General features: G+C 48.7%; 12 protein-coding genes across 12 annotated transcripts; 10 read left to right on the forward strand and 2 right to left on the reverse strand.

The window, feature by feature from the left end:
* Nucleotides 1-718: 718 nt before the first annotated feature.
* On the forward strand, nt 719-1,033 carry N7446_012689 (uncharacterized protein; the record flags this gene model as incomplete). The annotated part of the gene is made up of 1 exon (XM_058521431.1): nt 719-1,033. One exon carries the CDS (start codon nt 719-721, stop codon nt 1,031-1,033), a length of 315 nt encoding a protein of 104 aa, XP_058366797.1.
* A 540-nt stretch (nt 1,034-1,573) lies between these two features.
* N7446_012690 (uncharacterized protein) lies at nt 1,574-5,450 on the forward strand (the record flags this gene model as incomplete). The annotated part of the gene is made up of 3 exons (XM_058521432.1): nt 1,574-2,783; nt 2,837-4,774; nt 4,876-5,450. 3 exons carry the CDS (start codon nt 1,574-1,576, stop codon nt 5,448-5,450), a joined length of 3,723 nt encoding a protein of 1,240 aa, XP_058366798.1.
* An 8,275-nt stretch (nt 5,451-13,725) lies between these two features.
* N7446_012691 (uncharacterized protein) lies at nt 13,726-14,338 on the reverse strand (the record flags this gene model as incomplete). Its single annotated transcript, XM_058521433.1, has 3 exons — nt 13,726-14,051; nt 14,111-14,158; nt 14,224-14,338. The coding sequence occupies 3 exons, from the start codon at nt 14,336-14,338 to the stop codon at nt 13,726-13,728; spliced, it is 489 nt and encodes a 162-aa protein (XP_058366799.1).
* Nucleotides 14,339-25,259: 10,921 nt separating this feature from the next.
* On the forward strand, nt 25,260-27,455 carry N7446_012692 (terpenoid synthase; the record flags this gene model as incomplete). The annotated part of the gene is made up of 5 exons (XM_058521434.1): nt 25,260-25,267; nt 25,447-25,829; nt 25,902-26,181; nt 26,743-26,750; nt 27,052-27,455. The coding sequence occupies 5 exons, from the start codon at nt 25,260-25,262 to the stop codon at nt 27,453-27,455; spliced, it is 1,083 nt and encodes a 360-aa protein (XP_058366800.1).
* An 885-nt stretch (nt 27,456-28,340) lies between these two features.
* On the forward strand, nt 28,341-29,838 carry N7446_012693 (cytochrome P450; the record flags this gene model as incomplete). The annotated part of the gene is made up of 3 exons (XM_058521435.1): nt 28,341-29,372; nt 29,429-29,595; nt 29,685-29,838. The coding sequence occupies 3 exons, from the start codon at nt 28,341-28,343 to the stop codon at nt 29,836-29,838; spliced, it is 1,353 nt and encodes a 450-aa protein (XP_058366801.1).
* Nucleotides 29,839-30,174: 336 nt separating this feature from the next.
* Nucleotides 30,175-30,981, forward strand: N7446_012694 (DUF3245 domain-containing protein; the record flags this gene model as incomplete). Its single annotated transcript, XM_058521436.1, has 2 exons — nt 30,175-30,356; nt 30,435-30,981. 2 exons carry the CDS (start codon nt 30,175-30,177, stop codon nt 30,979-30,981), a joined length of 729 nt encoding a protein of 242 aa, XP_058366802.1.
* Nucleotides 30,982-33,211: 2,230 nt separating this feature from the next.
* On the reverse strand, nt 33,212-34,648 carry N7446_012695 (uncharacterized protein; the record flags this gene model as incomplete). The annotated part of the gene is made up of 6 exons (XM_058521437.1): nt 33,212-33,564; nt 33,627-33,688; nt 33,743-33,929; nt 34,062-34,122; nt 34,195-34,265; nt 34,327-34,648. Coding segments are annotated over 6 exons (1,056 nt in total), but the record flags the coding sequence as incomplete, so codon positions are not given.
* Nucleotides 34,649-37,737: 3,089 nt separating this feature from the next.
* On the forward strand, nt 37,738-39,119 carry N7446_012696 (SDR family oxidoreductase; the record flags this gene model as incomplete). The annotated part of the gene is made up of 4 exons (XM_058521438.1): nt 37,738-38,038; nt 38,107-38,234; nt 38,307-38,489; nt 38,541-39,119. The coding sequence occupies 4 exons, from the start codon at nt 37,738-37,740 to the stop codon at nt 39,117-39,119; spliced, it is 1,191 nt and encodes a 396-aa protein (XP_058366804.1).
* A 6,002-nt stretch (nt 39,120-45,121) lies between these two features.
* On the forward strand, nt 45,122-47,363 carry N7446_012697 (gamma-glutamyltransferase family protein). Its single transcript, XM_058521439.1, has 7 exons — nt 45,122-45,408; nt 45,472-45,505; nt 45,561-45,720; nt 45,773-46,355; nt 46,413-46,573; nt 46,630-46,763; nt 46,815-47,363. Exons 1-7 carry the CDS (start codon nt 45,184-45,186, stop codon nt 47,261-47,263), a joined length of 1,746 nt encoding a protein of 581 aa, XP_058366805.1. The 5' UTR covers nt 45,122-45,183; the 3' UTR covers nt 47,264-47,363.
* A 541-nt stretch (nt 47,364-47,904) lies between these two features.
* Nucleotides 47,905-48,180, forward strand: N7446_012698 (uncharacterized protein; the record flags this gene model as incomplete). The annotated part of the gene is made up of 1 exon (XM_058521440.1): nt 47,905-48,180. The coding sequence occupies one exon, from the start codon at nt 47,905-47,907 to the stop codon at nt 48,178-48,180; it is 276 nt and encodes a 91-aa protein (XP_058366806.1).
* Nucleotides 48,181-48,270: 90 nt separating this feature from the next.
* Nucleotides 48,271-49,110, forward strand: N7446_012699 (uncharacterized protein; the record flags this gene model as incomplete). The annotated part of the gene is made up of 1 exon (XM_058521441.1): nt 48,271-49,110. One exon carries the CDS (start codon nt 48,271-48,273, stop codon nt 49,108-49,110), a length of 840 nt encoding a protein of 279 aa, XP_058366807.1.
* A 266-nt stretch (nt 49,111-49,376) lies between these two features.
* Nucleotides 49,377-50,140, forward strand: N7446_012700 (uncharacterized protein; the record flags this gene model as incomplete). The annotated part of the gene is made up of 2 exons (XM_058521442.1): nt 49,377-49,520; nt 49,775-50,140. The coding sequence occupies 2 exons, from the start codon at nt 49,377-49,379 to the stop codon at nt 50,138-50,140; spliced, it is 510 nt and encodes a 169-aa protein (XP_058366808.1).
* Between the last annotated feature and the right edge of the window lie 20,087 nt (nt 50,141-70,227).

A 70,227-nucleotide genomic window follows, 5' to 3' on the forward strand; every position in this document is an offset into this window, starting at 1 on the left:
TACGTGTTGGACTTAGAATATTTCGAGATGAAACTTACATATGTTCTTCCAATTGGGTTATTTTGCAACATAGTGCAATGCGGACCGGCTTCCCGTCGAATGCCAGATACGGTGGACACGGATTTTGTGTCTTCAAAATCCCTTCCTAGCAGAGCTCTACTAAATGGATCGATCCCAGAAGTCCAGAGCCATTCTGAGTAAGCACTCCATTGGAACATCCTGAAATATTAACTGATCATGCCCGGAACTTAGAAAACTGCACACCCTTCTGCCTCGGGCGAACCACAATTGGTTTCTTCCCAGATCTGGTCAAAGAGAATTTAAAATGGGCTCAGTTTTAATAATAGCAACGGTGACATCGGCGACCGAGATCATCTTTGATGTCCTGAACACCAGCGTGTTTCAGTACGGCATTTCGTTCCGAGAGCATTTCACGCAAATTGACGCAGGCTCCGTGGAGGTAGCGAGTAGCAGTATTGGGACCTTCGACCCTCATGGTTCGATCAAACCAGGAGATTGGATTCAACTGGGCTTCTTCAACAGAGGATAGTGAAATTGATGGAGATGGAGATATGCGACCGGGGTAGGGCTCCGAAAGGAATAAGAAACTTATATAGATTGTTGGACCCCATGTGACCCCCTGCAGTGTTCGCCTCACGTGAGGACGTGCCACCTCCGTCGCGTGTTCGCGTGGGCGTGTTGCGCTGCTCCATGGCCCATGGGTGATTCATGCCACTGCCGCCGTCTCGCATTGCTGGTGGGCGTAGAGCGGCGGTCTGTGGTCGTGCCTAGGGATCCCTCTCCTGCCCTGCGGCCCGACGAGCCGCATGTGCCGTTGGGCCTCACCCGCCAGCATTTCACCGTTTCTACAGAGAACATGCCGCGCCTGGCTTCAACGACCCTTTTGCTGCCCGTCCGGGAAGGTCCTCTACGCCTTCGACCCGCCATGCTTCTGACTGCGGATGGCGTCCGCATCAGGGGAGCGGGTGTTATGTTCTCGCTGCGCCCGTCCTTGGCAGCCCAGTCGATATAAAACTTGCTCTCGCTGTCGGGAGCTGCAACGATTCCGGCTGTCCACGTCCAAAATCCAAGCTCCCACCGCGGTGCCGTCTTCTCTTCCTGCTGCTCCTACTGTTCGTCCGTCGTTTACAGACGCCACCCTTTCTGAACAGCGTGTGCTCTGTTCGGGCTGTGCGCGACCTTGGCAATCTGCTCGGTATAGGGTCTGTGATGACTGCCGCCATAAAGCTCGAATGCGGCGGCGGCGGCATCGTCCGCTGCCTGTACGTGCTTCGGTTAACCCTGACGCGCAAGGGGAGCCCTGCTTCCTTATATCCGTCAACCGCCTATTATTCCAGTGCAACCTGTATGGTGGAAACTCCTTGCCCAGGCTGCAGTCCGGCCCTTCTCTCAGGACTGGTCAAGGGACTGCTCCTTCTGCGGTGTGCTCCTTCTTTCCACTGAGGCTGATGGCTGGTGCTGTCGGCGAGGCCGCAGACGCCTACCTCACCTACCACCATTCACGCCAGCTGTGCAGTCTCTCCTGGACCGGTATCAAGGCCGTGTGTCTGCCATGAGCCGTCGGCTCCATAACCTGTTTGTCTTCTCCGCCATCGGCACCACTGGCCAATTCGTTCGATTCCAAGGTCAGGCGAACGTGGTCCTAGAAGGCCGGATCTACCACCGTTTGCTGGATGTCGCGGATACGGGTCACAGCATGCACTGGCTTCTTTATGACGAGTCCGAACGAGGTCTACGGGCAAGGCATTATGACATCCCTAATGACATTCTACATGGGATACGCGATTTTCTCAGTCTGGTTAATCCCTATGTGCGGACCTTGCGGCACGCCGTCAGTCAGGTCCCGGACCAAACAGTCGCCCTCGCTGTTGAGCTCTCTATCCCGCCTGCGGATGGTGAGCTCGCTGCAGTTATCACTGCGGAAAATCTCCGCCGCGTAGCCCCGCGACAGGTCGTCTTTTACAGAAAAGGTGGCCTGCAGCCACGGTTCGTTCCGACCCTGTCTTGCCAGTACGAGCCGCTACAATATCCACTTCTCTTTCCACATGGCACGCGAGGTTGGGGCTTTCTCGACGAGTCCCGGAAAAACATACCTTGCACGCTGATCCAATGGTACCGCCACCTGTTCCTGGGCGAGCCACGCATGCGGATCTATGGCCGTTTGGCGTGTGAATATGCTGTGGACATGTTCTCGCGGACGGAGGAGGAGCGCCTGCACTATCTCAAACGGGGCCGACGCTTGCAAGCTGCTGCCATGGATGAGGCTCCAAATCCTGACATCCCCGATCTCTTCGAGAACAAAATCCCTGCCGGTTTCATGGGGTCCCGGGCCTGGGCTTCGGACCAGGTGGCTGACTCCCTCGCGATCGCGCGACAGCTGGCCAAGCCGTCACTGTTCCTCACCATGACGACCAACCCTAACTGGCCCGAGATTCAGTCCCAGTTGCTCGCAGGCCAACATTTCACAGACATCCCTGCGGTGGTGTGCCGTGCGTTCCACGGACGACTCTGTGGGCTGAAGGCCTTTATGAGGGAGAAATTTGGAGGCCTCCTGTACGAGATATGCGTTACAGAGTTCCAGAAACGGGGTCTACCACACGCGCATCTGGTCGTTAAGCTCCAACATGAATTACCTTTGAGCCAACTAGATGGCTTCATCTGCGCCGAGTTACCAGATCCGGACGAGGACCCTGCCCTACATGCAGCGATCGGCAGATTCCATATGCACTCACAGAACCACTTGGACCGGTCCACGTCACGCTGTAACCGAGACGGCCGCTGCATTTACGAGTACCCTCAACCTATCAACAACCAGACATGGATGATCTTGGTCGTGTCCATTACCGCCGACGCAAGCAGGAAGATCGATGGGTGACTCCTCCTGTACCCGCCCTAGTGCACCTGCTCGACTGCCATATCTATGCGGACGTGTGCTCTACAGCGACGATCTTCCTTTACCTGTTTAAGTACCTCTTCAAAGGACCCGATCGGGCGCGCTTTGGTATTCGGGCCCTCCACGATGCCCGGGCAGACAATGAGGACGACCAAATAGATGAGTTCAGAGACGATATGAACGCCCGTTACCTCTCTTCGTCCGAGGCTGTCTACCGCATCCTCAACTTCCATACTGTCTCCAAACGTCCTGGTGTCCGCTGCCTCTCTGTCCATCTGGAAGGCAAGAACTTAGGGAGGATGCACGATCGAAACCAACCGGGTTACTCCGAGATGAGCGACCTGTTGTGGTACTTCAAACGCCCATCCACAGAAACCTTCTCAGGCTTGAAGTATACCGAGTTCTTCAGCCTTTTCTACCTAGAGACGGTGCCCCTGGATGTTCCACTACACAGAGGTCAGACCCTCATTGCTACTGTCACCACCGAAAAGGGACCATGCCAAAAGGTGTTGCGCCGTCGAGTCAGCCAGCCTATTGTCACCCGACTTCAGACCGTCCCACTTCGTCTGAAGGAAACGTTTTACCTACGCGCACTGCTCCAGGTGCGGCCAGCGAACAGCTTCGAAGATGTCCGCACTATCCGGGGGCACTGCTATCCCACATACCAGGAGGCTGCCACTGAGTTAGGACTCTTCCAGGATAACCACGAGGCCGTGTACGCGATGAATGAAGCGATCACAGCCTACAGCCGCCCGTCCCAGCTCCGCTTTCTCTTTGCCCAGCTTCTGTCTAACCTTCCATTTCCAGCTGTGGAACTATGGTCCCGCTTCCACGGCGATCTCAATGCTGACTATAGACTACGTCACCCTACGGCCCACGCCACAGACCTTGCCTTGCAGGACCTGGCACGCTATCTCTCAGCACAGGGATCGTCCTTGGCACAGTGTGGCCTACCGGAGCCCGTTCAACGTTGTGCGGAGGTGGATTTGGAACTTGCCTTCTTCCAGACCCAACTGGTATCTATCCGCGGGAGGCATAAGGAGGCCTACGGTAGGATGAATTCGGATCAAAAAGGCATCTTCGATCATCTCCTAGACCAATCGGACATTGGCGGCTGCTACTTCATCGACGGCCGTGCGGGTCGCGGGAAGACATTTTTGATGAGCGCCATGTGTGATCGCGTTAGGGCAGACGAGCGCATCGTATGCGTGACTGGAACCACCGCCCTCAGTGTGATCCATTACGAGCGGGGTCGGCCGGCCCACTCGGCCTTTGGCATTCCTGTTCAGGAGTCTGACATGGGCTTGGTGTCTAAGGTCAGCCCCCAGTCAGGTCGTGCAGAGCTCCTACGCCAGGCCTCGCTCCTGATCTGGGAGGAGCTGCCGATGGCGAAGAAGGCGGTCGTGGAGTGTGCAGACCAGCTCCTTCAAGATATCATGAGGAATGACCTGCCATTTGGAGGAAAACTCTTCATTGGACTAGGCGACTTTCGTCAGGTGGCACCAGTCGTCCGCAGAAGTTCTGGGCCTACAGCAACTGTCAACAGCTCTATCCGCACCTCCACGCTCTGGAACCACTTTAAGGTCCTGCGGCTGACTACCCCGGTCCGACAGGCCGGGGATCTGGTATACGCAAGATGGGTGGACCAGGTAGGAGATGGTGTACACCCCTATGAGACAAGTGTGCCACTGCATCACTTGCAGCATCTTGACGACCTTGACGCTGCGGTAGACTTCCTCTTCCCACAAGATTCCGTCTCTACCTCCGCCGCTGCTGTCCAGCACGCATTCCTTAGCCCGTTTAACGCGCGCGTTGATCTGTTTAATAAGCTCATCTTAGAACGGTTACCGGGGCGTGCAGGTATTCCGATTTTTGCTAATGACTATTCCCTGTAACATGATTCTAATCGCTTGACGCAACTCACCCTTCATGCTCCTCTGGCTAACCTTCCACTGCGCCAGAGACCTATTACAGTCATGATACGATTAAAGAACTAGACGATTCCACCTTCAATCTCCCCACGGGTGCAGAGGCGGATCTTCTCTCGGTATTGAACGAGCCCGGAACCCCCCCGCATGAGCTCTCACTCAAAATTGGCGCCGTTGCTAGCGTGATGCGGAATCTCTCCATCGAGAAAAACTTGGTCAAAAACGTGAGGGTCCAGGTGGTTAATCTGCTACCAAATGTCGTGCAGGTACGGTTGCTGCAACGAGCATGCACGCCTGGCACTGAGTCGCCGACGTTCTACCTGCCACGGATCACATTCGAGTTTCGGCCTCACCGCGCGAATTGGACGGTGCAACGGCGGCAATTTCCCCTGCGTCTAGCTTATGCCACCACCTTCAACAGCTGCCAGGGACTCACCCTGGACCGGGTTGTGCTAGATCTCACCCTGCCCGTCTTCGCCCATGGCCAACTTTACACTAGCTTATCCCGCGTCCGCTCTGCCGTAGACATCCGTATTCTCCGAGACCCAAATGACATAGAGCAAGACACCATTAATGTCGTTTATCACGAATTGCTACTGCCTCTGTGACAGCAGATAATGGGGCGAAATTCGACCTTTATGCAGCCACCATGGCGACGTTCGAGATTCACATATATAGAACCTACGTTGAGAGCTTTTATTTAGTCCCATAACATCGATATTTCAAGAATGAAACTCCCTACCATCCTACTCGCCGCGCCCCGTAGCAGCGGCCGAAGGCCGCTGCCAACGCGACTCGTAAAGGGAGTAGTTTTATTGGGGTTGCCTCACAATGCCCATAGCCTCACGTGATATCTACACCAACATTACTGAGGGCCTCTTCCTCCTTTACAACTGCCCCACAAGAGTCAGTTGCTTGCCTCTGCGGGTAGCTCGTCATCTCTCACGCAGTCAAGCCTTGGTTTTGTCCCTCCCGCCTTCCCTCTGTATATAGAATCCACTACAATACAGACATATTACCTCCCTACAAGGGAGCGCGAACGGGCCCTATCTGACACTACAGTCTACGACCGCAGCGACAGGTGACCCGTTATGGCCAAACTACACTCTTCTTGCTCCTCTTGACTGCGTGAGGTCATCAATAAATGTCAACTAGCACATGGAAAGCTTGAATAAGATAATGCAATCCTGGACATCCTTCCCGTATGAAAGAAGGCCCCGCATCTTCGTTTATTCTCCACGTTCCTGGGATCATATCTGACCCCACGTGAGGTCACGTTTACGTAAATGAGGTCAGCGTCTGCTGGATGGATAGTCAAAAAGAGAGAAACAAGCACGTCAATTCAAGCTCAGTGACAAGTCCATAGACCAAAGCTTATGATGTAAAGTCCACGGAATTTTAGTCAACTATAGAAGATGCTAACGTCCAAAGAGAAAGCAAGGCGACGAAGAAGCCGCCTACGGTCCATGCCGTATCCCAACCGAAAATGAAGTGAGCAGCTATGACCACCAATAAGGATGTGGCTGCTAAAAGCAAAAAGACCAGGCGCCTATCTAGTGTCCAACCCTCCTTGATGAAGATACCTCTGAATTGGAGTTCTATCAGGCTCGGACGGTGTGAAATGTACCAAGTGTTGAAACAACTCAATATCTCCCTGTGACAGATGGATCAGGGTATATTCCAACTCGTATTTCTTGATTTACTTGCTTACCGGTGGCTGTATACCAGGTGCTCGTTCTTGAGAAAGTCATTCGATGCGGCAAGGCTCGGGCTGGAGAAGACATGTCTCATGGTAGCAGGTGTTGACAATAATGAAAGCTTCCGTCTAGCATCATGTTGTATCTTAGCTGGGCAAGCGCCGGCCTCATCAAGGCCCGGAAAGCACTCATAACACATGCAAGTATAGTCTTCCGTGTCATAACACTCTGCTGTATCTGTGTAACAATCGTAAACACAGCCAAATGTGGCATCACAATTGTCTATAATATTTTCCAGTCTTCTCTTCTCCGAAGATATGTCAGTCTCGGAAAATGCTCCAACATATTCGCATTCCTCCGCTCTTCTCATGGTATCCTTTAGTCCCAGTATCGAGAGCTATTGTATAAATGAGTGAAGTTCTTTGGAAGAATTATATCGTCAATCTTATCTCGACACTGTCAACTTGTGCGACTCTCAATCCAGGTATGAATTTTCTCCAATTCCCTTTGCGATCGTACCATGCTTTTTGGATCTCGCTCCATGTAGTTACTTCATCTTCCGGACTGGAGACACGCACAGGCAAGATTGTGCAACAGGACGGCTTGCCCCAGCACATTAAAACCACAGCAGATCCATTTTCTGGAAAAATGTATCTAAGCTTTTCTTTCAGGTCTTCTATTCGGTGCTTGTGTTCATTCGTCCGGATATCAAAGGTAGAGGAAGTTGTTGTATTGAGGCTTTTCTTGTCCTTTTTGCCTTCTCCCTGGTCCCATTCACCCCGTTTGTCGACTATACTGTTCTCGTTATGATTTTCAGATGTATGGAGGGATTGAATACGGGGCTGGCCATCTTGTGCACCATTCGCATTCGATCGGTATCTGGCTGGGTTTGCATATGGGAGCAACAACGTATCGACGAGGGGCGGTGATTTGGGATTGTTAAGAAAATATCGTGTTGGAGAAAGAAGATAAAAAGGCCCAGTCATCCAATTCGGCGCATATCTTGAGCGTTGTGAATGTTCGAGATCATTGGACAGGATATGTTGATCCACCTCGATTTGCGATTCGTCATCCACGGGGCCCCGTACTAGTATTCGAGCTGGAGGAAGAGGGCGAGGCTGGGACATGGTTTCTAAGAAGGAAGCTTGAGATTTCGTACACGAGTAGCGTAGCACTAATAGTTACCTTTTATGTTGGTGTTGTAATTTTTTTCGGCGGTATATGCTCTACGGTTCATGCCACCGACTCCAAAACCCAGCATTTATATATGTCCGTTCGGTTGAGGCTCTACAACCTGCCGCTCAACTGGCGCCTTGCTATATCCAGAGGGCCAATTAGCTCATGCCACGAGACTCCCGCATATGTTCCGCATCATGTCCGTGCGCAATCAATGAAGGGCAGGGGTTTACGCGTAGCACATTATCAAACACTTTCAAGTAGCCGCCCTAACCGTGCTAGCACTGCGTTTCAGAGGTGCCGGAGGCTTTACCTATTCAACCGTCATAGAGACCCAGATAACTATCGGTTTCCAGGAAGCTGACTAAACATATGCTGCATCCACACCATAACACCACAAAGCATGGCAAAAACTCACCCCTTCGTCGGCCTGGAAAGGGCGATTATTGGCACGGATTCTAGGCATCTTATTTTTGGTAGCTGAATATTACTTTTACCAATCCTCCCGGGGGTGCCTTAAGGCGCCCTGAAACTGCTAGTCCCTCAACTTGGAGCTCTTCCCTATCTGTATTTCAAGAAATTCCCGTCTGATAGCGAATTTGCCGCTAAAAAAGTGGGCCCCGCAGTAGCATCGATTCCTCTCCTCAGCTGCTAATCTGTCTTTTCAATTGAGAGAATTTATTTCGGGGTCCTCGCAATGGAATTTTCAGCAGGCCCGGGTGATGCGACATGGCCAGAACGACACATGCTAGCTTGACTATTCTATATCTGCATTCCATATGTCGCGTATGTACACCAAAGCCACAAACGAGAGAACACGTAGCAAGATTGCGCCCTGCAGTTGCATGCATGAACAGCATCATTGTTCCTTCCCCTCATTATGAGGCTCAGTTTGTTGGCTCAGAAATTGATGTTCACAGAACGAACGCCTTCACTGGGTAATCACGAATATCTACACCCTACCTTGTCTGACACAAATCTGAGGCCAATCAGTTTTTCAGACATCCCAGACCCCCTTAAACAATTTTGTCAAAGCTAATCTTTATTATGACTCCATCGATGCGTCATCCTTGAATTCAGGAAAACCTGACGCTCCGCCTATGGTCAATAGTGGCAGCCTAGAAGTGTTAATCAAATATATCGGTGTACTGGCGTTAAGCTCTGAACCTCAATTTGCATCTGCCGTGCTTGGCGAGATCACTCAATCCTAGGTTTAGTTCAATCATGAAACATAAGCTATGAGATTCAGACCATATTCTCGGCCGTCCATGAGGTAGAATTCGTCGTTCCCGCCAATAGCTAGTGTATACAGATTGGCTTACGATAGCTCAACCCTGAACGTTTATCCACGTAATCCTTGTGATCCGTCTGAAGATAGCATGAATTTTTTAAGCTGTCTGCTGGTGTTCATAGACTGGCGATTTGAGTTAAGGCATCTTATTCCTCTTCGGAGCCCTAAATTGTTGGCAGGGAAGAACGTAAATGTGGTGGGGTTCGACGAGAGTACACTCATTAAGGGCAAGGCTGATGCAGGAGAGTATATGCTAGAACGTTCTGCAGAGCAGATATCTAGAACAGAGCCCCCAGTACGATCTCACAGTCCTCGCCAATACAGCGATTGAGAAACAGCCATTATCTTCTGTGGGGCGTATTCCTGAGTCATGCGATACAACATGCTCCGCTGCTGATATAGCACGGTTGAAGTCCGATCCGGGTTCAACTTAAGCCACCTGAAACCAGACCTGCCAAAGACATCTCTTCACGATTGCCGCTCCAGACCGGGTGATATTCGCACAGGGGTGCTCTAATCCACGTGCGGTCCTAGCAGGCATCCACTGAAATTCCTCCCCGAGCAAATATGGCACAAGGCCTTACTAGGAGTAGAAAATTAAGTATAGGCTGTACGGGAGAGCCCAAGAGGTACTGCAACCCAATGGCTCTGGTGGTGCTGTTACAGACATCAAACCCACCTTCACGGTGAATTGCTCGAACGGAGGTATGCCAGATATCGTCCTGGGCGCAATGACAAAAACATCATCGATGATCAAAGCACAGTGAGCTCAGAGATGTAGAGAAATCGATGATTTGCTGGCAAGACCTGCTTGCGCCGCCAATTTCGATATGTTAGACGACAGTCTCGATGGATGAAAGATACTGGGTAGCTTAACTGACCTCCAGCTGCTGTGGCATTCAAAGTGTATGGGCTTTGCACATAGTGAACGGGCTTGGATAGAAAAATAGAGGCTTAGGAATGAAATCAACCAAACTTCTGCTTAACAGGGAAAAGACAAACAATCCTGATAGCATGCAGCTCCGTGCATGTCCGACTTGTTCCCGCTCGCTTGCACATGTCGACGATCTCAGCAACGCTGAGAGGAAGAGGGATCAAGGGGCTGTATCAGACGTAGTTCTTGGGTCATGGGTCCTCCGCGGTCCTGTCCATCGATTCGAAGCTGACATGGCTATTGTTAGTTGATTTGGCTAGAAATGACGGGATTTTTGCCTCACCTTCTCCATGCAAGCAGTCTCGACTAACAACCTCGCCAGTACGAAAATATGGCTCTAGCTAGACAAAGCATTGGCTGCGTTGGCTTCTCCCGGTTTCTTAGGGGTTTTAGGCTCAAAAGACGCTAGACGCCATCCAAGAACAACGATGGCCACCCACTGGACGCCGGGGATCCAAGCCGCAAGTAGGCTATCCCATGTAGGTGTTCAAATGCCGAGAGACAGACACTGCTATGCGCTCTGTGGGGTCTTGCATCAGGTAACCATACCAACGCGTGATCTGATGAACCAAATCGACTAGAACGTCGAGGGAGAGACTCATCGATGCCACCGGTAGTCATGAGGAAGAAACAGAGCATGCGATGGTGTTGGTGCAGGGTTGAGCAGACAAGACAGTTGATCGCTTCGAATTCGAGTGTGGGAATATGAGGGAGCCTCCTGTTGTGAGACCCGAGTCAGCAATTGTTGATCCAGTTGGACGAGGTGTCGTGCTTTACGTTCTTCATGAAGAATTCCCCGAGTGTACGGTTGAGACAGATGGTCAATTAGGATCGTCATCATACCAGCTTACCAACTAGATCACTGCCAATTCTGTTCTGCAATGCAGTCACCAACACGCCATGTTGTATCCATGTTCGTCGCACTCTCCGGCTGTCGCTTCGAGAAGCCGCGCTGGATGCACGGGCAAGTTCACAAGACGGCAATGCGCGTGACGAACCCGCCCATGACAAGAAATTGTACAGTCGTAAAGGGAGACCGCTTCCCATAGGCGGCGAGAGGCTGAGGCACTCAAGTCGTGTGAAAAGGCGGTGAGAAGGGGGAAGACGCGATGGCGCGTCGGCTCCTTGGTCTTATCTGAGTCGGCGGAATAGGTAACTCGCCACGAGACCTTGCGCGGTTGGCGATGGGCTGCTCCTGCAACGACATGAAGATGTCAGTAGTGTTCGTGTCTGGGGCACAGACTTGGCACAAATCATCGGACCCGGCGCATCAAGAGCCGCGATATCCACTCACCTTACCATAGAGAACAAGGTTCTCGAGCTTATGCGTCCTGTTGTTGGCCCGCGCCTTTGATTTGCAGTATTTCACATAGGACATGCTGCATGGTTTGATGTGGCAGGGCTAGAAATGGTGTGTAAGCCATGACCTTGCCCGGAGCACTGACGGCGCCGCTGGTTCGGACTCACATTAGGGCACTGTCAACGGTTTCCTGTCCATCATTAGCTTGTCGATCGGCGAGACAATGCAGGACTCACATGTTCTGAAAGAAGACACGGGAAAGGGCTCCGTGGCTTTGCGCGTCGTGCATTGGATGGAATGCAAGGATTTGGTTGTTTCATATCGTCTTTGAAGTCAGTCCAGTCTCGGAAAGGGTCGCGCTGAAATCTACATACCTGAATAGAAATCCCCTTTTTGCATCGATATATTCAGGGGCGGGACAGTAGTCCGCTGCTATGATGGACAGATATTCGCATACTTTGACCAGCTAACCCAAATCTGCTTCTTTGATCGGCTGGTATATGTGGCATACTGGATCTGGTGGGAATCACTTTCTCACAAGCCCTTTCAAGCTTGTCGGCCCACGACGTATCCATAGGTGTCAGTGTGGTGGAAATTCCAGTAGGGTTGAAGGGAAGAACTTATCAGGTGCCTCGAACCGAAGGCCTGCTCGACTTTGCGCAGCAAGTGACAGTGTTGTAGAACAAATTGCCGGGGGGAGAGGGCGAATTTATAGGTTTCTCGGCTCCCGTCGCGTACGTGCTCTCTTATAGAGCAAACGTTCAAGGACACGACGCTATCCTAAGTGAGGTCTGTTGCAATTCATGCCTTCGTTCTACCGCAACTATTTGCAGCCGAATTTTTGGTGTCATGTTAGATGCCCACCGACTAAAAATGCTAGGGTCATGTTGAGAATTAGTCAAAGTGAGTCGGTTAAGAAACGTTGGCTCACTGTTGAATCTACGGTCCTAATACTGAGGCAATGGAAGCTGTTCGTTCTTTGATTTCACCAAGAGCGCTCACATTTTCATCCTAGGAACATGAAAATTTTCTGGCCTTGCTTGAGTGTTGATTGTCTGAGCTGTGTGTGGTTCTGCCCGTCTAGGCTGCGGAAAGCGTCAGGCCGTGGTCGCGCGGGCACGGGTACTCAACCCGTCACCCGTTGAAGCTTGGCCGTCCTTGTTGACGGGGTTTTGAACCTGTGATCTTGGTTGAGATAGATATATTTTTTTCGATTTTCTTTTTCTGTCCTCTAGATTTTACTCTATTTACGTTTGGGATTTCTGAGCTCTCAAACGAATGTGGAAAATGCGTTGTGATTGAATATATATCTCGTGGACCGTTCATCACCGGAAGCCACTAATATGAGGCACATTCACCAACCATCAACACCACGAGACTGATCACCAGCACCATCATTAAACTGACTGCTAACAGAGTGCTGAGATTGAAAAGCTGACTACGCTGATTGACTTTTATGGTGAAAACGAGACTGAGTACCTAGCCACCGATGTCTTCTAGTCTATAAAAAGCTCCAAGAATTAGTGGACATACTATTGCCCAGATACTCGACTTTCCCCTGCGATCAAGATGGATGCCCCTAACAGCACGCCAGACCAGGAAAAAGAAGGAGAACAACAGCCCAGTGCATTGCCAATCATTTCTGAAAAAGAGAATTCGCAGGAGGCTTCTGATCATGTCCCTCCACTGGTAAGTAAAGCGACTCAGCTTCCAATGCTCTTGCTGACCGTCGCAGCTCTCTCCCTCGCAACAGGAAGCAGAAACAAGACCTGCCTTGGCGACTGAGCCCTTTCAACCTATTTTGAAGGCGCTAGCAGACCTCGAACGCGACGATCCCAAGTCCGCCTTTCCAGCAGGTCGAATTGTCGGACTGTATCGACGCCTATGGGAGTCGTGCGTGTCCAAACACATCGATGGCCAGAACCTAGAGCAGAGCAATCAGATCTTGAAGGAAGCTAGCACACACCTGACTCAAGAAAGGGACGGCCTTCAGCTGCGCCACGACAAGCAGCTATCTCGGCTGCGCTTTTTCGAGCAGGCACTGGAATCATCTCGGGGTCGACTGACTCGCGTACTCGATGACTGGAACCACCCGTCCAGTCTTTCGAAGGAGTGGGCTACTGCCTGGGAGGCTATCAAACTGGGCGAGACTGCTGTTGTGTCACCTGCCCTTGGCAAAATTTTGGGGCGTGAGCCGGAAAGTTTTGAGACCACAATCAAGGCAATGATCAAATGAGCTCTTGACGCTGTGGCATAGTTATACAGGTAGAAGGATCAGGTAACTGCATGAGGATGAAGTATAAAACGGTTCCAGAACTCTGCAAGTTCGGTGTCGCTAGAATTGGTATATATGATACATGTATGTGCAATTGCAAAAAACATGAAGGAGCGAAAGAAGCCTCTTATCACAGAGACTTCATCAAAACAAACAAGCAACTTTCACCAAAGCCCTCGTTAACTCAAGCTAGCGCTGCTCAGCACTTATTTAAGCGGAGTAGTTCTTGAACTCCTTAACATAGAGCTGCTCGGAGCGGTACTCGGCGTTGTGAGCACCGTACCAGTAGATCTCCTGAACAGGGTTCTGGCCGTAGCCGTCAACAGCGAACCAAGCCTTGCCACCGTGGGTGAAGAGGCCCCTGTTGTTAACACCGAAGCCGGTGGTGTTGCCACCCTGGGGAACGGCACTGGAGTGGGGAAAGGTCAGGCCGAGGGGAGAAACGGAGTCCTCGACGATGTAGAGGTTCTGGAAAGCGGTGGGGACACCGTCCTTGGAGGTGAAGGAGACGAGACCGTTGGGGCTGCCGCCACGGACTGAAGAAGTGTGTCAGGATATTGCTTGCAGTGGAACCCGGGTTGGCTGATGGACTTACGGATCAGGATCTCGTGGTCAGTGGTGTTGGCACCGATGAAAGCGTACTCTGGTCACCATTGTTAGTATTCTGGCTTTCAATTTTGGAATTTTGAAGGGGCGAATTGAACGTACGGCCGTCTGTCAGAACGGTCTTGCCGCCCTCAGCAACCAGAGTGAAGGCCGAGGGAAGGGTGGCGGCGCTGATGGCGCTGACGAAGCCGGTGATAGCAGCGATGGAGAATTTCATTTTCAACGTGGATGGTTTGGTTGATTGTGAATTAGAAGGAAACTATACGGAGGGACTTGGTGATTCTTATACCCCAGAGAAAGGGAGCTTGATACGACTTAAGACATGTTTGGACTTGTTGAGGTCACAAAGTTGACCCTCTTCCATTTTAAAATAAAGTGGCTAACTTTAAAATCCTTTGGCTTATTCTCTTATTGGTCGAGAGACCGAAACATGTCTTGCAATCCCTCATAGCGGCAGAATACATGATTTGTACGGCAGATGGCGTCAAGGGCTCTTGTCGGGCTCTGTCTAAATATTGGGTTACAAAATGCCCCCTCAAAGCAGAAAAGGGTCTCTTTCGACCGCAACTGAAGCCACATATCTAGTTACAAACCCTGACTGCCATACAAAACCCCTGAGGGCCCTGCATTTTCGAGCCAAGCCAAGATTCGGGCGTGTTTTATTGGTGACCTCACGCAGTCAAGAGGAGCAAGAAGAGTGTAGTTTGGCCATAACGGGTCACCTGTCGCTGCGGTCGTAGACCGTAGCGTCAGATAGGGCCGTTCGCGCTCCCTTGTGGGGAGGCAATATGTCTGTATTGTAGTGAATTCTATATACAGAGGGAAGGCGGGAGGGACAAAATCAAGACTTGACTGCGTGAGAGATGACGAGCTACCCGCAGAGGTAAGGAACTGACTCTCGTGAGGCAGTTGTAGGAGGAAGAGGCCCTCAGTAGTGTCGGTGTCGATATCACGTGAGGCTACGGGCATTGTGAGGCAACCCCAATAAAACTACTCCCATGCAGCAAAAAGACTAACTATTCTCAGGCCTGATCCCAGTCGCCATCTTGGGGGTTAAAGTAATGCTGGTAAGAATAAAGTACTTTATGGTTGCAGGCCAGGTGCACTAGACCCATCTCTTTCCGCTAGTAACAGTAGGGCTCCGAAAGGAATATGATCATTCATGAATATTCATGAATATTTGCGAATATGAATAATATGAATTGCATAATATGAATATGAATAAGAGACTTATTCATATTGCATTATTCATGAATATTCATGAATGATCATATTTATTCATATACTGAGAGAGCATACATTACCGTTCATGTTGTTACGTCTCAATACAGGAACCCATTTTCATGTGCCTAAGACTCTATAACAAATGCGTTCACCATCTCTAAGATATTACATTCCCATAAATCTTAATATTATCACAATCACTTTTTTGGAACGCTATTTTTGATACTGTCCCTTCAGTAGCATAAGCCACCGCATAGTCTCCGCATTTAGACAGTGTCTCCTGAGCCCCAATACATCCCTGGCATTGCTGAACTCGCGTTCAATCCCTACCTCCGCTGATGGAATTGGCAGGTAATCTCGGGCTGCCTTTGCCATGAGTGGAAAGCTAAATACATTCGCCTTCCACCATTTGAGAACCCATTCCTCGTCTGCATCGTCAATCATATGGTGGGACCAACTCACCGGTGGCGCGTCTAGATATCTATCAATGTCTGAAAGAAGCGTCCGCTGTGATGGCTGTACTTTTCGCAGCGTCCTCCACATAGTCTCGGACATTTCCGGCGGGCGATCCACTACACACGACATGGACAACTCCTGCGGATACTCCCTCTTTAGGAACTCCCGCACTTGAGAGATGATCAGTCCCGCATCTTGCTCGCTCATCTGCGATCCAATCAAAGACGATTTAATACGCGGGTCTAGGACGGAAGCCACGTAGTAAAGAAGATTGGTGTCCATCTTCCTTGCAAACTTGTTCATCTTTTGGATTCCTCTTTCCACCGCATCCCGGATCTCGGTATCCACACCTTCAAAATCACCTTCGGCTTTTTGAACCTCGTCAAGGAGGTCGTCTAGACTCCAATAGATAGGCAAGCTCTCAACAATCGTGGGACAAGATTTTGATACGGAGTTGGTGTGATCCCAGAATGGCTTAAGAACCTTCGCTACTTGTTGAAGAATCGACCATTCGTTCTCGTTTAGTTGAAGGGCGTGAACTTCTGGATGCATCCGAACAAATTGTCCAAGTTCCTTCTGTAGCCGAAGGGCGTCCGCTATCATGATATAGGTTGAGTTCCATCGAGTGTCAACATCGTAGCCCACTTGCTTGGCTGGTGACACATCTTTCCAATTTTGGCGGCGCTGTGGACTGCGGGCAACCCATAGGGTCAGCAGCCGGATCTTCATGATTGCTCCCTTCGTGCTGTGGGCAGAGGTGAATGTTGGGCTACTTTGTGTGGCCATGTCGTCCAGTATAGCCTTCGCCTCTCGAGCTGAGCCGGCCCTCAGGGAAGCGAGTACGTCCCTGCAAATGAGATTTATGACGTGGGCAAGGCAAGGAATGAAGCTCTGCCGTCCACGAAACCGCATAAGAGGTCTGATGCGAAATTGGTCGTCTTTATCGTCATAGTTCTTGAGAAGCTCGGCGTGAAGACTGTCGCAGAGAGTTCCATTGTTGGCAGCATTATCCCCCGTAATTGTGAGGAGCTTTGGCGCGACGTCTAGTTCCTCAAGCATTCTAATCACAATTTCCGCAAGGTTCTCCCCAGAGTGCGGTCCACATATGTCAGTAAACTCCAGAAGCTCTTCCCGCTTCTCAAACTCGGGTGAGATCCAATGGCCAATGATGCCCATGATCGCTATCTGATTCTCCGATGTCCAAACATCAAGAGACAGCGCAAGCGTGCGACTACTACTGGCTAATTCTTCTTTCACGCAAGTCCGGTTTTTGCGAAATTCCTCCTTGATCCTGTTGAAGAGAGTGTCGGCCGTCTTGATGGGTAATATAGCCCCTGTCGCTTCAAAAAGTGCCCTAAATGCCGGATGCTCCACTACCGTAAACGGCTGTCTCGTTTGGACAACCCATTGTATCAGCATTTGTTCAAGGCCCGCCCTTTCTTTTGCAGGTGTCAAAAAACTGTCCAGGGTCGTTCCGATAGTTGACGATGACGTGATGTCTGATCCGGAACTGATGCGGTGCTTAGCCTGGAGATGGGCCAACAAATTCGAAGTGGAGCCATAGCGTGCCGAATCCCTGGATGACCAACTGCACTGCCTACAGACTAAGAGCCGATCCTTCTTTGGTGGCCCACCCTTTCGACGCCAGGTGTTGTCTAGCTCTGTGATCCAGAAATGCTCGAGGGTCCAGCTAGAATATGACTTGGCTTTTCGTCTCTTGTAAGTCGGTGGGCTACTCTGACTGCTAGTCAACCCTGATAGCGTGGGATCTAGCGGTGCGGGCGAAGACCTGGGAATGGGTAAGGACAGCACGGATGGGGACGTCTCTTCGCCTTCTGTAAACTCGGATGGTGCTGGCGAGCAGGGGCTCTCTATTTCACGAATATTTCCTTCCCATGGCTCAGGGAGTAGGGAGGGTGTGCCATTGTTCAGAGCATTGTAGTCGCGACGCGGAAGACCACGCGTCTTTCGCACAAATGGGTTAGGTGAGGATGCCATTCTGTATTTGCCCAGTGTTAGTAGTCCAAGTGGTACCTGGGAGCGAGGCGGGGCACACCTTTAGTATCACTCGACAATACTTGATAGCATGGCGGGTCGGAAATGAACGGTGAGAATGAAACAATGATGGGGAAACACTAGCTGTGCTTTCGCCTGATGCAATCCCAGTAAAGTGGAAAGTTGATAGGTCTTTTCTTTACACGCGGCGGTTTCTCGCTCGCGACTCTCATGGTAAACAATCTGTAACCTGCATGAGAAGTGAGTTAAGGTGGCATGATAAACGCGTTTTTACGTGCCAATAGTCATGGTTATAATAAATCTAAACTTTGGAGTAGATCGAGTGGGAACAAGAGAAGTTATGGTAGTCGATTTAACTAGAGCAGCAAAGATGTGGAAAGACGACTTGTAGATATATATAATTTCGCTCGACTTTCTGTAGCAACCGTTGGTCACCAAAACTATGTTGTGATCTGAAGCTCGCCAAGCACTGCTAATGCTTGGCTGAGCAGCGCTATAGAGAGCTTCAGAGCACTTGGTTGAATGCATCAAGCAACGTGGCCTTTTCATATTGCTAGTGAGCTGATCACGCAATAGTTTCATGAAAGGCATATCGTATGCATTTGACCATTATAAATAGCTATAGAGAAGCCTCCTTCGGGAGGCAGACTTAAATCATCTCGTTTTACTGCCCATTGCTCATGCATAGTGCTTCTCAGACCATTGTAAATTACAACAGGTTATGAGCCCGGCTTCGTCTCCGTAAGCCGGGAATAGCTTCATTCTTGCTATCAATTCTTTACTTGCTTTACCCCTGAGTCCACTCCTCCAACAATGTCTGATAGACGCACCACACGTTCTCAACGTCGCCGTCTCGAGACCGATCACCTCGATTGGAGTGAAAGTGAAGCTCCACCAATGAGCGACGCTTACCCCTCTGATGTTGAAGACGATACGCATACCGTGATCCAGGACTCGGCGCCGGGCCCTTCATCGCGAGCAATTGGCAACCAACCAATAAGAGAGCAGCCAGCTTCGACCTCGCTGCCTCAATATGGGCCAGAGATCACTGGCACCAACCAACCACATGTCTTAGACGCCAGTACAACGTCTGATAGATATAGGCTTAACATTCAAAGTAGGAGAGCACCCTCTCTCTTTACTCAACCAAGTGAGCCAATCCATGGACCATCGGACCAGTCAGAGACCGATGGGCCCCATACAGATGCCGACGTAATGTATCGCAACCGAACTGCGTCGAGCAAGCCGGGAAGAAGCTATACAGCTCACCCGAACGGAACACATACTCCTAGAGCCTCCAGTCGCCATAGTGGAGAGCCAATTCAAAGAACAGCTTCGCGGAGATCTCACTTTTCCACTGGCAATGCACCGCTAAGACGTCTACCAAGCCATCAACCGACGCCGGCAATGACCAATGAAGAGGTCCAATACGCAAGAGCCGTTCGCAAAGCCACCGAGCACATCAAAATAGCTGCGACTATTCATCGCAAGCTTACTGATGACGACAAATTCGAAGCTTTGAAGGGAAAGGAGAACTACACCCTTTGGGTAATGAGCATGCAACAAGTCTTTGAAGACAATGCAATTGAAGCCATTGTATATGGCGAAGTCATTGCCCTCCCAGCCGACCATCGGTATTCAATGATGCAAAAGAAATTCATCAGCCACGCGAGAAAGGTTATTTGCAATCACATATCGAAGCCCATTCTCCAGTTCTTACAACACCGCAAAATCAACCAGCCGCATGCTATTTGGAGAGCATTGGAGCTGAATTATAAGCCGCATCCATACAAAGTAGCTGAAGACGGCATTGCGGAGCTTGAGCGATGTAAGCTGAGCAATTACGCCAGCTTCGACCAATACAAAAACGCCTTTCAGTCTGCATGGGCCAAGGTCCATAATGAAGGCATTGAAAGCGAGCGAATCAAATGCCTTCGGTTCATTCGAAAGCTCGACTCGGAGAAATGGCAAAGCTGGAAGACCAACCTCAAGTCTCGACTCACAGCTTCATCTAACCCTGATAAGGAAATTCTCCAATTCGAGCTGCTCGTCAGCGAGATAGAGAACCAGACAGAGAACGTCTCCAACGAGACATCAAAAGCATACTCAACCGCTGCAACGGGAGAGAAATGCAAGCACTGCGGCCGGAAGCATAAAAGCTCCAATTGCTGGAAGAAATACCCCGAGAAACGGCCAAAAAGAGGGGAAAAGGAAGAGAAAGGAGAAGAAAGAAGATCTCTACTCACCGCCTCCCTCACCGCTTCGCTAAGCGACGAATCACCGTCACCAGCTACTATAGCCCTCTCGGTAAACACCAAAAATGGCCCAGGAGCATGGATATGTGATCCAGGAAGCGATGACCACTTTATCTCTTCACCTCACTACTTCGTGGCTGGCACTGCTAAGCCAATTACGACCACCATAGTCACTATAAATGGACGACAAGAGCAAAACGGGCTTCGTGGAAACGTCGTTTTGACCGTCAAATCGGGCCGTAAAACCAGAGAAATCGAACTCTGCAATACAATATGGTGCCCGACCATACAGTGCAACCTCTTCAGCGGCAACCGTATCTCAAAGAAAGGCATTACAGCCATTTATAAGCCAACCAGGGTTGACTTCATTGAGAAGGACGGCTCGCACCTTACTTCGGGAAGGAAGAATGGCTCACAATGGCTGCTTAACGTCGTTAAAACTCATCAAACTGAGAAAGCAATATATGCCTTGAAAACGACGACAGAATCGGATGAGTTGAATGCCGAGAGCCTCACCAAGGAAGCTCCGCATATCGAGGAAGCTCAACAAATTGAGCAAGCTCCGCCTATAGCAACCGAGCAAGCGTCAAAAGCGTCAAAACCACCTGTTTTGGACCGCTCCCGAGTCAATGTCGACACTTGGCACCGCCGTATGATGCATCTCAGCATTCAGGGGGTGCAGAATACAGCCAAAATCGTCAATGGCATTGACATTGATGGGTTGTCAGCCTCAAAAAGGCCATGCGAATGCTGCGCCATTGGCAAAGCAACTTTGAAACCACGCCGCGCACCTGTGCTTCACCGCTCGAAAAAGACCGGAGAACTCGTCTATATAGATATTGGCGGCGGCGGCAAGCTAAAACCTGCTCTCAATACTGAAGCTCGCTACTGGCTCCTAATGATCGATGATTTCGATGGCTGGGCCGATATTTGCTTCCTCAAGTCTAAGAACGAAGCAAAAGACGCTATCAAGAAGCTTCTTGCCCAGTACGAAAGGGACCACCAAGCCCGAATTGAGCAGTTTGTTTCTATCGACTCGACCAAGGAAATTGGAGCCATTCAGACCGATAATGGGGGTGAATTCATTCAGAAAGACCTCCAAATTTGGGCTGAAAACCGCGGAATCCACTGGCATTTCATTGCTCCATATGCTCATGAGCAAAATGGGAAAGTGGAACGACTGATGCGCATAGTAGCTGAGAGAATGCGATCCGTTTTAGCTGACTCGAACCTCCCGCCATTCCTCTGGGCGGAGATCATGAAGACCGTCGTATACGTCCGAAACCGCACCATTTACTATGGTAGACGACTCGCCGGGATGCCACCAACCACCCCATATGAGCTTCGCCATGGCCGGAAGCCGGATCTCTCTCACCTTCGTATCATCGGATGCCGGGTATTCAGAGTATTTGGCCGAGAGCAGGTGGCTCAAGACCCCGTCGGCAAACATCTCGCCCGCCGCATCGAAATCGGCTACCTCGTCGGTTATGAAGATGACAATGGCGGCATTTTCAAGGTCTACCGACCTTACCCAGTGCGATCAGACGGCACTAGACCTAATGGCGGCACTCTCCACTTAGTGAGAGATGCAATTTTCGAGGAAGGAGAAGACTGGGCCCTTTACAACAACCCCGACCTTCCAGACCCTCGAAACAAGCTTCCTCATCATCAAATCGATGAGCCTATTGGCCATCAAAGCCAACAAAGCCAGGAAAGCTTCAAGGAAGCAGATCACTTGCTCCTCAACCCTGAATCGGACAATGAAGAAAGCTCCGATGAATCTGCCGACAATCTCACCTCTGAAGTAGACGCATACCTAACAAGCAATCAATCTCCTCTCGATATGGCCGAGGAGGACAAGCTATCGCCGTCCAAAACCGACAAGATCATTAGAGCACTAGCTTTCAGACCCTCAGTGATCTCAAAAAGTGACAGAAGGGAAATCCAGGCATGGGAAGACACTACAACGGTATTATTAGCTCAAAAGCTGGCTAGTAATGACCTTCATACCCTACCTCAAAACATGGAGGAAATCCCTACCAAATGGCTCGACTCTCCAGTCTCTCTTGCTCAAGCGAAAGCTTCACCTCTCTGGCCATGGTGGCAGAGAGCTATGCAAGCAGAGATCTCACAATTTGAAGCTCTCGGTGTATGGAAAACGGCGACACCGCCTAAGGGCGCCCGCCCACTTCGTGGTCGATGGGTATACAAATTGAAGACTGATTCAGCGGGTAAACCAGCGAAGTTCAAAGCTCGCTGGGTCGCTCGCGGAGACCAGCAACTTCCTGGTATTGACTTTGACGAAGTCTACGCCAGTACTGGCCGATATGACACCCTTCGAGTGCTCCTTGCCGTCATCGCAATGCGAGACCTTCACACCACGCATATGGACGTCAACTTAGCGTATCTCAATGCAGCTTTGGAGGAAGAAACGTATATGCATTACCCAGAAGGCTTCGAGGACCGCGGAGCATTTTGCAGGCTTTATAAAAGCTTGTACGGACTTCGCCAGTCGGCAGCAAACTGGTACAAAACCCTCTCCGAATACCTCCACTCCAGGCAATTCATGAGCACCAAGGCTGATCCATGCCTTTACGTACGCCATGTCCAGGGGGTGGAATAGTGCTCATCTTCGTCTATGTTGACGACTTGCTGATAGCAGCAACTTCGGAGAAGCTTCTTAACGACACTAAAGAAGCTATTTCAGCAAAATGGTCAACTTCCGACCTCGGTGAAGTGTCATATTACCTTGGCCTTCGCATCAAAAGAGACAGGAAGCAGAGGCTGCTGAGCATTGACCAGCAAGCATATGTTGACGGATTTGCTAAACCAACAACCAAGATAGCTTCACCAAGCCCTCTTACTCCGATGAATCCTATCGCAGTACTCAAGAAAGCTGATCCAGAGCTTCCTACCGACACCTTACGAGGCGAGGAATATAGGAAGACCACTGGCAAAATCGGCTATGCGAGCAACAACTCCAGGCCCGACCTTACCCTCGCATTCTCCATACTGTCGAAATTCAATCAGAGCCCCGACGAATCGCATACCCTCGCCGCCGACCACGCCATTAGTTATGCCAAGAGAACCAGCGGATATGGGATCACTTACGGCAAGGCGAAGGAAGCAGGCAATACTGGTTTTGAAGAAGGTCTAGGGTTGTGGGGGTGCGTGGACGCGAGCTTCGCTTCCGACCCCGACACTATGAGATCGAGAACCGGCTGGGTATTCTTCCTCGCCGGCGCTCCTATTTCATGGTGTACTCGCCGTCAAACCAGCGTCACGAAGTCTTCAGCTGAGGCTGAATACTACGCTCTCTCAGACGCAGGAAGCCAGGCCGTATGGCTGCGTCGCTTGCTAGACGATCTAGGCATTGGCAACAAGGGTGAAGCAGTGCATTTGCTCTGTGATAGCCTCTCAGCTATTGCTCTTACGACGTCCGCGAAGAACCATTCGAGGAGCAAGCATATTGACGTCCATTGGCACTGGATTCGCGAAGCCGTCGAAGATCAAAAGATACGGCTGTCGCATGTGCCAGGTGTCCGTAATATAGCGGATGGCCTCACAAAACCGCTCCCGAAACCGTCATTTGACGAGTTCAGGAAGCAGTTATCCATTTCTCTCATCAACTGAAGAGATATCTTGCTCCATGAGCAAAATGGCATTCTGATTCGACCGATCAGAATCGAGTATTTGGGGAAGTTATTTGACACCCTATCCATTCATTTTAGAGCTGAATTTTATGGCTTTTGAACCTCTGAAATGCTTGCTGCATTCAGGGGGTGTGTTGTGATCTGAAGCTCGCCAAGCACTGCTAATGCTTGGCTGAGCAGCGCTATAGAGAGCTTCAGAGCACTTGGTTGAATGCATCAAGCAACGTGGCCTTTTCATATTGCTAGTGAGCTGATCACGCAATAGTTTCATGAAAGGCATATCGTATGCATTTGACCATTATAAATAGCTATAGAGAAGCCTCCTTCGGGAGGCAGACTTAAATCATCTCGTTTTACTGCCCATTGCTCATGCATAGTGCTTCTCAGACCATTGTAAATTACAACAAACTAGACATTTACCTATAAAAAATCACGAAAAATAATGACGCAGAATACATAGAGCTTACCGAGCCCTACAATATAGGGTATATACTTCAGAACATGGATTGCATGGGAAATATTTTCTACTTATGCTTGACCGAGGCTGTGATCGCACTTGAAATACAAGTTGGCTAGTGGAAACGTGTATTTCTGTAATACAAAAACCGGGGAAACGGAAGATCCATTAATGCGCGCAAAATGCATGATATGAATAATATGAATGCGAATATGAATAATGCGCTTATTCGCGCGAATACGATATTCATTTATTCATATTCGCGGGGTGCGAATATGAATATGCCCTATATTCGCATTCATTTATTCCTTTCGGAGCCCTAAGTAACAGCTGCCAACCCTAATTTCTAGTTAAAGTACGGAGTACCTTATCCTCCACTGCAATAATCCGAAATAAGAAATTGTATAGCCCTTTGATCGCAGAGAAGGGCTGACAGGGAAATCCCCAGAAGCAGCCTGGTGGTTAGCAAGGTATCCCAGAAGCACAGCATCACCGCCCGCGTTGATCATTCCTCGAGAAGCCTGTTGGGTTTGCGAGAACCTGAATTTATGCGGGTAACCGTTAAGTTGAGTCTCATCTCCTTCAATGGAGACCCTCTCGCCACACTCAAGGTAGATCAAGTCACAGATAGCCCAGGCCAGACCAACTGTGCAATGGCTCAAAAGTATGCAGTGCGATTCTGGTCGTCGTGCCCGAGCTAGCCGTTTCGAAGCCTGTTCGGTATCTGGTTTGGACCTATTATTAAAAGTTAATGAGTTATACACTTAATACCAGGCTGGAGCAATAAGGAAAGGATGGGGCACAGTGGGGACATAGTTGCCAGATGGCAGCCAATACATGTGTGCGGCAGTGCGTATTGGCTTACTCCTGCTGCACTGATTTGGAAACACATTTTGCCCCCTAAACCGCTGCACCGGATTTAGCTTATCCAGAATTGACTTCACTTGGCACATTTCAGAACCGAAAAGTTCCCTGATTTTATTGATATATGTACCGACTTTCTTCATCCCTGTGATGCCGTTACTATAAGGCACAGCCCCTTGAACATCCCAATTAAAGCTTGATCGGTTACCGATAATGTCTCTGTATGTCATTCATCTCTGGTTCTTTGATCTCAAGATCCGACTGCCTTCGTGGTTGAGTTTCGTTGAGGTACACTCTGTCTCCTTGAAGTCCAGTCTGACCAACTCCCCGAAAGAGCCTCATGCTCATAAAGAGCATCCCAAGCATTATAGGCAGGTAATCTATGCCTACGATGCTATAGGGGAGCGGTGCGAGGTGCCAGAACTGGAACACGACCCTTTTACTTCCTCGATCCCCAAAGAGCGTTGGTTCCCACGAAGAACGCCATCCTGATCGATCCAGTCGAGCTGGGATTACCATGGATCTCAACGATGAAGGGTTCTCCGCAGTGCATTCACTGGCGAGAGGCCGAGGCTGCTGGCATGGAGCTGATCGAGGAAATCCTTGCGGCGCGCGGAGCTGGAGCAGTTATCCCGGAGAGGCTGAAGACCAATGATAAGAAACGTAAAATGTTGGAGCTCGTGGAGACCGCGGTCACCATCTGTATCTATCTCTACGCGGTCTCCGATGCAACACGCATCCGTGTGCTAACCAAGTCGATTCTCTTCCTTTTCCTTCATGACGGTCAGTTTCACCGGATTTTCCTATTTTGCTAGGATTTATGGAAAGCTAATTGTTTTGGTTGAATGTATATAGATGTTATCGAATCCACCGTCAACGCGGAAGGAAATTCAATTCTCGAAGGCTGGGACACAGATACCTTTCAAGCCGACGAACTGGACGGCCCTTCGCGAAACGACCTCTTCCTGAAGTTCTGCCGTGAGACAATTGCGCTAGACCCGGTTCTCGGGCTGGAATTGATGCAGGACACTGTCCGGTGGGCACGTTTCTCCCGGACCAACAGCTCCAAACCGGGCAAAGCTCACGGCTGCTGGCAAGATTTTGTGGCCTTCCGCGAGCTCGATATTGCTTACGAGTAAGAGAGTATCCCTTCTTAATCCCCTAATCCTTCAAAGTGCCACCCACTGATCGTAGTTGCAGCTTCATGGTAGACCTCCGCAAAGCCCATAAATGGGCCCAGACCCTAGGCCCACGGCCCAACCCACGGTGGGCTATGGGCTCAACCTTCAAAGCCCAACCCAACCCACAGCCCACAGTGGGTTGGGCCGTGGGCCCCCATAAAAACCCATGCAAGCGCTGACAAAGCGGACTCTGTAATCGTTGTATTACGACCTTCCACCAATCGTATGAAGTTCAATTTTAAATTTTAAAATAAAGGGAATACTATGAGTACGCATGCTGATTTTGAACAAAAATCCGATCGGTGGGGGTCGAGATATAACCCAAAAGGTGAATGTTGATGTTTTGATGTTGGATATATATCTAGGTTTTATAGGGAAGCACCACCACTTTCTGGTGAACCTCTGTAATTTTGAAAATTTCTTAATACCGCGTTTTCTCGTGTTCTTTTACGTGACATAGAGAGAATGCTAGTAATTGATTCTAAATCATTAAATCTAATAAAATATTACCTTAGGCATCAGGGTAAGAAACGGACGTAAAACAGAAGTAATTTAATTAATACCAAAAAGGGGGTTCAACTTATCTTGGCATCCAAATTCTCGGCATGTTTGTATTGTTTGGGGCCCATTTGGGCCCCCATTAACGCACAGTGGGCTCGAGGTACAAGCCCATAGCCCATCGATGGGCCTAAGGACCGGGCCCAAAACCCAACCCATTTGCGGGTTGGGTTGGGCTGGGCTTTGGGCTTTATGGGCTCTGCGGAGGTCTAACTTCATGGTCACCGCGGTGCGATTCGGCGCGGCGATTCTATACAAACCCGAAGACCGCCCCGTCTTCAAGTTGATTGAACAACTGTATGTTCGACATTGTCTATACGTCAACGACCTGTACTCCTACGAGAAGGAGTACCATGAGTACCAGAAGGAGGGCGCACCGCTGCACAACTCGGTACATGCGATCGAGCAGGCACTGTCAGTGCCGCCCGTCTCGGCCAAGTCCATCTTGCGCTCCATCCTTTGGGACTGCGAGCGCCAGGTCCGTGAGGAGTATGTGCGACTTATGGCGCTGCCAGACTTTAGCGAGGAGCAGAAGACCTACCTGCAGCATTTGATCGAAAGTTTTGCCGGCAATTACATGTATTCTTCGACGACCTACCGGTACGCACGCCTGTCGGGTAAGTTGATCGAGCCGCCAAACAAGGAATGCATGCTTCGGGATTTCATCTGATTTCCTATTTGAAGGCTGATAGGTGGGCAAAATACATTGCATTTTCGGAAAGATAGAACAGGAAGCTAGTGGCCCACCTCATACACCCGTGGGGTATTGCTCATTCACTATAGAAAGCGTGAGCATCTCGAGATGAATGTGAGGAAATCAATGTCTGTACGCGCACAGCGCAACGTACGCCGGGAAACAAGATGGATTTGCTGGAGAATTAGAAGATCAGGGAATAGGGTAGATGCTGAGCCATCAGCTAGGCACCGACAACAGGCTAGACATGAACGTAAAAATGTAGCTGATGCAACAGATCTAACCCGTTACAATGAATAACAACAAAGTACAAGTTGTATCTATTTCTACCCTTTTATTAAAGTCTTTGAAGCTACCTTTAGGTATATCCAATATATGATTAGGGATACACTAGCCATATAAACTTTCCTTACTTTTCCGGAGTGCTACTTGGTCACATTGAATGTAGTTCCAGAGGCGATATGCACCGGGCGTTGTGATAGGGTACTTTATACCATTCTGTCTTTGTAGCATAATTCTTAATGTCTTGTAGCTGGTCACACGAGTAGAATGAATGGGGGCGAGGTATAAATAGTCCAGACTGAAGAAGTGGGAATCGGATCTATCAAGACTCCAAACTTCAACTTTAACTATGGCTCTTCCTGGCCTTGAAGGACTTGCAAGTCCGAAAGACTTCTCCTATATGACTCTGTCTTTGATCGGGTTGAGTTTGCCACTGGCAAGTGCAGTCTACTCTTCAGCCATCATGACAGGACTTCAACTGACCGAAGACACATGTATTAGATCGCCCTTTACTCCATCGGCCTCATCATATACAATGTCTACTTCCACCCTCTTTCCAAATTCCCAGGCCCAAAGTCAATGGCTGCCACGCGTCTACCCTATATGCGAATGATCATGTATGGTCGTTCCCCACAAGAAATAAAGACATTGCATCAGCAGTACGGTGAGGTAGTCCGTATTGCCCCCGATGAGCTTTCCTTCATCCATGGAGATGCCTGGAAGCCCATCTATGGTACTCGTGTTGGCCACGGCCAGAAAATGAAGGATCACCGGTTCTATGGACCAACCGGCAACGGAGCTCCGAGTATCATTCTCTCCAGCGATACAGATCACTCTCGCTTTCGGCGTTTGTTGTCACACGCATTTTCTGACAGCTCGTTGCGTGAGCAAGAGCCTATCATCAAGGGCTATGTTGACCTTCTGATGCAGCGCCTGCGTGAGAACATCGCTTGTGGGAAAAGCGCCGTTGATATGGTTGCCTGGTATAACTTCACGACGTTTGATATCATTGGGGATTTGGCTTTTGGTGAGCCATTTGACTGTTTGAAGAATTCGAATTACCATCAATGGATTTCCATCCTTTTCGGCAGTATCAAAATGAGCTCTTATTCAAATGTCGCTCGGCGTTTTCCTGGATGGAACTATATCCTCCCATTGATTGCCCCAAAGCACATCTTGTCTCAGAAAGAGGCCCACATGGCATTGACCACGGCAAAGGTCAACAGTCGACTGAGAAAGTCAAACGAGAGACCTGATTTCTTCGCTAATATCTTGAAGCACAACAACACTGAAAAGGGGCTCAGCATTCCAGAGATGATAACCAATGCTAGCAATTTGATCATTGCCGGTTCTGAGACTACTGCGACTTTACTTTCCGGGGTGACATTTCTATTGTTGAAGAACCCCCTCGTGCTTGCGAAACTTCAGGATGAAATCAGATCGGCGTTTACAAAGGAGGAAGAGATCACGCTTGAGAACTGCAACAAGCTGGAGTATTGCCTTGCCACGCTCACTGAAGCTTTGAGATTATATCCTCCCATTGCAGCTGGGCTTCCACGCATTGTCGATGCTCAGGGCGACATGATTGCTGGGGACTGGGTCCCCGGAGGTGTAAGTACAAGATATCTTCCGAATGAAACACCCAAAGCCACTAACATTCGCGATAGACCATTGTCTCCGTTTCTCATCTAGCCGCTAGTCATTCGCCTATCAATTACACCGACCCAGAGCAATTCGTCCCAGAGCGTCATCTAGGTGATACTCGCTACGCAAAGGACAGCAAAATCGCAATGCAGCCGTTCAGCTACGGTCCAAGAAACTGTATTGGACGAAAGTACGTAGCTCCTTCTATACATTCAATCCTCTTTCCACTTCTCCTTCACTATATTTTGTGCTTTTGGATAACTCTGACATTATTTCTAGCCTTGCATATGTTGAAATGCGCATCATTCTCGCTCGTATGATCTTCAACTTTGACATGGAGTTGGAGCAACCAGGACATAACTGGCTTGAACAAGATTGTTTCCTTCTTTGGGATAAACATCCGCTCATGGTAAAGTTGAGCCCCAGAGCCTAACATGAATACAGCGAGATACTTATATAGTGATGGTGATTAATGACACGGAGAAAGGAGACGTTGATTTCAAATTGGCATAAGCAATCAGCGAACAGATTGACAAATTTGTAATAAATATAAAATTGCATAACTGAACAAAACGCCAACATTAAATTAACAGCCAAAGTACACGATAGCAAGTGCATAAATGTCATGTATATACTCACTCCATAAGTCCATAGACCAGAGATAAACCTCACCGCCCCAACAACCCCGGCAAAAAAAAGATTCACCGCAGATCACCTTAAACAATACCGAACCCTCAAAAGTTCGCTCTGAACGAACCCCCGACAAACAATGTCGCTCTCCAAAAGCGAGTCCGACGTAATCCTCAACCGGGCAAACGTCGCCCTATCCCGCAGTCAACGACTCGTAGCCTCCTGGCTCCCCCAACAACCCAGCGATGAACTAGCAAACACCAAAACGGACGAGGAACTACAACGAGAAGAAAATGAGATTTTCACCGCTGTACCAGAGACGTGAGTATCCATTGGCAATATCCACTACCATTCTGTGTACAAGAAACTAACAAAACAAATGCAGACTCGGCGTCGGAGCCCCCTCCCCCAAAAAGCAGCCGACGGAAGCTGGAACCGGACCGAGCTGGACTCGAATGATAAACTGCGCAAACAACTCCTCGGCAAGAACTATGATCGTGTTATGAAGGCTGCTGCGGCTCAGAAGGCTGCTGTTGCTGGTTCGACGACTACGTCTGCGTCTGCGTCTGCTTCTGGGAATAATGCTTCTGCGTCTGGTACTGGTGCTGGGGATGAGGATGACGAGGATGATGACGAGGATGGGCGGTCCGCTATGATTGGGAAGAAGAAGAATATGAGGGGGATTGGTGCTGGTGCTGGGGTGGGTCGTGGGCAGAAGAAGAAGAAGGCTGGTGCGAGTGCTGTGGAGGATGTTTTTGCTAGTCCTGTTGATGATACTGGTGCTGGTGCTGGTTCCAGTACTGAGAATACAGAACAGAAAGCTGAGGAAGAGAGTGCACCGTCAGAGCCTGCGCCTGCGCCTGCGCGCTCGAAGGGGAGGAAGAAGGCGACGAGTTATCTGGATGAACTTCTAGCTGAGCGCGCGAAGAAGAGAAAGAAGAGGTGAAAGGCCTCGGCATTGGATTGATTCAATGTGAGCACAATTGCGCGCGCGCTTCGCTTGGCGCTGAGAAGCATTGGGATTATATTCTTGGGGGACTGGATTGGATGGTAGATGCTCTGAATGCACCGGACATGGTGAACAGAGCCGCGGAACCGGGCAATGGCATTGATATCAAACCATTGTTTCAGCAGCTATAAGCAAGACCGCCCGGCAGGGCATCCACCAGCTCTCAGGGCTCTGCTCTTACAGTCCATCTTCTCCCAGAGGACGAAAAGAGACTTCTCTCACGGCAGCTCATCTGCCACTACAGATACATATCCAAGATACCCAAACTAGAATAGAGCAGCAAATCCAAGACCATCCAATCGGTATAACCTATCTGCATATATTGAATACAATATAAATCCAATCTTTTGCTCTAGACATCTCAAGAAATTCAGACTACAGATACTAGTCAAAAATATCTTCCCACTGCCCCACTACAATTTGACCCGGCAACCAACCCACCTTTCTATTTTTCTTCCTACACCTCTCCTACATGTCCGATTTCAATGGAAATAAGTTCAAAACGTCATAAAACGGCCGAACTATCTACTGAGCAAAGGTCAGCTATTGTATTTGGCCATAAGAACGGCATTTCGCAGTCAAAGCTAGCTAATGAATTCGAATGTAGCCGTCGGACGATCTACAATACGTTGAAACGCTTCGAGGAGCATCAATTATTTGAAAGCCTTCCCCGAACCGGCCGTCCTCCTATGCTAAGCTCTCGAGCTTCCACTTGCCTCTATTTACAAGCGCGCCGCCACCCCTTTTGGACCTATAAACGGCTTAGTGCTGCGACACCCGGTCATCCGTCTCGGTCCACTATACAGCGAGTTTTAAAGCAATACGGTCTCGGAAAACGGCGTTCAAAAAGGAAGATACCAATTAAGCCCTCTCTTGCAAGGAAACGGCTAAGATTTACGCGAAAATGGCGGCGTGAAAGCTTCCAATCGTGGATCTTCTCGGACGAGTGTTCGGTGCAGCGAACCTCGAACTTTGGACCACAATGGTGCTTTCGTACGGACTCCGAAGGTCTTCGCCGCGACCTTGTGAATGCTAAAGTACACGTTAAAGATATTTCGCAAATGGTTTGGGCTGGAATCTGGCTAGGTGGTCGGACAGAATTAATTATCATGGAACGGGACGAAGAATCGCCTTCGGGGAGGGGTTATACTTCAAAATCGTATATTAAAGCGCTTGAAAAAGGTCTGATGCCAATCTATACCCCTGATTTAGTATTTCAGCAAGATAACGCAAAGATTCATTTAGCGGTGGCGACGCAAGAATGGTTTGAAAGGCACGGAGTATACGTCGAGGATTGGCCCGCGCACTCACCTGATTTAAACCCAATTGAACCGGTCTGGCGTTGGTTAAAATTGAAGCTTTTTGCAATGTTTCCAGAGCTTATTGGACAAGGAAGAAAGGAGATAGACTGGCTTTATTTTAAAAAATGCCTAGTGGAAGCTTGGAAGGCATTAGATCAAGCAAAGATAGATGCGCTGATATTGAGTATGGGAAGACGTTTGAAAGCAGCGGAAGGCCAAGGGGTATTATACAAAATATTAAGCGAATTTTTTATTGTGCTATTATTAAGCAACCTCAATTTTTAATTATAGCATTATAGACCATAAAATGGTGGTGCTATATACAGTGTAAGTGATATATATATTTTGAGAGGGGACCCGAAAAAGTGGAGTGGGAAGATACTTTTGAACGGGTATGGTATTTCTTTCGCTCCGCCCAACCCAAGGGTATATATGATATGCTGTATGAGCGAAGAGGCGAATCCGTCGTCCTAGAGGACCAGGCGCCGGGATTGGCATGATCCCGGTAATTAAACATCCAGGATGAGTAAAGAAAACAGGAAAGGAAAAGGGGCATCTGACATGACCGAGATATCCATCACACTGATTGCGGCCATGTCATCATTTCTACGCTGGTCGTGGAGAGCCTTGTACTATCAATTTCAAAATCTCTAATTGCGAGTCTACCAGATCGTTGAATTCGATTATGAGACAAATTACTGGAAATACCGTACAATCCACGGAGAAGGGGGTGGACGTTACAAAGTACGAAGATGACCCCTTTTTCTGTCCTTCCGGGTCCACGACAAAACCACAGGTCAACCGCTTCAGTCATCGAGTGGCCAGTGCTGTTGGGGCGGCCGTTCCGATGATCGATCTACGCTCACGTCCGTGGTGACCTGAATCCCCACTGGAGACTGAGAGGATATGATGCGTTCCTCGGAGCCATCTCCGCTCGCTTCGACCTCAGTTTGAGTGTGGGTGGTGGTGCTGCCCAATTTTGTCTGGCCGATGTGGAATCGTCTGGCCCTGCCCCAAGATTGAGGAACATCCGTACGCTGACCGGAGGTTCCATAGAGTTCGTACCGAACCGGGTAGCTTCGGTTGCTGGATAGACCGAGGAACCGACGCAGTGAGGGGAATCGCAAGGTGACCAGAGCTTTGAAGGAGGGCAAACATGCGACGAAGAGGGCGACTCCAAGCTCAACGGACGACCAGTTCAGCGGGCTCACGAGCTCCCCTGTGGAAACAGTCAAAAGGCAATCCTGGGGCGGATATGGTGACGGGCTAAGGCAGACTCACATGTATGATCGGCGGAGAAGTTGTTGAGATATGTAGCGCGGATGATACTGGTGGCTACCAACCTAGAGATGAGCGTTATTGATGCCCAATATTTGAACCCTCCAGGGTATACTCACAGAATACCGAGCGCAAACATGAAAATCAGGCCCGCTCGTTTGCCTATGGTCATCTGCAGCCGAAGCAGGTAAGGGATAGGGAGCGTAAAAAGCGCAATATTCGTCGCTAATCGAATTCCAAACGAAATATAATAGAATCCAAAGAGAGACAGGCATTTGACCTCCCCGGTGCCGACGGCATCCCACGCTTTGCGGATGGGCCAGCATTGAAAGATCACGACAAACGTTTCTTCAATAGTCTCGGCAATCAATAATCTTATCAAGCTATAGCACATTATTTTAAACTAGTGGCCCTGGAAGATCTTCAGGTAGAAGAGACAGAATGAGATCTTGATGGCTCCGAGCGAGAGCAGATAGCTGATTTCGGTGACAAAGTCAAGCTGCAAATGGTTACAGACCAGTTAATATCAAGCGGTCATCCATCGCGGTGCGCGCAGGATAGTGAATCCTACCTTAAGAAACATTTGTAGTTCTTTGATATCGTGGATAGTATCAATATGTGTGCCATAGCCGTATTGTGTCACTGCAGCGCAATTGACAGTTAGTATCTGACATCCAGTGATATGAAAGATTCTGGAGCATACTCAAGATGCACACTGGACATTCGACAAATGCAAATACCTTGTTGGAAATGTTCATTAGCCACGAGAAATAAGCAGCGGCATCGACAGTGATCTGACACACCCAGCTTATCGCACAAAAGACATCATCGAGATCGATCCCAGCCAGATACCGGATTCTCACGAAAAAGCGTACAAAAAGGCCCAGTGACGATGTGGCAATAAGTACAGCATTGCAAACAATGATCGAAGAAACTCTGGACTGCTGCGAATAACTTGTGGTGTCAGAGGCGTTCCTCAGCAATATAGCGGCTATGCTAAAGTCTCGGTTGAAGTAGAGGAGTAGTCTAGAAATCAACCAAAGGCTGATCGGCAAACAGCTGAATTGGAGAATTATCTGCTCTAAGAGGAAGAATGAAGAATCAAAAGTCGCCTTGGGATCGCAAGGCTATGAGCGGCGCATCATTATCGTGGAGGTTGAAAGGTCGAATTCATCTTCAGCCACGCGCTTGGCTGAATCTTCTTTTCTTCCAAGCCAAGTCCACCGAGACTCAATTAGCCCTGTTTGTCTTCGGAAGTGATTTGATCTTGTTTGCGGTCGACATCTCTAAATGGGCGAAATATTGGGGACCAGATGTTTTAGTCCACTCAGCACCTGCGCCACCATTCCCAATGGACAAGGTAATTCTGCATCTATTCTAACCATTGCTACACTGGCACAAATGGAGACGGATGAGATATTTTGGCCTGCACGGGGCACCTGCGGTCTGAACACTGGCGATGTAGGCCTCGTTGACGGAGGGCTACAGCGCCGTGAGGGCTGCAGGCGGGCCCGTGGCACTCCGTATATTCTAGGAGGAAAAATAGCTATGCGGGAGCATACGTGGAATATACATGAGGGGGTTCCGCGGTGGGTGGGAAGAAACCGTCGCGGAGAGAGCCTGGCTCTCCCTCGAAACGGCGATGTTCTTTTCGAGGGAGGGGAAGGCCAGGCGATATTTGTGTGCGATGTCCAGCACGGGATATCGTGGGCCCGACGCAAGGGGCTCTCACGCAACAGTCCCAAATAGAACCTATCATGGACACGCAACTCTGGAGACGAACAATCTGTTTTCGTTCCCAGAGACAATCAATTGGTTGTAAAAAGTGGAGAAAGTTGGACAATTCTTATTGGTCAGCATTTGAGGTGCAATTCCCGATGTCCCGGCCGATCGAGTGTCCATAGTGCTCGGGCCCTTCCAATGCTTAGCGTAGCTTACTTCCAATGCTTAGCGTAGCTTAGAAGGGCCCGAGCACTCCATACTCCCTACTCAAAGCCCTGCGTAAAGGATTTGTAATGGATTAAGGATACCGTAGCATCGAGCGAACGCTGTGGATCGGTTGTTGCGAATGACACGGGATCGGAGCCTGCGTACTCTATACTCCTTACGGAGTACATTGCTGGATTCAATTGTATTTTACTTCAGGTCAACTGTGGGAGGCTCTAGGCCGCAAAGCGTCGTAATGAAATCCTTTGATAAGCCAGACTCGTCTTCTCATTCAACGGAAATCCCGCAATGCTTATTCAGGTGGGTCTCCGAAGTGACTGCGAGGACCGGTCCCAATAGTGTATGCATGAAGGAATATGATCCTTGCCCAACCAAGTCCCCACTCGGGCTTGTTCACATCATTCGAACACTGCCTCCCCTCCAACTCCATTTTTCCTTCGGCCTGGTTGCTTGATGTAGAAGGTGCTGGACCCCATCGAACCTCGACACTGCCAATGCTAGTCCCCGCGCCACAGGAGCCTTGTTTTTGCCTTGTCTGGGCCGCCCCCAATCTACTTTTCTGTGGGGCCCTTTCTAACTTTCACCATATCTGGGACGCACCTCGGCACCGATTTCCTCCATCCGGAAATTTGTCTGGTTCCTTGAGAACTAGCCTATGAAATAGTAGACATTAATGTGTTGCCCCATTCCATTTTAAAACTAGATAACGTACAGCGACGCTGCAAAAGTTTTAATAACACCCTTGGCCCCACCCATTATAAGTAATATTCTGCCGGATTTAAAACCTCAATATCATTTCACTAGTACTGCGTATACCATCCCTGGCTATCAATAATAGCTTGTACTCGGTGCGGCATCGTCTCAGAGAGATGCTGTGAATGATCTAGATCTAATTATTTCCATGCAAGCTGTGCCGTAGCTACTAGTATAGCATTAGTCTCCTCATTATTCTTCATACTAATAAAACCAGGCCGAAGCTCATATATCTTAGCTCTCATTAACGCCCATAGGTTTTCAATTGGGTTTCAAGTCAGGCGAATGCGGAGGCCATTCCATAACCTCGATCTCTAAATCTCGTAGTACGTCTCGGACGACGTACGCTGTATGCGTTGGCGCGTTATCATGTTGAAAAAAGCAGCCCTCGTTCGCAAGTAAGGTAGGAAGGATTCGGAGGTATAAATCCCGGATCACGACACTATTCACATCTCCGCGCGCTCAGAATCCGGATCCCCGAAGAGAGGAACAAGGCCGGTACGACGTGTAGCGCCCGAGGAAGCAGCCCAAAACATCTGCTTAACTTGCTTCCCTCTTTGTGGAAGACCTTGAACTTGCCCGAGACGAGGCTGATCTTTCAGCCGAGTAAAAGTCCATTCACGGCGTACTCCAATGCCTCGTTTAGCCGTACATTCATTGAACCAAAAGACTCGAGCCCATTCGTTGGGCGTAAAATGTTGATACTTAATAGCCCACCGAAGCCGTTTAAGAGCATGTTCCTCGGTCAAATAGGGTCTCCAGCTACAGCGCCATTTTTGGAGATTCTCAGCGTTGAAGAGACGTCGGATCGTGTCTATTTCGACCTTATAACAGACCTCAGCAAGAAGATCCTCACGGGTGACTCGGGGGTTCTCGTGAATTGCGTCTATAAGACGTACTTTATCAGCTTCATTAAGCTTTTTAGGCCGACCGGATCGAGGTTTTGAAACGCCGGCTTGCTGTTTTTTGATCGTATAACGTATTATAGATATAGAGATCCATGGATATCTCTCATGGATACGTCTGTAACCCCACTGAACGGCCGAATGAAGCTCACAGATCCTTTCACAAATGGCCAGGGTAAGCTCTGAATGTGAAGGCATATCTACAGGCGCTTTCAGACAGGCAAAAAGGGGTAAAAAGGGGTATAAAAGCGCTGAAAACGCGAGACATGTGCTATACGAGATTATCGTGTTTTGGTAGGCGGTGTAGGCCATAACAAAAGGCGGTATAGGAGTGGGTCCAGGGCGTTGTTAAAACTTTTGCTGCGTCACTGTACAATTCCGCGTACTATCGGAAAATATCGGAAAATCCCCCTATCTCTTATTGGCACTCATTGTACCCCTTTTCTTCTTTATAGGTTATTCTATTCCTTGCAATTTTATTCCTGCAAGCTGGTGAACCCTACTTAACAATGACCGAGAAGTTCCAAGATCAGGCAGGGAATCATGCTGTGGTTTTTGGCTGCTCTGGGATCAATGGCTGGGCTTTAGTGAATCAACTGCTCTCGGGATATCCCGCGCCCAACACATTTTCGAAGATCACGGCCGTTGCTAATCGGCTTTTTACTTCTGAAGAGGCTAAATGGCCACGCGATGATCGTCTGCAGATCGTCTCTGGGATCGATCTCCTGGGCGGCGATGACACTACTTTGCAAAAGACCCTTTCACAAAAAGTTCTTTCAGTGGAGACAATAAGTCACGTATATTATGCTGGTAATGAACCGAAAGATTGTACCCACTCTTCCTGATCTTTACGGCGCATGCTCATTTTTGGTTGATAGCCTATCGAGCCAGTGATCATGCCGCCGAGGAATGTCGTCTTAACAAGGAGATGCTGCGTGCTGCGGTTCAATCGCTAGAGACCCTCTCCTCCAGATTAGCTTTCGTGGTCTTGATCACAGGAACAAAGGTGAAGCAGAACATATATTCAATCTGTAAAAAAAACATCCTTGAAACTGACCCTTCCCTCTTGTCTTATTAGGCATATGGTGTCTCCCTTCTCGATAAGTTCCCTTTCCGAGGACAGGTGCCACTGAAAGAAGATCTCCCACGCGTCCCAGCAGAGTATGCCAAAGACCTTTTCTACTATCATGAGGTAGACCTTCTTCACGAGCTATCTGCTGGTAAACCTTGGTCATGGTGTGAAGTCCGCCCAGACGTTATTGTATGTTGTGTCACAACCCTACTGATCTAAGAAAATGTCTAACTGTGTTAGGTCGGGGTCGCTCCTTTTGGTAATGCTAACTGCATGGCTCAGACAATGGGTATTTACCTTGGACTCTACCGAGCTCTTCAAGGAGCAGGGGCTCGTGTTGCATTCCCTGGAAACGACACTACATGGCGCCTTTTGTCCACAGATTCTAACCAAGATATCATTGCCCGATTCTGCATATTTTCTTCCTTGCAGTCTCGCGAAAAGGTCCATGCACGTGCTTTCAACATCGCTGACAGTGCAACCCCTGTCTCATGGTCTGAGCGCTGGCCAATTTTGGCAGCATACTTTGGGTTGGAGGGCGTGGGGCCAGATGATGCAAGCCTACACCCCACGAAGTATATTGATCAACACCGGGACGAGCTCCAGGCTCTTTGTCGTCAGAGGGGCCTTCGTGAGGATATCATCTACAAGAGTATGCACAACACTGGGTCGCGGATGGTCAGTCTACGCCTGATGGATTTCGATCGCCCTTTCGATCTTGGTAGAGCGAGGTCTATCGGGTTTGAAGAAGTATTCACCACTAAGGAATCGTGGTATACCGCTTTTGATCGAGTGCGAGATACGAAGATCATGCTGTAGTCATACATCCATTGGGTGTAGTCTATGAAGACTTTTAGTCTATTTGAAAGTATTGGATAACTTTAAGTTTAACCCCTCTATGGATATATTATTAGTAGTCAGAATATCCTACCTCCTCCAAAGACCACAACAAATGGTCATTTTCATCCGGTTTTTCAACATGGCAACCGTTCGGAATAATCTGATCAACCCCCTGGAATTTTCAGTTTTTATTTGAGGGATTTCCACTATGGGAGGATGAAAGTCCTCCCAAGTCAGTAGGCAGTGCATAAAAGGGCGTCCATTTCCCGTCAACAAACTTATGTCATTGGTATTCCATATTCAGATATCTGGTCAAGGCAATTGAACAACTTGCACGGTCGATCTACAGCATGGACAGTAAGATTCTTTAGAAAGCGGCTTTTTTTCCTACGTGTAGAATGGAACAGATGGATTTGTAATACTAACAACAACTGCTGGCTATGATATCTTTGCAATTGTGGAGGCTACCACGAGACAAAAAATATTTAGTTCCTGATCGGTGATGATGGGCAAAAGCAATATTGGTCAACACAGCAGTGTGTAACTGGATGAGTTCTATTTGGATCACACCGCCCGGTCAATTGCTACCCTGGATAGCAGGACCTGGCACGCTATCTCTCAGCACAGGGATCGTCCTTGGCACAGTGTGGCCTACCGGAGCTAGACCTCCGCAAAGCCCATAAATGGGCCCGACCTTTAGGCCCATAGCCCAACCAGCAGTGGGCTGTTGGCCTAACCTCTATAGCCCGCCCCAACCCATAGTCCATGAGTGGGGGCCCATGAGGCCCCCAATATAGCCCATTTCTATGCATAACTACGATCTTGGCGCTCATAAAACCGCTGATTAATGCCTGTTTTTTACGCATGTTCCAGTCTGTAAGCCTTTACAAGGCATACATCGGCCCGACGTTTTACCAGGCCTGATCTAGTATTTCAACTCCCAATCCGGGGGTTCAACTCCCCCAAGAATCAAGATCTCAAGATTCAACGGCGACGACATAGTAATTAAGGTCGTAGATGAAGCCAGCTACAGTAGGCACTATAGTTTACCGGCGTCATCCAAAAAACAATCCAATTTCACCAAGTTTTCGTAGTATTCTGGTACTTAGAGAGTTCCAAAGTGTCAACATGTAGAGATATATATCTCATATAATTAGAAGTAGGTGCATGTTTCTGTTGAACTGTAGATTCAAGGGTCAAATCTATGAATTATAGGTTTATAGAGTTAAAATTTATACCAAAAGATAGCCAATCTCTCAAACTTAACGTCTGTCTTCACAGAAACGTAATATTCTGGGGATTACAGAGATGAGAGAGGTTTGAAGATATCTCATGAGCCATGGGGTGAAATGTTTTGGGCGAACAAATTGTAAAATGGGCGGGGAGATGGGTTATCCATGGACTTTTCTTGGGCTTTGGATGGGCTGATTCACTGCATATGCATGATCTAGCCAATCAGATGCTAGAATCAAGATATTCCGTTTTAATGTCGACTGCTACGGTGATCTCTGTTTACAATATCTGTTTGCTACGGCGTCGATACGTCGACAGTTCTCTCACTAAGAAGATATGTCGATTTCTTCCTCCTGAAGCTATTCCCCTGAAGCCCTTCATCCAATTTTGAACCTACTATCAAGTTGTCATCCTGATCATGTCGCAAAGCCAGGAGTTTAGATCCTCCCAGTTGGGCCTGTTCGACACTGAGCCCGACAATTCGTCAATTGCTACGCCTTCTCTTTGCCCAGCTACTCCGTCCACCTCTCGGCAGGTTGATAGCTTCTCGTTCGTTGAGCCGTCTGTTCCTTCGTCTATCGCCCTAGATCCCCTTGAACGCTTCCAACGTGTCGGTCCTGGTAGGAGAGGAGGCCAGTTTTTCCTTTACGACGCGATGAATCACACTGATTGGGTCAACTGGTGGTTGGAGACTGACTATGGATCTAAAAACAAGATCGCTTGGGAGTCACAGCATGGCTCCGCTTCGGAGACCGGGAAACAGTTTGAGCAAGTGGCCCATACGGCGACTGGAAACCCAAAGGTCTTGTGTAAGCGTTGCGATGCAATTCTTGAGCACCCTTATACTACTAAGAAGGATGCCAATGGGAGGGTTGGTCGTCATGGCACGACAACAATTACCCGTCATCTTCAGACCTCAGCCTGCCAAAAGGCTACAAGTGGACGCCGGCAGAGGGCTGAATTGACGAGGTTCCTTCAAACGGTATACTATCATACCTAGCTCTACTAGACCCTACTAACTAGCATCATGATCAGGGTAGTCATAGCCAGACATTCTCGCAAGAAGGTTTTGAGAGTAAAATCTTGGAGTTTATTACTACTAACCGGCTTCCATTCCAAATCGTTGAAAATCCAGCATTTCGTGAGCTCATCGCAGAGGTAAGTCCGTCAGACGCCAGTCCGTAGGCGTCAAATCGCCCAAATCCTCCAAATCCGCCGTCTTTACCAATCAGCCTCTATTTGCCTCGTCACCTAACTAAATCTTAAGTCTTGAATCTAGGCACAATCCGCCCTAAGCCCTCCGATCGTGCCCTCCGCTGATACAATTCGACGTCGCCTGTCTGGCCGTGTTAAAGAACGACAGCATGATACACTCAGAATGCTTCCAGAACATGCAAAGATCTCGATTGCGTTAGACTGTTGGACATCTCCATTTCAGCAGGCATTTATGGCTATTACTGGCTATTTCATCGATGCCGAATGGGTCTACCGTGAGGTGCTACTCGGCTTTAAACCCCTTCATAGTTCGCATACAGGTGCAAACCTAAGTGCTATTCTGATGGAGACGCTTACCGAACATGGCATTAAGGGCCGAGTCTTTGGAATAACCACCGATAACGCATCGAATAATGAGACTCTGGTTAAGGCACTACAACAGTCTTTACAACAAGAGCCTTCGGCTTCGGCTACTGGTTTTAACGTCATCCGGGTCCCCTGTCTCGCTCATGTCATCCAATTAAGTCTGAACCAACTACTTCACCGACTTAAAGCATGCCCAAAGAATGAACAAGCCGAGACTGTCTGGACAGAGGAACAACAGATTAGCCTTGCTAAGGCGAATGCGGAGGCCAGGTCTAAGAAACGGGACATTGCGCATACCTTAAAGAGGATACGATCTCTTGCTGTTTATATCCGCGGGAGCCCTCAGCGTCGAGATCACTTCCTCAAAGTCCAACACGACCTCGACAAAGGCCAAGGCAAAGTTCCAGGGCAAGGACTTATGCCGATCCAGGACGTCAAAACTCGATGGAATTCAACGTTTCTGATGCTACGCCGGGCGAAGAGACTCCGTACTGCTATCAATGAATACTGTCGTCAGTTCAACTGTACAGAATTCGAACTTGATGATGAACAATGGCGCCAAATTGACTATCTGATCTATCTCACAAAGCACTCTTTGACTTTACGCTCGCCCTTTCGAAGACACGAGAGGCGACGTCGTTTCTTGTCTTCAGGATCTATAACCAGCTCTTTGAACACCTTGAGAAGTGCAAGTCGCAGCTACAACGAAAACGTGTTCCATGGAAACAGCAGATGCTTACCTCCCTCGGAGCAAGCCATTCAAAACTGTCGGAGTACTATAAGAAGACGGATCATATGCGCGGGCATATCTATGCGGTTTGTACGATGCTATCGCCGGATAGTAGATTCCAGTTCTTTTTATCTGATGACTGGGAGGATGCCAAAGAGATCCGTGAGCAGTATCGAGTGGCTTTCCGTGAGGCACTTACTCCTATCCAGGAGCGTCTTACTACTTTAAATAGCCCGCAAGTGTCTTCCTCTGGATCGATGCCAAGATCCTTCCTTCTTGGCCTGATGGCTCCCCCGAAGTCTCTCTCCAAAGGCAAAGGCAAAGCTGGTAAAGCAACGCTAGGCCCGACTAAAGATGATGAGATGACGCAGTATCTCGACGGCAGTAAGTTAATCTCTATGTTTATTCTTTCTTGAGAGATGGTTTTTCGGCCGAAAAACCATCCCTATCTTCATGATACTAATTTCTTACAGGTTTAACTATATCTGATGAGCCGCTCTCCTTTTGGAGAGAGAATCAATATCGCTTCCCTGCTATTGCCGCACTTGCAAGAGATTACCTTGCAATTCCAGCCACAGGTGCTGGAGTTGAACGTCTGTTTAACACTGCACGCGATATCTGCCACTATCGCCGGGGCTCTTTGAAGGCGCAAACTATCGAAGAGCTGATGTTGTACCTCTGTACGTCAAGGTTTGATCTTGAAGTGCAAGAGGCGAAGGAATTTGAGCAGTTCTTTGGCTCTGATGAGATTCAGATCCTGGTGGAGGAGGCTCAGGCGGCTCAAAAGCCAGGTGATGATGCCGAGGAGCCAGCTGAGGTGCTAGCTGTCGTCGACGTTGATGCGATCAGTGATGCTGAAGAGCAGGGTGATAGATCCGGTGATCTGATAGATGTTGACGATGACGATGACGATGCTACTATCGCTGCGGCACCGTCTCATGCGGCACCGTCTCAAGTGCGGACATCAGGGAGGAAGAGGAGGCATGTTGAGGATGATTTGTATGAGCATTATTAGCATGTAGATAGTTTTACCTCTTGGGATCTAATCAATCGATCTCATCAGTTGATCTCATCAGTTAATCTCATCAATCTCATAAATCAGTGAATTGCGTCGATTTCCATGAGATCTCAGTCAATTAGGGGCCTCAGGTGGTAATTGTAATACTTAAAATTACTAGGAAGGTCTACATAACTTATGCAAATGCCAAGAATTGGCATGTTTGCAATGTTTGGGGCCCATTTGGGGGCCCATTAAACCATATTGGGCTTCTACCTTAGGCCCATAGCCTACCAGTGGGCCTAATGCCAGGCCCAAAACCCGCCCCATTTATGGGCTGGGGCGGGTTGGGCTATGGGCTTTGTGGGCCGGTGCGGAGGTCTAATCCGGAGGTAGCCCTATTAATGCTAAATGTGAAACCACAGGATATCCGTACGCACTAGTACTGAGGAATCTAATTGACATGATTGATTGAAGAACTTACATGAGATCGCTGTTGAGAGCATCTCATAGCCTTAGGGACAGATATTGGCATGTTACGAGTTGGGTATCCTGAAATGACCCTTTTTGTACCATACAAAAACATATGACGGAGTGTACAGTATAGGTACTGAATCAGGCTGTCGTACGCGAGGGGCTGGAAAGAAAGTAACTTTTCTCAGGGGCCGGTTAGTGGATAGATACCCTTTCAGATAGACACTAAATAAGGGTGCGAAATGTCCCCCCAAATCAGCTGAGCAAAACTAGGGTCAGATTTGCGCCTAACTGTTAAAGCACTGCAAACAGGTCACAGTTAGGTTAGAAGGGTTCCGGATTGTATTTGCCTTATGCTTGGACCTCGAAGGGACGTTCTGATCGGGACGTTCTGACCTCCTCGGTCCGCCTTCGGGAGGATCCGGAAATAATTCTTCGATCCTCGGGGCGGTTGTATAAATCTTCGATCCGCTGAATGCAACTACCCGGAAGTAGGTAAATGCTCCACTACGGCTACGAGGAAGATAGGCAAAGATAACTTTAGCAACAGTCATAGCAGCAGTAGGGTAGCCGTGTCACGGGACGACACCCCCACCCTCGCGACTAGGGGGTGAGGCTCTGGCGCCCCTTATCAGCTGGGTCACGTTGACTAAATACCGCCCCTTGGCCGCCAAACTTTACAGCAGGTTGTGCCGATTTAATCAAAGTTCACTCCTTTGATCCTGTAGCTCTTGCATTAGCCGCTTAATTTGGAAATCGCCGCCGAACCAAAAAGAAATCCGAACAAATCAGGGTATCCTCCGAGACTGACATGCAACACCCTTGAGAGATCAGCGGGCAAGATGTGGAGAAACAGGTAAATAACTGTTTTTCCCCCTCGAAGCTGCGATTCCCCTCACTCTCTAAGAAACTTATATATTTATGATATGTCGTCGTAGCCTTGGCTAGTCTCGCCAGCCGCTTCTGCAAGAATAAATATTGCGCAGCATCCCATTCAGCAGAGAAATCGGTCGAAAATCCTTGAGACCATGCTGCAGCCGATGAGACTCGGCCTTTTGGCGATTCTGTCGCCGCTTTTGGTTGTGACGCATTTACCTAGAGTATCCACATCTCCATTGGAGTTTTCCGAACAAGATCATGGATCCCACGGCCATATCGCTCCTGGGAAGCTGGGAGCTGTTGCTAGCGAGAGCTCGATATGTTCGAAGCATGGAACTGATATTCTGAAGATGGGAGGAAATGCTGCCGATGCTGTGGGTGTATTCGGGGCGAGAGCCAATGTGGACTTGGTGGACTATTGCTGATAAATTGGGCAGTTGGTTGCAACGGAGTTCTGTATCGGCGTTATTGGTGAGTCAGGACAGCCAAATAGCCGTTCGCAGAAAGGCATAGCTAACGGCTGCAGGAATGTACCATAGTGGAATAGGCGGAGGTGGTTTCATCCTCGTGAAGTCGCCAAATGACACCTATGAGTTTATCGATTTCCGAGAGACAGCTCCGGCGGCAGCCTTTGAGGACATGTATAAAAATAATGAGGACGCGTCTATCTATGGCGGACTAGCCAGGTAAGAACACAAATCTGAGCGTGGATATGAGTGACGCTAACAGCTCTATTAGTGGAGTACCAGGTGAAGTCCGAGGCCTCGAGTACCTCCACAAGAAATATGGTTCCCTTCCGTGGTCGACAGTCCTACAACCCGCTATCCGCACTGCACGCGAAGGGTTTCCCGTTACAGAAGACCTGGTCAAATATATGAAGTCCGCCGTCGGCGATGGAGAAGACTTCTTATCCAAAAACCCGACATGGGCAATTGACTTCGCTCCGAATGGAACCAGACTCGGACTCGGTGACACAATCACTCGCCGCCGGTATGCGGATACTCTCGAGGCCATTGCAGAGCGTGGTCCGGATGCATTTTACACAGGATCTATTGCCGAGACTATGATCAATGCGTTGCAGAATGAGAATGGGACAATGACGCTGGATGATTTGAGCAATTATACGGTTGCCATTCGGAATATCTCACAGATTGACTACCGTGGGTATAAGGTTACCAGTACCTCTGCCCCGTCTAGTGGTATTGTCGCTATGAGTATCCTGAAGATTCTGGGGACATATAAGGATTTCTTCGCGACTGAAAAGGATGTTCACTTGAGCACTCATCGGATGGATGAGGCGATGCGATTTGGATATGGAGAGGTAGGCTGTCTTGTTTTCCTCTCTTGACGATTGAATGCCACTAACAAAAAAATGCAGAGATCTAAATTGGGCGATCCCTTGTTTGTTGATGGTATGGCCGAATACGAAATGGAGATGCTTGACCAGTCTACGATCGACGATATTAGGTCAAGAATCTCGGATATTCGAACCCAGAATGTGTCTGCTTATGATCCGGCTGGAATTGAAAGCCTGGATACGTACGTTCCACACTGCGCATACGATGCTCTGACTGTTGACTAACATTACACTTCAGACCTGGAACTTCTCACATCGCCGCCGCAGACCACACCGGCCTCGCAATCTCAGTCATTACAACAATCAACCTCTTGTTCGGCAGTCATGTCATGGTCCCAGAAACTGGTATTATAATGAACGACGAGATGAACGGTAACTCAAAACCCAACGGTTAAGAAAAGGAACTTGGCTAATCCTCTATAGACTTTTCCATCCCCGGCTCATCAAACCAGTTTGGATATATTCCATCTGTCGCAAACTATGTCCGACCCGGGAAACGCCCCCTTTCTTCCATCACACCGGCGATAGTCACTCGCCCTGATGGCAGTCTCTTTTTGGTTGCCGGATCCGCAGGAGGCAGCCGCATCATCACTGCCACCGTGCAGAACATCATCCACTCCATCGATCAAGGCCTCTCGGCTGCACAATCTTTGGCCAAGCCTCGCTTGCATGATCAACTAGTGCCCGACCAGGTCAGCTTCGAGTACGCTTATAATAACGATACGGTGGCCTTTATGGAGGCCCGAGGACACAATATCACTTGGGTTGCTCCCGGCCTGAGCACTGCTCAACTCATCCGTGTCTTGCCTAATGGTACATTTGATGCGGCTGGTGAGCCAAGACAGCTTAACTCGGCTGGATACTCTGTTTAGACGGTTGTCTGCTGCACATGTTGGTTATAGATTGCCACGTATATACCATGTGAAGTGTACATATTCATTGAGAAAATCACGAGACATAGAAACAAAGCGGCCAATATTACCCATCAAGATCCATCAACTTCATATAAAAAATGCAGTGTTGAATGCCTCCAGCTTTAATTTATAGATTTGTTGGTGGGTGGCCTGTGCTCTCTGTAGCTTCCCTTTTCTTTTGCGATAGATCTACAATTTCTCATCATTCCCTTTTCTCTCCTTTTCTAATTTTGTTGAATGCTTCGCGTGCTGCTTCTGGTCTGTATCTGTCCACCGTTCATCTTAGTATCAATCTGTTTTCCGGCAGCTCACATCGCGTCCCTACCTAAAATTAATCTCCGCGTCTCCGCATTTGACAAACAGCTTCCGACATTTCAAAGTAAAAAAAAAAGAAGAAAAGGATAATCCGCGCATTTGATGTCAAGTGCCTTGCAGGTTACTGAAACTCTTCTCCTGCCCCTCAAAACTTCCATTGACCGGTTTGATTGCACATTTCCAGCAAATCAACCGCTACCACAGCGACATATCTCCAAACCTCGACAGCTTCCCATCTTAGACAAATATCTCGAATCTGGGCTCGCCATTCTGCTTATCCCAGAATGGGGAGGTCGAGCAATATTTCTGTCGTTGTTCTCTCTCCCTCGCCTCATATCACCCCCTTCAAGTCCTTTAACAACGACCTCTTCGACCGAACCATTGACACCATCCCCTCCGAAGAAGCAAGCCTCCAAGGTTCCCATGCGGAAGGCCAAGCTATGGATGCTTCCACTACGCCTAGTTTATTTGGGAATGGCAGCTTGCACGACTCGCTGGCTCTTTCTCCTCGCCGTGCACGAAGCACCGAAACTAAGTCTTCGTGTTTCCCTACTCGCTAACTAACACCTGTCATTGCCACTACCTCCATCTCCGAGGTTACAAAGCTGAATTTAAAGGACTCCCCGAAAATCAAGAGCACACTGGCAACGATGGACTTGGGTAAAGACGCCAAGAAAGAATCTCAGAAAGAATCTCAGAAAGAATCTCAGAAAGAATCTCAGAAAGAATCTCAGAAAGAATCTCAGAAAGAATCTCAGAAAGAGTCCAAGAAAGAGTCCAAGAAAGAGTCCAAGAAAGAGTCCAAGAAAGAGTCCAAGAAAGAGTCCAAGAAAGAGTCCAAGAAAGAGTCCAAGAAAGAGTCCAAGAAAGTCACTCGCAAAGATTCCATCAAAATTCCCAACGAAGACGCTGCAGATGACATGGGCCTAGACAAAACCATACAGGGACCCGAACAAGCCCTCGATCAGACTCTAGCTGGAGAAACTGAGGAGTCGCCCGAAGAGAAGATCTTCGCCTTGGTGAGTCCAGACAAGCAGATGTCGGTGCTTCAACTCATTTCTTCCCACGCTTTTTTTATGACTACGGAGATTCAGCCTATCTTACGTTCAGCCTGGCGCCAATTCACCGACCAGGTACGAAATGTGGCTTTCGCAGCCACAATGAACAATGGATCTGTTCATGCCTTGCTGGAGTTCGTGCGAAAGACTTATCTTGACGAGCGTAATATTTTGGCGGCAGATGATGCTGGTTCTGCCTTTGGTGATGAAATCGATGATGAAGAGAAACAACCTCCGAAACCTTCACACAAGAAGCGAACAAGCCTCAGCCGTGATCAGACCGTGAGAGCAACGGCACTCTTGAAATATTTGAGCAAAAGGATGATATTCTGGATCCGAAGAAACACAACAGGCGTCACTCCTCAGAACGTGCAACGCGCCATGGTCATAGTAAGGCCACGAGCATCTTGGATCTCTCTGGTGCCAAGGTGACGCTGGGTTCACTGGGCCAAAGAAACGCAAGAGGCGCCACTCTGAAAGCGCAGCACAGCATGCTCACGATGAGGCTGAGAGAGTATTATAAGAGAGGTGAGGTATAATAGAGAGGTAAGGTGTAATAGGTAGTTTATTATAGGTAAGATCGGGGGGTGTAGCATTATAAGGTGGGGTAGTATAGCCGAAGAGAGGTGAGGTTAAATAGATATGGGATCAAGAAGGTCCGACACTCGGAGACCGCCAGGACTACTCCTGACGCTGCGATGGCGATGGACTACATGGAGATTTCTAGCACTGAAGAAGTTCCTAAAGGAAAGGAGCTGAAGATGCACAAGAAGCGAGACTCTGTCAGTGCACGACAGCATAGCCATGATAAGGGCATAGTCAAATCCGACGGGAGCGGTGCGGTACCTTCTCATGGCATTTCCCCAGGTGCATTCAAGCATTCTGTTCCCATACCTCCTCCTTCTGTACCTGCCAAATCGAAGAAATCGAACAAAGAGAAAAACAGAAAGCAGCGCGTTCGCAGAAAACAGCATAGGCTTGAAAACCGCCTCCGTTTGAGTGGACACCAACCGGATATCTCCGCTGAATACCCAGTCCAGCAAATGACTTCGCCCACCCAGCCAGTTGGCCAATGCAATACTAAATTTGGATATAGTCTGGGCCAGCTCGTACTGACGAGGAAGAAAGCGGCTCTTTTACGGCAAAGATCCGCGAGTTGGAATGCGCCAATCATCGAATGAAGAACGAGCTCGGCCGCTCCAGCATCCATCTCCAGGAGTCCCTCGACGAGAATCGCACATTACACGCAAAAATTCGTCGGCTTCAGGACGAGTTGGATAGTAGCTCATCTCGAGCAACTCACCTAGAAGACGAGTTGGTCCGTGCCACAAATGGGATCACCGAAGCTATGCAGGTTTTACAGGATCATCAAACCCAGGAGCGGAGCAGGCCAAATTTGCATGGATGCAGACAAGGTGAATCTGGTGATAGCACAGCAGATTTTCAGTTACCGGCTCAGTAAATTTATGCAGAGATTTCCGCAATGCCAATTTTTTCTATCAGACGGTTTCACCGTTTTCTTTTTCTTGAAATGTTGTCCGGGGCGCGGGCAAGACCCGACTGTTTTAGCCCACTCGTTCGGTGAAAATGTGGTCTTTGCATCCGTCGAACTAACTCTAGGGGGAACCAAGACCATGTACCATGTGTTGTAGTTCAAAGGTAGATCAATTCATCTATTATTCGGTGGGAAACTTGAGACTATATATACAACGAGAAGAACAAGTTGATTGGAAATCAACTTGGTTCTTGGTAAACATATCTCGGGATTAATTCCGATGGTTCGGCTTGCTTCCTGATCTGCACCAGCCTCATATCACAACAGTTTTGACGAGAGAAGCTCCAAAACCTGAGGTCCGGCATAGACCAGGTTCAACAATTCCCTGAATGTGGGTTCTTCCGTGAGCCCAAATGGAAGATTTGCGGATGTAATTGTCCGCAGAAGCTGTTCTTTGAGCTGCGCCTTGGTGAATCTGCTCCTCTCGGGGGGAAAGTCCGCACGGGCCTCCTGGATTGCGCCTGGGGTGACCTTCTGCTTGCTTCTCCGACAAGAGTTGGATTTCAGGTGCTTACCCATTGCGCTCGTTTCATGAGATTTGTGATGTGGGTGATGTGGGTGATTCGGCGGCGTGAGGCAAGACCGACACACTACCTTGGGTCGACCAGACCTGAGTGTCAAGGATATAGATGAAGCATGCGGAACGGATGGAGATATGATCCGCACGGGACCCACATGGTGTACGTGGGTTCCCCCGAACGCGAGGAAGCTACAGTGGTGTAACATTAGTATTTGACCTCAAGTACTTCGGGACCGTGACCGCTTTTTAGACCGCCTACTTTACTAGTACGTCAACACTCGCGTTTTCGACGCGCCAGTATCTACGCTATAATTTTTACGCGTTTCTCACTCTGTCTCTCTATAATAATGCCTCCAATACGCGGAAAAAGAGGTCCAGAGCTTGACTGCCTTACCCGGGCTAAGATCTGCGAATTACATGCTACAAATGGCTGGGGTGCTACGACTATTAAGAAGCAGCGCTTTCCCGACATTCCACGCTCAACTATTCAATACACCCTTACCCAAGAGGTAAAGCGTCAAAAACAGCAAAGTCTTCCACGCTCAGGCCAACCGAGGAAGCTTACTGAAGAGGATCGTGACTATATCTACGATACTATACAAGAAAAGCCTTCAATTTTGATCAAGGATCTACTCGGAGAGGTTGATTTTAAGGTCCACCGTATGTCAATTTGGCGTCTAACCCACGAAATGGGCCTTCGAAAATGGAGAAAAATGCAGCGGCCGACCTTAACGCCTACACACGCTAAGAAACGTCTACGCTGGGCCCTTCAATATCAGCATTTTACGTCGGAGGATTGGGCCCGCGTCTATTGGTCTGACGAATGTACGGTTGAACGTGGTATTGGCCAGCGTCAAGAATGGACTTTTACGCGTCCGAAGGATCAGCTATTTCAGCATTCGAAAGAGGGCCATCAGGTTCAAATGGTTCCAGCGCGAGGGAAGCAAATTAAGCAGATGTTTTGGGCTGCTTTTTCCGGTCTTCCGCGTCGATCAGGCCTTATTCCACTATTCGGAGATCCCTTATCTCGGAGAGGTGGCGTTTCTTCGCGTACGATCGAAGAGCTTTATCGGCGCGTCTTACCTACGCTACTTAATAGCATTGATTCTAATGCTATTTTTCAGCAAGATAACGCGCCTGTTCACACGGCATATATCGTACGGGATGCTTTAAGTGAGCTTCAATGCGATATCATGGAATGGCCACCTTACTCGCCTGATTTAAACCCAATTGAGAACCTCTGGGCGCTACTCAAAGCCGAAATTCTTAAGCGTCATCCTGAGCTTATGCAGCTTCCTAATAACGTATCTACGCTAGAATTGCTACTAGAAGCTGCGCAGGAAGCATGGGAAAGTTTAGATATTGATCTATTTAAGCATCTATCGGAGACAATGCCTCACAGGGTAGCTGATGTCATTAAGTATAATGGGTGGCATACTAGCTATTAAATTGAATTCAATTTTGGAGGTTTCTGCTGGCAGTATTAAAAAAGTGGGTCCTGGCCCGAAGTACTCGAGGTCAAATACTAATGTTACACCACTGTACCTTTCTTTTGCTTCCTCGCGCTACGTCTTGTATCTAGAGTCAACTATAGTTGTTCTTAATATTGATTGTTAATCTTGAGACACTATCCACCTCTATGTATACGTGAGACCCTCACAAGCTACATCGGGTTTCCTGGGGGCTACGTGGGTCCTAGAAGCTGCTTCTTCGCTCCCAGAAACGTTTCAGAGGCTTCCGGGAGCAAGCGAACTCCCAGGACCAAGATGTTTGTTCCTGGCACTGATAGGGCCGTCTGTGAGGGTCCCACGTATCCGTAGATGAGGACAGCGTATTCAGATCAGTAATCAATATTAAATAAAGCTATAGTCGACTCTAGACACAAGACGCTTTCTTTTGCTTCCTCGCGTTCAGGGGAACCCATGTACACTATGTGGGTCCCGTGCAGATCATATCTCCATTTGTTCCGTATGCTTCATGTATATCCGACAAGATACGTCGGGTTTCCTGGGGCCGATTTGACTTCTAGAAGCCGCTTCTTTGCTCCCAGAAATGTTTCAGGAGCCCCTGGGAGTTATCTTACTCCCAGGGTCAAGAGATGAGCTCCCAGCACTGATCGAATCGTCAACAGGAGCGTGAGAAGTTTCTTTATAGTAACAGTGGATAGTCTTACGAGCCGCGAATAAAACCCGCGTAGTTGACTCTACGTTCACACTGGCCTACGGTTTCTAAATATTACGTATCGATGGCTTCAAATGGCGTTGACTCTGAATATTCGACGTTGAGTATCAGATATGCAACACAGATCCATCGCCGAGCGGAATTCAATAACTCATAGGATATTCATCCTACAGGATTTCATCAATCAATCATAGATAGTTCATAGCGATTTCCAGACCTCCAGAGCTTCCGGAAATCACGAAGCATAATTTGGATCACCCTGTAGGAATAGTTGGAGTGGATGTGAACGTTCCTCGATCAATCTATCCAGTTCATGGGCCATGGCAAGGCTTGTTTGCTTGCAACACCACCATCCTCATTTCTTGGTTTGAGTAGGGGAAAACGGCTTTTCCGAGAGAGGTATGTAAACTGTAAATAATCATGTACCTAGTAACAGATGTGGGCCTCACCGTCGCACTCTATCTCTTGTGGACAAGTCTCTAGCGTTGCATATCTCTAAGGAGACAACAGTAAGCCGGGAAACTGTCCCATATTGTTTGAATTTGCTACAGTACGTTAAGTTACTTAGTTCCTCATCTTAAATGTTGAGGGCGGGGAATGGACCGACCGATTGCATATCAACGTCTATAAATTTTCCACCTTGAGTTTATATAATGAATCCACTCCCAGCGGAAAAAAACAGAAGACCACGCTAGAATTGGCTGCCTTCACATCATTTTATAATAATGCATTGCAAAAATCTCTCACCTCGGGCTAGACATGGTTTGTACGTCCCTGTGGAACGCCTTGCTAACAGCAATCATATTAGAAGCGTGCGGAGGTCTATTGCTTGGCCTTTGAATCACAATTCTTTTTGAAAAGGTGGAGAGAAGATTATCGTATGACGAAGGCGATGATGATGTCCCGCGTTCAGATGTCGTCTCACGCCTTTGATCTTAAGATCGCGCATTACAAAGATGTTTCGTGCCAGGCTAAATGCTTCCGACGCCAAGTTAAGAAGGGGCTTTTAACGGCCAAAGAGATGGAAGAGAAAAGGCAAACTGTTTACAGTCTCTATGCTGATGCTATGAATGACCTCGAGAGATGGACCGGTACAGTAACGGTTCTAAACTGTTACTAACGCAACATTGGGAAACTAACTTTTTGCAAAGTACCGGTTCCCACTATATTGGACATGAGCACTTGAGCATAGACTACAGTGAACGATGGAGCTGCCATACAGTATTTTGAAAAGACCTACAAACGGCAGCGCGGTATGATCAAACAGCAAAGAAAAGAGAATCATCAAGCATCCCGTGCCATTCGCTTCCTACTCCAACAAGTATGCTGATTTGATAAAAACACGTTTTGCTTCTGTCTATTTACACTCTCCTGTTCTTCGGAAATAGAGTAATCAACACGTAAGCGGTGGAGGATCAACTAAATGTAGAGCACTAACCCCCCCCCCCAAGCAATGAAGGATTTCGGTTGAGTGATCACCATGCGTTTTAACCAGCTTATCTCCGTTTGCTTATAATCTACAGATTGTGGGTAATTCGAATCAGAGGATTGATGATAAGACTGGCCTATGTTGGTTTGTCGACACATCTTGACAGCTAGAGCAACCGCGACACGATTTCGATGTGCAGTGTTCTCCAGACTGATACGTACAGTACCAATTATCTGTTAGGTGAGGCCACAGTGGGACTTTTCCGGAGAGGTAAAGACAGGCAATGTGTTCTCTGCAGTGCTGATGGAAACGGTACACGATAATGGTGAGGAATACAAGATTCTAGAAAGTGTGACAGCGGTTTACTTTTATGATGCTCCTCATAAAAATAGTGTCAGCACCAAACACGGAAAACCACTAAATTGAGCGGACCCAAAAGATTCTTCAAGACCCGAGTAGCTATTAATGACCTGAAATATATGATATATGGGGTGCTTTTCAACTCCGGGAGGCGTCGTGAACTCCAGTGACTAATCGTTGAGCCGTCCACTATTGAGCGTTTACTCACCAGTATACTAATCCGCTTTGAAAACATAGTGAGTCTGGTATTCAAGCTCGCAGGATCAAACCCAGGTCTTAAATCCTGATGTGTAGGCTCTTTTTCCATTCTATCAAGCAAGGCAACAGAAATTTTTATTTTTGTTTCAGAAAGGTAAGCTGAGCCTTGTTAAGACAAGTTCTTGTGTAATGAGAGAGTGGAAGCAGAAAAGAAGTGGTGAATAACTCTGGACACATACCGTATGTGCAGTGTGCTCTATATACATGGAGCTTGCCTGTTCAATGAAAAACATAGCCGAACCTGAGCTGCGCCAAACACCCTTTGCACTGCCCGCTGTCTAGGCGCATATGTTCCCCCACGATATACGTTGGAAGTTAGACTGCTACACCTTCTTGGACAGCGGCCCCGGAGAAGCGCAGGTCTCCGGCATCTTGTGTAAAAGTAGCTCGTGGGATCATCCATGCCTTGTGTAAGAGTTATACACGAGGCATACAGGACAAATGGAGGTACGATCTGCGTGACCAACTTGGTCCATCTGGTTTCCCTCGGGAGCGAGGAAGCCTCTCTTTTCGCCTCCTCGTGCTTCGTCTTGTATCTAGAGTCAACTATTTTTGTTTTTAATATTGGTTAATCATCTTTAAGCGGCTGTCCTCATCTACAGATACAGGGGACTATCAAACACCACGACGGTATTTCTTGGAGCGGGTCGTCTCCTAGAAATACACTCTAGCTCCTTGGGTATTCTAAAATCTAGGAGCATGAGATTTACCTCTGGGATCTTCTGTGAGGAATGTGAAGGTCTCACGTATATGTAGAAGAGGATAGTGTTTCAAGACGAATCATAAATATTAAGAACAGCTAATTATACTCGGCTTTACCGAGGTTCAAGCAGAACACATCGCGCTTCGTCTCCAATAGATCCCAGGACATTGTGTTGACTTTGGGAACGACGCGGCATGTCAAGGATATACGTGAAGCATACGGAACGGATGGAGATACGTACGTAATGAGGGATGTCCTCATTTTCCGTGAAGTCTCCCTGGGAGTTAGTAGTGGGAGTTCTGGGGCTAAATTAACGCGTTGAATCGTATTATTAGCGAGCGTCATCCAGATATACCTGTACAATCGGTATACAGCTTCTATCTGATGACCGTGCAGGGTCGAACCTAGCCGATGTTCAACATTCACAGAATAATGAGGCATCGAGTCATCTCATCAATTTTCTTGCTGTCATAACCATCACAGCGCAATCCGCTCTGGTTCATTTTTGTCTTTTTGACCCCTCAACTTTCACTTCGAAGGACGTATAGTGGCAAATGGTGCTACGAAGGGGTGAAATCCAGTATTATTGAAGCTAGCGGTGTAACACAAATTTGCTTTGGGATTTGTCTTTACAGCTGCAGCTGAGCTGCTACAATAGCCGCTGACCCATCAACAAGTTTCTCGGACTCAGAAATTCGATTACTAAGCGAGTATATCTAGACCGGCCGCAAGTGGCCACCATGAGGCTTTTGGACTCTCAGTGTAACACAGCGCTCGTCTGAACATCCCATCATCACCATCACGAAACCGGTCACGTTCCTGTTAACCGTTCCATCAGTACTAGGAACTCATCTCTTGACCCTAGGAGTTCTCTTGCTTCCGGAAGCCCCTGAAACGTTTCTCGGCGAAAGGAAGCAGCTTCTAGGAGCCACGTAGCCCCCAGGAAACCCGATGTAGCTTCTGGGGTCTGGTATCCCCACCTCCGGGAATCAAAACCGCGTTCCTGTTGACAACTGGTTGATTCCTGGGGCTATAATTTGGCCCTCTAGGAGTGACCGAATGACGCAGAATTGTGCGCAGGTCCGGTGAAGGTGTCTTGTGAGGGCTTTCCGCGGTCTCGGAAGGCAGGTTATTGACTCTAGGGCCCTAAAGTAAGCTCCCGGGGGCTCCACAGCTCCCGGATCTGGTCAATGTATTCCCAGAGCCAGTTTCGTATTCAGTCAGGAACGTAGAGTGAAGATCCAAGGGGTTGCTTTTGAGGTTCCCAGGGCCAACATATTGGTTCCCAGAGTTAGTTAACAGGCACGAGAGTTTGTCAGTCCCTTGCCTGTGGCTTTTCTGCCAACAATCCCCGCCTTCACGCGACACGGCTCCACTGAGAGGAATCCTTCTCTGTTTCTTTGGTCACCGCCGTTAGGTATCATGAAAACAGAACTTTTATCTACCACTATAGTTTCGAGCTCAGACATTTTCGGAATCACCGAAGCAGTCAATAGCTACTGGCTATGGTGTATTGGTGTCCAGCACTTACGAGATGAAACGGTCGCGTTGTACTTCGGAGTTTAACCATCCGTATTTCATTTCTTGCTAATTTGCTTCAAAATTGTATATCTCGGCTATAACGGCTGTAACCTGTGATCACCTACGCTGAGTGGAATTGAGTCGTGCCGATCGGCGAAGCGGTGCAGCGGTGGAAGGTTGTCGCGGTAGATGAGTTCCTGCTAGTCTGGCTGAGCGACGGGGCCCACCAGTGGGAGATGGATCGCTTGCCGTGTGGACGGAACGTGTCTCGGCATCCGACGAAGGGATTCGTAAGGGGCGAATGATGGCATCTAGGGCTCCTTCGTTTCGGCTGCGGTCATCAGTATCTTGGTCGTCTCAGAAATAAGGTCATCCGCACTTACCACACACAGCATGACGTGCCAAACCCTGTATCTCGCTTTTCCAACCATTCTTCGGCGCACGACAGATGACAGAGCGATGTGCACTGACCGCAGTGCAAGATCACGCTCTCGTCCGCATGGTCTTCATCCTCAGTCTGGCAGAACACACAGTAGATGCTGTCGACGTGGATGCTGTCGACCGCTTGGCTCGGCCTGAGACTCTGCAGCGTCAAGTCTTGGACACCCGCCCGGATATTAGTTGCCGATGAGAGGATGGCTGGCTGGTCGGGTCGGCGAAACGCGCCATGGAACATTGTTCATCCGCAGCGTTGCAGAAGTCACAAATGGATTGAATGGCTGCACTGGCTCGGGGTTGGTTGACAGGGGCACCGGTGGTGGTGATGACCGGGTGTTGTCTGATGCAGGGCGTCGCCTGGAGGCTGACGATGTCTGACACTGGCCCCGATGTACAATGACTGACGGAGAAGCCATTCTGGAGCCATGTGGTACTTGCGCCTGGTTGCGGACGGCGGCTTCATACCACTGCTGGCCAACTTGGTCGGCCTGCCGTTGCCGGTGCCATCTCACGCAGAGGAAGTCTCTGGCGACATCACAGAGCTTCGACTGCAACGATGACAAGTCAAATGGCTCTCTGACGAGAGTGGTCAACTTTTGATGGCCGATCTTGGTGTCTTCAACTTTGATCGAGTTTTTGCACGGCTCGCCTTTTTTCGTCGTCCCGCAACAAGAGCCAGGACCGCCATTGGGGCTGACCTCTATCTCACAAACAAGAAATGGATTCCAAGGCAGCATGGTAGTTATTGAGGTGGTCGTCAAAGGCAGAAAATGCTTCGGATTGTGGTGGTGTTGGGCAATCCACTGCGGCGTTCCGTCGCCAGCTTTATATGCCATCGCCGTGGGCTCCTTACCTACATGGCTGCGTGGCTGGCATGGAACACTTCCTTGAAACAGTCGGTACGTGGAAGAATGCATTCACACGCAGTATGCGCCGTATACAGCCGATCAGTGGCCTGCATGAAGGGATATCATTCCAGACCACTGCTGCAATCAGCTGCACATTTGACTATCCATCGTGGGGACCATACATTAGCGAACAGATTGGCTACTGCGGTAGGCAGCGAAGTCGACAAATGCTGCGTTAGATTCTGGGTTGCCTATGAACTTCGAAGTGCGTGATAGGTTGTGATTTGTTCTTATGGCGCTAGGTGCAAGATGTGGATACGTAGAGATAGATTCGGTTCCCAGGCCATCGACACACTACCAGGAACAGTTTTGGCGTTCCCAGGAGCTAGACTCCAGAGATTCTACAACTCCGCCTGAGCATTGTTGTTAACCCTTTGTGATTGATACGCACCTCTCAGCGGACTGACAGACTACACTCATAGCTGACCGTGGAATTTGGCTGAGGTGAGTATATAAAGGCCTCCCATATCCTACTTTCACAACTCTCACCTCACCCGCATCTACATTTCGTTAGCTCAATCCGCTGTCCCGTCATGGTCTGTTCAATTCGTTCTCACGGAGTTTACCGATGAGCTAATACATTACAGCCAAACATCAGAGACCTGCCCAATGAGCTTTTGCTGTGGATTGCGTCGTATTTGGACGGTAGTGCATTATTTGCCCTCGCAAAATCATGCAAAGACTTTGGTTTTAAACTGCAGCCCAGCGTCTGGAAATACAACATCAAATTTCAGAACAGCAATCTGTTGCACTTGGCCGTCAAATACGACAATGTTGGTCTTGCGGAAGCTTTGCTCCAGCACAACGCCAACATCAATGCATTTTACCGAGGCAAAACTCTTTTAATGAGGGCACTCAAATACTCTTCCGCTGCTGTGCGGGACCTCTTGCTCAGTCGTGGAGACCTAGACATCAACATTCAAAATCAAGCGCGGGAGAGCGCCCTGTGGTATGCCGTCCGCTACGGAAATCTTTCCGCCGTCAAGAGCGTCTTAAATCAACCCAACGTCCAGGTGGACATCAAGCACAAACACAGCCGGACGGCGCTCCACCTAGCAGTCTTCGCAGGCCGAATAGGGTTCGTGCATCTGCTACTTTCTAATGGCAGCGACCCTGATCTACAGGACGATTCGGGCCACTCGCCATGGGACTGGGCATGTCGCTTCAATAGACCCGTGATGGAAATGATTTTTTCAAACGATCCGATGGCCAGGTGTTTCTTGGAACCAAATCATCACAAGAGGCTGAGCTACCTCTTCACCAAGCAGTGGCCTATGGGTCGGTAGATGTTGTCAAACGGCTTCTCGGAGAAAAAGGTCTGAACTTGGACGCCCACAACCCGAATGGTGATACACCATGTTCGAGAATTTTCAGTATTGTTGGGAAATCCGCCGCTTATCGCTACTTACTCATTTCCTAATCGTTTGTTCTTACAGTAGCTAAGAAGAACGAGGGGCTTCTCAATCATATAACCGCTCCTCATCCGCAGCAACACACCTCTGGCACTTTTCTTCTGGTTCAATCCGTGAAGAAAAGAATCCAACACACCGTGTATCTGTATTCTTTCCCTCGCGATGATATCTTCGTACCTGCTCTATAGTAATTGTGTGGCGAGGTGCATCTTGGCCTATTCCTGGAGAAAATCGTGTCGGAAGCTGAGATGTGGTCAGATACCGCTTGTATGTATCGAATCGTACCGTTTATTATCGTCGTACCAATTGCTGCATCTCTTGCGTCGCCAGTTTTCGTGAGAGCGTTGAGGATTGGGCTGCTCTCTTTTTCCCTTCCAGTGGGGGGTAGATCTTGGTTTGCTGCCTTCATGCAGCTTTCAGGCGATTTAGAGTTTCTTGAATAGCAAGAAAGGTAGCAACAGAAGTAGCTATAGTCATAGCTACAGAGTCAGACCGGGACCGGTCAACGGACGGTTGCGAAACCTGGTTTGCGTTGCCGCGATCTCCGTGGATGAATTGGACGACGACCTGACGGAAGTTTTCATCCGATTCTTTGCCTCCATGAAACAGGTTTCTTAGCCGATGGATTCCTCGAGAAAGGGGATCTAGAAGGATGATACCAGCTTGCCATATATGTCCGTTTTGAGCTTCTGTGTCTGGGGTAAGGGGCCTGTCTGATATCCGTGGCAGCTTGTAATCCATGATTGCTTGGTTCCCCCAATGGATATTGTAATGGCAAGATCTTGTAGGGGAAAGAAACTTGAGTGAATCGACCACACGGACAATTATGACCTTTAAATGTTGTGGGCCGAAGCGGTCATGTCGGCATTTGATGATAGGTTCTATTCGGGACTGTTGCGTGAGAGCCCCTTGCGTCGGGCCCACGATATCCCGTGCTGGACATCGCACACAAATATCGCCTGGCCTTCCCCTCCCTCGAAAAGAACATCGCCGTTTCGAGGGAGAGCCGGGCTCTCTCCGCGACGGTTTCTTCCCGCCCACCGCGGAACCCCCTCATGTATATACCACGTATGCTCTCGCATAGCTATTTTTCCTCCTAGAATATACGGAGTGCCACGGGCCCGCCTGCAGCCCTCACGGCGCTGTAGCCCTCCGTCAACGAGGCCTACATCGCCAGTGTTCAGACCGCAGGTGCCCCGTGCGGGCCAAAATATCTCATCCGTCTCCATTTGTGCCAGTGTAGCAATGGTTAGAATAGAATGCATACTCACAATTATCTTTTCGCGAGTCAGCCTTATCGGCACCGGCTCCTAGGAGCACTGTGGATGTCAATATTGCCCCAAACGCGGTATAAGGATAAGAGATCTCAGCAGATTAGCAATATCTTCAGAGTGGTTGTGTTTTTCCACTAAGCCATGAACCTACATCGCTTCTCACTTGGAACGTTATGTCAGGTATCATCTCCTGCTATCCTGGAGCCTGATCATCCTCTCGCATATTTGCTTTAATTTCTGCTGGGTATTTATGACAGGGAGCTGAGAAGTTCCACCATCGCTTCATTTCCATATCGAGCTGCCCATAATATTGGTGTCCGATGATTATTGTCCATCAAGTCCACCTCCACATCATCTCGCTCAACCAATAGCTTCACCACCGCTTCACGTTCATACTCAGTTGCGAAAGACAGTGACCCAGCCGCATAAGACAGTGGTGTCCGACCGTACTTATCCCTCGAGTCTGCCTCCACATCATCTCGCTCAAGCAATAGCTTCACCACCGCTTCATGTCCACCCCAAGCTGCGTACGATAGCGGTGTCCGACCCCCATTATCCTTCGAGTCCGCCTCCACATCATCTCGCCATAGTAGTAGTTTCACCACCGCTTCATATCCATTCAAAGCAGCACACGACAGTGGTGTCCGGCCGCAGTTATCCTTCGAGTCCGCCTCCACATCATCTCGCTCAACCAGTAGCTTCACCACTTCTTCATTTCCACACTCAGCTGCCCATAATATTGGTGTCCGATGATTATTGTCCATCAAGTCCACCTCCACATCATCTCGCTCAACCAATAGCTTCACCACCGCTTCACGTTCATACTCAGTTGCGAAAGACAGTGACCCAGCCGCATAAGACAGTGGTGTCCGACCGTACTTATCCCTCGAGTCCGCCTCCACATCGTCTCGCTCCAGTAGCAGCTTCACCACTTCCCTATGTCCACACTCAGCTGCGTGAAAAAGTGGCGTTTCACCATTCTTGTTCTTCGAGTTCGCCTCCACATCGTCTCGCTCCAGAAGCAGCTTTACCACCGCTTCACGTCCATACAGTGCTGCGAGAGACAGTGGCGTCTGACCATTCTTGTCCTTCGAGTCCGCCTCCACATCGTCTCGCTCCAGAAGCAGCTTTACCATCACTTCACGTCCATACAGAGCTGCAAGAGACAGTGGTGTTTGACCATTCTTGTTCTTCGGGTCCACTTGAGTGCTACTTTTCGCTAATAGCAGCTCTTTCAGTCTGCCCTCAGCTTCTTCTGCGAGAAGGTGCAAGATTGTATTTCCTTCTTCATCCTGAACAGAAGTGTGTCGGAATGTCAAGACTCGGGCGAGGTCAGGAACGGCGCGTAAGAGTGATAATTGATCACGAGGGTTGAGATTCTCCGCCGTGAGGAGAATGATCTCTCTCGGGAGATAAGCACTATCTTTTGACGTTCTCATCGTCTAGCGCGTGAGAGATGCGAAAAGATAATAAAACCCCACAGCAGTCTGGTCTTCTTCTTGCCACGCTTAGAGACGTCGTTAGTCTTGATCGCTGTTTGGGGAAAAATGTGGTTGCTAGCAGAGGTTCGGGCATTCTGTTTTGTTCTATTCCTGCTCATCCCAGATATCTCCTCCATTCCACTTTCTCGGGATCATAAATACGGAGAAACTTGGAGGTGATAACGTACTTAGGGGCGGGCTCTGCTTGAACTTGTCAGCCTGTCAGAGTCCTCCAAAGCAAAGCGAAAGTGGAGGTGAAACGTCAGCAGCGGACCTTGCCTTTTCCTAGTGCAAAGTTGACAAGCTTTGTCGAAGCCTTTTTAGGGCTTGAACTTCGTGAAAAGATCAGCCGTGACTCAACGAATCGAACAATCTCGCTGCCTGAGTTACGCCGCGTGCCTGGTGGTGGGCCGGCAGGCATTGGACGGAATGGCCGAGGACGAAAAGTTCAATTTGCTTCACTCTAGAGCCGCATACATCCAACTATGTGCTTTGTGAAACCCATCCAGTTACCTCGGCGTTGCGGGCCAGTGCCCCATCGTATTGCACCCTTACACCCACTGAACGGTGCTAAAACCGAAAATAGACTAGCATGTGTCATAATAGAGTTCGGGGAATAGTCTCTAGTGTCTTCGCCCCTCATCCGTCCGATTCGCCCCACAAATAAAGTTATCGGCCCGATACATAATATTTTCGTGGTACGAGGAGCGCAAAGCATAAACGCTGACCGTAACCAGTTGAGCTAGGGAGGAAGTACATGAAAGGACCGGGTTGGAAAGGCCCAGTGATTTCATTCGCTGCCCAACCATTTCAGGTCTCCCGTTAAATCTGCTCAGGGATTTTCAATTCCATTAATGCTAGATCACCTCCATTTGTCCAACTTGAAAAATCGCCCGATATGAAGCATGAGCGAATTTGGAATTCTTTACCACAATCCATAATTGGACGTGCGAACTCGGTGGGATACTAGAGTTCAGGCATTAGTCCCAAAGCAGGTCAAACAAGCGAGATTGGGGATGAATCCCAGCGCAATGGTGGCTTGCCCCGCTGTTGGAGGCATTTTTGTAATGGGACACTTTGGCGCTGGTAGCCTTTTAAAACCCACCGCCAGTCGTCGCCCGCAATTGTTTTGCTTTTCTGCAACTTCCTGTTTTCAATGAATACAAAGCTGGTACAACTGTCTCAAAGACGAAACATCACTGTTACATCTTGTTGATTCCTTCAGCTCCAGTGAAACATTTCTTAATATTATGACCCACTCGTCTCGTACTCGTAATTTCCCGAGGACTACTTCGTTGTCAACGTAGCTCGCCTACGGTTTCCGCAAAGAGCATAAGACTCCGGGATGCTCAAGCTGATTAGAGATAGTAGTTAGTGGTGCGCAAGCGGAGCATGTAAACCCTCTCGCTCACCCAATTCAGGCTTGTCAAAATGAAAAATGTCGTCACTTAACTCAGGTGGAATAAAATCATCAGTCCAGTTTGCTGTCATACGGCGGTTAATGTCAATGTCTTGATAGGCCTTATCGTGTTGAACTGATGAAAAGCAGCGAGCACCTTAAGCTTTCCTATGTGGAAGCCTAGATTCCGTGACGCAGAGTGAATTCATCTGGAGAAACTAGAAAGTGAGAGAAATGTAAGAGCTAGACCACCGGTTCTTGATGCAGAATGAAATAGAAAAAGACCACCGGGAATAAACAAAGCTTTCGATCCTAACCAAACCTTGATTCACGCCAGGGGAAAGCAATATTTATTGGCTTGGAAAGTGAAGCAGAGCGAGCCAAAGAAGACAGGTCTACAGGCCCCTTCAAATGACTATTGCTTCTGTGGCACCGAATCCTCGCGGGAGCACTGCTTGTGCGCCAAACCACCAGCGGTCTTATGTTGACCATGCATGCAACCATTGCTTAGTTCACGGCTAGTGAATTTCCTGCAGCTGCTCTCTCACTCATATTAAAAGCAGCCACCATCCAGTCTTTCTTTTCCCATCAACTTCCGCCATGCCTACACCTCACCATCCTTACTAAACCGCCTCAGAAAACGCTGGCTCTCAGTCCGTGTCTAGCACACAATTTTCCAGACCTCAGATATACCCTCAATCATCAGCCAACTTCACCGATCTCCCTCTGAAAAGCTACGAATTCCCCGATATAGTAGACCTCCTGGCTGGTCAGGGCCAACAGTGTACGATGAGCCTTCCGTTCAGGTTACCGATGCAATACTGATCCTCCACAAATAAGCTAGAGAATTGGACAATTCCCATCTTTATCGAGTCAAAGCCTTCAGCATATCCACCCTTAGACCTACGGGACTTCGGTGACCGCGGAATTATCAACGTTTCTTTTCCCATCAGCATGCATTACCAAGACTACGATCCCCAGGTGCGATTATGTCCTCCCTACCACGGAAACGAATCGACCGATGATATAAAAGATGTGACCCTACAGGGTTCCAAGCTGAAATCTCAACGGAAACGCACACCATGCAACAAGGCGACAAAGACTGGTATGAAACTACCGACGAAGATGCTCTGGGCCCGTGCTGACCACCACAGGGAATGCTGTGAGGGCCTGTACTTCCTGCAGTTCTAGAATATCTGGAGAATACCCTTGCCTGCGATGCTCTCGAGCAGGTACAAATTGCGGGCATTCGACCCCATGGACCAATCAAAGGGGGGTCGCAATCTCAGCTTTAGCAACGATTTGCAAAACCAGCACGTCCAGTCATGCCTATCCCTCCAATCCGATAACGGTGAAACTATTGCAGCGAGCTTTGTGAGGCCTGAGCCAAGCCCCACAAATGCCGATGAGATCAATAAAAGACAATGCCGTGAAGATTCGCAGGCATACAGCGAGTGCCCGCATGTCCTATACCCAGAAGACAGGTCAGGATTAGAGACCGGGGGAATATCACCCACCACAGCGGTTCTCAGTATCCCACTAACATATTTCTGCTTGAAGACTCCAGAATGAATATGTTCCTGTTATCTCGACATCGGAATACCAGTCGTCAGCTCCACCCTCGGTCTCTGATCGCGGAGAACACAGAAGCGCCAGAACGCTACCCACAGATTACACCAAACTACCGGAGCCCCAACACCACACCCCCACCGAAGCGACTAAGCAAACGCACGAACAACCCTCTAGCACCCCCAACACGACGAACGAGGGATCCCTCTGCCTCGCGGACGAGTCTCATATTAAGGACAAAATATTCTGTCGGATTATCGATGCAAGCCCGGCCTATGATGGACCTCGGGCAGACTTGAAAGGGTTTCCTTTCTATATGAAGTGGCAAGGATTCAGCTTCGTTGAGGGAACGTGGAAGTAGGTGACTTGATTACCCTGAGTGAAACCATGCTTATAAACAGATGGTATCCCGAACGCAGTGCCCTTGTGGAACTGACAAAGCAAAAGCTTTATCGGAAATCCGGAGTGATTCACGAATTGCTGGAACAGTCATGCGTGGCCACGTGCTTAAGTGAAAACCCGACCGTTGGGTGGCTAAGGGTAATTTTCCAGAATAAGTATGTTTTCAATCCGTTGCCAGAGATACTCCAAACTAATAATGGTACCAGCAATAACTGCGTGTGAGTCTGCATTCTATGGATTTTTTTCCGTCTATTAACATGGCGAAGAGCATTCTCGATAACAGGCGCAATAACTGGTCTTGATGAAAAGCCGGTTACACATCAAGTCAAGTTCTCGCAATTCATTCCAGATATCCTTTCGAAGTTCGATCCAATATTGCGTACTACTTTGGCTGTGGTAAATCATACCGACGGCCTCGCAATTTCTGGTGCAAATGCTGCGGAGCATACGGAAATCAAAAACAGTGGAAATGATATGTAGCCCGGGATCTGTCAAAAGCAATACTGATAATATATCTTCAGAGCTAGTCAGCAACGCTAAGGGGAAGGATACCATCATAGCAGAGCAGGCAATGCTGGCGCTCTTTCGCCGAGTGCGCTCGCGAACGTCACTCTCAACCCCTCGAACACTGAAAGAACTTTACCAAGCTGGCTTCAACAGCCTCAGGGCAAGAATGTGTCGAGACCTTCTTTATAAGTGGGCTGCTATCATGAGAAACGCTAAATGGTCAGCATATGTGGAGAGACCAAGCTGGTGGCCGGAAAGCGTCAGATACGCGAGTGCTGGCAAGTTGCATGGCCCTGGTATGTGCGTGTGGAAGCTGATGTTTACACTCACTAACATCTCAAAGAGATAAAAGGAGTTCTCTTTTACATATTCTACGGAGAACACGGTCATGTTCGCTTTAGGGATTTTTGCACTTCCTGGAGAAAAATCGAAATAACCAAGGAAGACAAAGAAACCCTATCATGGATTTTCTGTATTCGGAGAGTCTTCAAGGACGATAGAAAGCTACGTGTGTACCCATCATGTCTGGATCCTTAATGAGCAACATCTGACAAGATAAAGTGTTGCCCGAAAATACAACAGGCTCTCAATATGCGCATTGAACATTCCAACAAGACAAGAAGGTCACAATGACAAGGGAAGAATTGGACAACAGCAAAATATTTGGATAGCAAAACTGGTAAGAACTACATTGTTATGCTTTATCTCAAATTAGCCTTCCGTTGGTGCCAACATACACTGACAAAGGTGTATGTCAGGAGTGAGATGCAACGGCACTGCAGCCGTAGCGCTGGATGACAGCCTAGAGATTACAGAATCATGACATGTTCAGGTCTAGCCGATAGGCCAATGGTCCGTATACGCCGCCGAGCTGATGGAACATTATCAACAAGCATGACCGAATTCTCATAAAAATAGCCGAAATTGAAACCGCATGTGGTCAAGGGCTCAAGTCTGTCAGATACAAACAGAAGAAACCAATATTGAAGCGTGAAATATGGATGCAATCAGGGAGCATAGGTGCATCAACGTATGCCCCGACACAGTATAGGGCTTGGCTGAACGTTGACTCAGGACTTGAATAGACCCATGAAAGTAGAACCACCCTCCGATGCCGTTAACCAAAGCCATAAAGATATAAGAGGCTGTCAGTCGAGATATATCAGAAAAGACAGCGTTGTAGATCGAGACGCTGCATAAAACCAAGGCTCCAAACCCTCCAATCACCAGCACTCGTTCTCTCTTCTCTCTTGGCCAGGTTATCAAATATGTGGCACAGACCACCCCGCCCAGTGTGACTCCCAGGAAAATGGAATTGTTGTTCCCGCTATCAGTAGCCTCTAAAAGCAAGACTGATACAGATGTCCCCCATATGTGAAGAATAATTCCAAGGTGGTCCAGCAGGAAGTAGGAAGAAGAGAGCTGCTTTCTCGAATACAGCACGTAGTGACAAAAGGTAGAAGTCCCAAAACAAATGAGATTGACTAAGAGAGAAACCAAAGCTGTGGCCGTATTGCTTACGGATGAAGGGCACTGAGACACACGATAGATAAAGCAGAGTAGGATGATACTGCCACATAAATGGAATCTCGGGTTGACAGAGCCGTTGGTGTGCACGAGTGTGCTTCGGGGTTTCGAAAAGCGACAGCTGGTTTCCATGTCGACAAAATAAGTTGTCACAGAGAAATTTATGGAATGAGTGATTTGTGGCAACATATAGGTACAACAATGCGAAGGCTTTTCGAAGTAGACGGGATAGAAAGCCTTCAAACCGGTGGCAGGGCCCGAGTAAAGAAGGCCTTTCCATGGGAGACACATCTTCATTCCATTACAGTATGCTCAGTCTCACTGTCATAGTGAAAATCAATCACACAGTCGGCTTTTGAATTTCAGTGCTCTGTTAGCAGCCCATTCAATGGTGGCGTTGATGATCAATCTCGCCGTGTTCATAGTTGGTGAATATGCTTCATATTAGTGGCTTCTGGTGATGAACGGTCTAGGAGATATATATTCAATCACAACGCATTTTCCACATTCGTTTGAGAGCTCAGAAATTCCAAAAAGTAAATAGAGTAAAACCTAGAGGATTGAAAAAGAAAATCGAAAAGAAAAGGTATCTATCTCAACCATGATCACAAGTTCAAAAGTTGACTTTTCCCGTCCGTCAACAAGGACGGCCAAGCTTCAACGGGTGATGGGTTGAGTACCCGTGCCCGCGCGACCGCGGCCTGACGCTTTCCGCAGCCTAGACGGACAGAACCACACACAGCTCAGACAATCAACACTCGAGCGAGGCCAGAGAATTTCCATGTTCCTTGGATGAAAATGTGAGTGCCGTTGGTAAAATCAAAGAAAGAACAGCTTCCATTGCCTCAATATTAAGACCGTAGATTCAACAGTGAGCCAACGTTTCTTAACCGACTGACTCTCTTTGACTCATTCTCAACATGACCCTAGCATTTTTTCTCGGTGGGCATCTAACATGACACCAAAATTTCGCTGCGAATAGTTGCGGTAGAACGAAGGCATGAATTGCAACAGACCTCACTTAGGATAGCGTCGTGTCCTTGAACGTTTGCTCTATAATAGAGCACGTACGCGACGGGAGCCGAGAAACCTATAAATTCGCCCTCTCCCCCCAGCAATTTGTTCTACAACACTGTCACTTGCTGCGCAAAGTCGAGCAGGCCTTCGGTTCGAGGCACCTGATAAGTTCTTCCCTTTCACCTACTGGATTTCCAATGTACTGACATCTATACTGTAATTACGTTGTGGACTGACAAGCTAGAAAGTGCTTGTGAGAATGAGATTCCCACCAGGTCCACTATGCCACCCATGCCAGCCGGTCGAGAAGCAGATCGGGGTTAGCTGGTCAAAGTATCTATGCGAACATCTGTCCACCATAGCAACCGACCACTGTCCCGTCCCTGAATATATCGATGCAAAATAAAGATTTCCATACAGGTATGTAAATTTCAGCGCGCCCCTGTCCGAAACTAGACTTACTTCAGACAGGATGCGAAACAAGGATCTATGCATTCCGTCCAATGCACGCGCAAAGCCACGGAGCCCTTTTCCGTGTCTCCTTTCAGAACATGTGAGTCCTGCATTGTCTCGCCGATCGACAAGCTAATGATGGACAGGAAACCGTTGACAGCGCCCTAATGTGAGTCCGAACCAGCGGCGCCGTCAGTGCTCCGGGCAAGGTCATGGCTTACACACCATTTCTGGCCCTGCCACATCAAACCATGCAGCATGTCCTATGTGAATACTGCAAATCAAAGGCGCGGGCCAACGACAGGACGCATAAGCTTCAGACGTTCGTTGTCCACGATGAGGTATGTGGAATATCGCTCCTTCTGCTGCGCCGGGTCCGATAATATGTGCCAAGTCTGTGCCTCAAACACAAACACTGCTGATCTCTTTGCCGTTGTAGGAGCAGCCCACCGCCAACCGCGAAAGTCTTGTGTCGAGTTACCTATTCCGGCCGAGTCAGACAAGACCAAGGGGCCGAAGCGCCATCGCGTCGGCCCCCTCCTCACCGCCTTCACACTGAACGGTGGAGTGCCTCAACCTCTCGCCGCCTACGAGCAGCAGTTTCCCAATACGACTGTACAATTTCTTGTCACACG

This window comes from Penicillium canescens (genome assembly GCF_028828765.1).
Source record: "Penicillium canescens strain IBT 15451 chromosome Unknown utg000010l_segment0_segment0, whole genome shotgun sequence".
In the NCBI taxonomy this organism is placed as follows: domain Eukaryota; kingdom Fungi; phylum Ascomycota; class Eurotiomycetes; order Eurotiales; family Aspergillaceae; genus Penicillium; species Penicillium canescens.

What these genes read in the sequence shown, in the direction of transcription:
- N7446_012697 (XM_058521439.1), top strand. Translation starts at nt 45,184, where the DNA reads ATGCTGCAGCCGATGAGACTCGGCCTTTTGGCGATTCTGTCGCCGCTT. An exon ending in GAGGAAATGCTGCCGATGCT is followed by an intron (nt 45,409 to 45,471) that starts GTGGGTGTATTC and finishes TAAATTGGGCAG; the next exon opens with TTGGTTGCAACGGAGTTCTG. An exon ending in TGCGATTTGGATATGGAGAG is followed by an intron (nt 46,356 to 46,412) that starts GTAGGCTGTCTT and finishes AAAAAAATGCAG; the next exon opens with AGATCTAAATTGGGCGATCC.